At 34.7% G+C, this 72089-nt stretch overlaps 1 long non-coding RNA gene across 1 annotated transcript; it reads left to right on the top strand.

Annotated features, from left to right (window-relative positions):
* The first annotated feature begins 5134 nt into the window (after positions 1–5134).
* On the top strand, positions 5135–59859 carry LOC119233512 (uncharacterized). Its single transcript, XR_005122414.2, has 3 exons — positions 5135–5340; positions 40999–41144; positions 59685–59859. It is a non-coding gene; the product is annotated as an uncharacterized LOC119233512 (long non-coding RNA).
* Positions 59860–72089: the final 12230 nt, after the last annotated feature.

The following is a 72089-nucleotide window of genomic DNA, read 5'->3' on the forward strand; positions in this document are numbered from 1 at the left end:
TGTTCATTTGACTTTAGCTTTTAGCAGCAATGCAGTAGAGTTTCTCTATTTCTTCAACATATGGAACTACTTTAATAAATTTTATTTTTACAGTAGGTGGTTCTATGAACTAAAATGTATACTAATTGAAGTCCCTTATAATTATTCATGCACTTATTCATCCGACAAATGCATGAGTATCTATTATTTGCCATGCAGAGTCTGTGTAGTAGGGGAAAAATAATGATGAATACCATTCTCTCATGAGACTGATATTCATGTGATATTCATATTACACACCATTAAATTTAAAAAATGAGATATATGTGGATAACAATAAGTCCAGTGAACAAAAAACAGTCAAGCAATATGTTCAATATGTAGGTGGATGGGTGGGTTTCATTCTAGAAGGAAGGTTTCTCTGAGTAAGGACATTTGAGGGGAAAAAGCTAATGAGAATGAGCCACCAGGTAAAGCTGTAGGGGTGAAGCATTCTAGGCAGAGGAAAGAACAGCTTGTCAAACAGCTTGAGGAAAGACCAAACATGAAAAAGGCCTGTGCGGTCGCTGTGCAGTGAAAGCGGGGGTGGATACAGGATGAGATTAGAGTGCTAGGTGAGGACGGCAGGTGAATGATATTGCATCTTATGTTTTATAGCAATGCATTAGGAGGTTAATATATATGTAGTGGGAAGCAATGGGAGAGTTCTAAGCAAGAAGGTGATGTGATGTGTTTTAGATTTTAATAGCTAGTTGCTGTGTAGAAAATATTTTGTGGTAGGAGTGAGTGCACCTGTAGAGTTAGACCAGATAGGAGATGATTATAATAATGTAGGTGAGGGAAAATAGTGGTTTGGATATGCAGAGTAGCAGAAGATATGATGAGAGGTAATTGCATTTAAGTTCAGTTTTGAAGATCAGCTTCACAAAATTCACTTATCAGTGGGCACACAGAGGAGAAAGGGGAATCAAGAATGATGGCTCAGTTTTAAACTGAGCAGATCTTTGGATGGAGGTGTTATTAACTGAGGGAAAATTGGAGAATGAGGAGTGTAAGAGAAGAGAGCAGAACTCAAGAAAATTCAAAAGCCATGTGACTTGACCAACTTCACAATTCAAGTATGTCCTTCATGGTTAGAAAACTGAACCCTTTTACAGACCCCTGCAAGACTGCTTCAGACTTCCTCGAACTCTCCTAGAGTTTCATGACAGATTTTAAATCAGATATCAGAAAACACACTCATATTGAGTGTGTGAATGTGTTTTGAATCTTCTCTGAGAAACATGTTTAACCTGCTCTGCTCTGATAATATAGGACTTCCCTAAGGTGCGCCCCAAGTCACCAGACAAGTATAGTGCTTTGCTAATGCATCAATTGTATTTGAAAATTGTAACGGGTTGTGAGATCAACTTTAAGAAACTTAACTACACGTCATTTATAATGTCACTTGTAAATTATGAACTATAAGGAACTATTTCTGGCAAGTTTTATTTACAAGACTGATTATTAAAGCCTTTAAGCTTTTTCTTAAGGACAATGGAAGCCACAAGAGGGTTTTAAGCATAGATATAATAAAAGGGGCATATTTTTTTTTCTTGAGAAGATCCACTTGGCTACATGTTGTAGAAAAGATTCTTACAGCAATGAACATGAATTAGTGCGATTGAGTAAGTCTGGTGACAAAGGGGACCCCTAGTCTGAAGCATCACAAATATTGAAGCATATATACCAGGAATGAAAGCAAGGTGTACAGATTAAGTGTTCTATGGGCATGTTGATTGGTGGGATATAAGACCCAAATTTGCTGTCTTTTGTTCCTGGTGGCACAATTCACTGAAATAGGCAACAGTGAAAGGCAGATGCATCAGAAGAAGAGATGGTGATTTTAATCATGTTGGACGTACTGAGTTTGATGCACCGGCAAGACACCCAAGTAGGAGGTGCGGTAGGCTATACAGTCATAATGCTCAAGAAAAAGGCCTGAGCTACAGAAATCACCTGTGGAGAGCTGTAATGGAATCTGTGGAGGTGAATGAGATAACAGCATATTAAGTGAGAGGAGAATATGGTTTCTGAAAAATCTGAAAAATACAAACATGTTAGAAGAGGAAAACAAGTTTACAAAAGAGAATAAGCTGCAAATGAAAGATAGAAAGAAAACCAGGAATTCATGAGGCCATAAGAAGACAACATTGAGAAAGGGAGTGATCAACTGCCTAGATGTTTTAGAAAAGGCAAATACCTAAAAGATTGAAAATTATTCATGGCATTTAGCAATAAAAATATACTTACTTGATGGTCTTGTCAAAATAGTTCACAAAGAAGAGGATTAAAATTTATCTTCTAATTCTCCCATGGACCTATTAACCTACCCTAGCTACATCATGCTCTGAGAGACAGCAAAGCCATCTTGCCAGTGCATGGGTGAAGATTCAGTCATACTTCCTTCAACAATTACCTTCAGTCTATAGGTGGACCCTCAAGGGTTGGGGAGGGGAATGGAATTTCCCTGTAGTTCATATGGGATAGCCTGCAGAAGGGGACATTCAGGAAACTCCATGAGGGCTCTTGATAATTCTCCGACCCAACAAAAATTTTGGATGCCATTTCCAAAGGGTCCAGGACTTGTTATCCTACTATCCCAAGGGTCTCAACCTCTGAACCACTGGCAGGGCTCATTAAGGCCCAGGCTGATAAACTGGGTGAATGCACTCCATCAAACATTCTGTGGCTGCAGGAATCTCTGAAAGGCCTCTTGTGGGAACCCAAAGGTAACTCTGTCCATGACTGACTCTCTGAGGCCTGTTCATAGTCACATGTGGGCATTTTTTTTTTTTCCCTTCACCAAAGCACCAATATCCATACCCCATCTCCCTACCTCCCCCATGCCCTGCACCCTCGCCCCTGTTCTCTCTGGTAACCATTATCTTCTTTTTTGCCAAGTTCAAGTTTTAGTCCTACTATTCTTTATGCCAATATGTTTTATGGGTATTTATAACCTGCAGATTAGTGAAACCATCCAATATCTGCCTTCAAGTTTTTTGACTTATTTCACTGAACATGATCACCTCAAGTTCCACCCATTTTGTCTCAAATGCCACCATTTCATCTTTCTTCACAGCTGTGTAGTACTTCATTGAGTATATGTTCCACAACTAGGGAGTACAAGTTGTTAGAGCCCCTCTGGAAAGCCGTATGAGGGTTTCTTAAAAAAATAAAAATGAAGGGGGAGAGGAGAGGTAAAAATAAATAAATAAATAAATAAAAATGGAAATTCTCTGTGATCCTGCAATACCTATTAGGTATTTATCCAAATAATTTGAAAACTCTAGTATGAAAGATTTATATACACTTACATACATAGCAGCATTGTTCACAATTTTCAAGTTTCAGAACCACCCTAAGTGCCCTTCAACAGATGAATGGATAGTGAAATTGTGACACATGATCTGATTCTGAACATAACACTGACTACAATGGATGTTCTCCATTTATGCTGAAATATTCAAATGTGTTTCCCTAGCAAAAACCTTACCAGACTCCATCATGGCAATTCAGTTGGTATATGTAAAGTAGATAAGAGTTCGTTTGACTCAGTGGCCATCAACTGACAGCTATATAATATTGGATAGTGTAAGCCTCCTTTCTTATCTGTGAAATGGATGAACTAAACAAGATGCTAAGTGTTTGCATAATAGTTGGCATACACAATAGGAAGGTATCTATAAATGGTAACCATTATTACTTGAAGTTAAGTTGAAAAACTGGACCTGAAATCAAAAATATGGGTTCAAATGAAGCATCTGAGTCTGTTTTTGCCACCAAGGTGTGAAAGACATAAAGCTGACTTAATTTAATTGTTACAACAATTAAATTCAAGGAGATTGGCTGGCTCTTCTTTTTTTTTTTTTATGATGTATTTACTTATACAAGAACCGGGGTATAGGCCAGATGTGCAGGAGGGTGAGAGGATTCACCAGAGACAGAGCGGGGAACAGAACAGGCAGACTGAGATACACTGCTGAGGGGAGCAGTGGGTGAGACAGGAGAGGTCTGCCACGACATGTGGGTATCTCCCCGGCTGTCCGGGATTGAACATGCACTGCAGAGGCTGAGGACAGCTTCACAGTGCTACGCTCAACTGCCTGCGCCACCAGGGAGGCCATGGTTCTTAGTAGGTACCCAAGAAAGAGCAAACTGCCATGCACTGCTATGTTTCTTTCATTTATTTTCGCACAATTCTGTGTATCACTGTCAATGAATAGTTACTGTTTATCAGAGTTCACCTTCCTCCCTTTTAGCACCACGAATGTGGGATTTGACGAACTCAAACCTAACATAAATGCACTAGAGATTTTTTTTTTTAAATTAGGTAAATTAAATAATCCTAGAATCACCTTCTAGTTGCCAATATTATGAACGTTTTGCCTCACCAAAAGGGGGAAATTAGAATGGTTTTGGGAAAGTGATTCTTCATCTTTAATCTGCCAACTTGAAGTCCTTTCTTTGATTTGACATTGTTGCCTTTTACTATTTTCCAGAGCTATCTCCCCCCTGCTTTTATGAAATAGTAACTACTTAGGAAAGTTAGTTATGTTCATGATTTCCTTGTGAAAAATTTAGCCTGTTTAGAATGGCAATAAATCATCTTTAAGCATCAAAATAAAATGAGAAAATTGATCTTAAAAAATTGTTTGGGTGCTTCAAAACATGACTGAGTTCAAAAAAGAGTGAGATGATAATTTGCTTTCTGTCACCTCGAAAGTTAACTGGGGGTACACAACACACACACACACTTTTTCCTGACAGCAAACAGGCAAATCCCAGACAAAACTGCAGGGCAGGGAGATAGAAAGGGAAAAAAAAAAATCCTGGAAAAGCTGAGCTTCCAATCTCCTCCCACTAGTCTCTGTGAAGGATGACTTCAGTCCCTTTCTTAACTAATTCTGTCACTGTAAAATCCTACAGTCATTCTTCCACACATAAAGGACAAATAAGCTCAAGAGGAGGATCTAGATGCTTTCAGTTTTAACTATTCACCAATGGTGGAAAAGGCAGAATGCCTAAGCTATGTCTTAGTGGCCAATAGGATAGCTGTGTATCTCCCACATGACTCGCTGCCCCTGTCTTTCACATGGGCTGTAATTTAGTTCAATTCAGAACTGCAGATAGTACAGCTTTCACAGGAGCAAAGGATGCCTGAGCACAAGTGGCTGAGTTCCGAGTGACTTTATGAAGCACTTTCCTACCTCCTTCCTGCTTGCAGACTGGGATTCTGCACCTGCATTAGGGACAGTCTGACAAAAGCTTCTGCTGTGCCTCCGGGAACAAGGAACTAGCACGAATATCCACTATAAAATTGTAAGTATGTATTTCTTTCCGTCAAGTGTACTGGCTAAGATAGTTTTATGTCATAAGCATCAGATATTTGAAGATATTTTCAGGGTACTCTATCATACATGTTTTGAAGGATATTCGACTGGCAGGAAAATGTCCAGGGACAATTGTTGCATGTTTTATTATGTTAAAGATAAAGAATGAAAAATAAAAGTCAGGCATTCCAAAGAGTAGCTGCAGGAGGCTGCACCCCGGAACATTGGTCTAGTATGCTGCTTTGTTCATAAGGAAAAATGAAGGCGCACACATATGTACTTAGTTCACTGCTTTTTGCTCTTTATGTCTAATCAGGTTTGATCTGTCCCCAAGAAAAATAAAAGGCAAACTTTGCTGACTCCACTGACAAGGCTCCACAGACTTTCCAGACATCTGACAGTTATTATAATTAGCTATGAAAGACTGCTAAGACACTTGGGGGCAAATAGCTCTTAAATTCTGAACAATGGCTTCAAGCCAGGGCTTTTCTTTTTATTTATTTTTTAACCAGCACTTTTCATTTTATAGTAAGGACAGAGACTGAACTGGTTTTGGTGTTTTACAAAATGTGAAATAAAGTCCCCGCCGAAGTGAAAGGCGACTGAAAGTGGCCAGGGTAAAGGAGACAGAAAAGACAGCTTTCTGTCTTAGGATCCAGCCTTCCATGTATAAGGATTTTTTTTTTTTTTTTTTTGAAATTCCTAATAGGGTGGAGTGAGGATGTGGGGGTGGGGAGGAAGCATGCAGAAGCTTCTATATAGAAGAATGCTTAAAAAATAAAATATTGGGGAATTTCTTCTTACTAGCAGGCAAACGATGTGATTAGCATCTAAGTTACATTCATGGTAAGATCTTTTGATGGAGTTTCAAACAGAAGCAACATACAAAGCAGATTTTTTTTAATTTATAAAATAATTGGAAACAAATGGGGAAGAATGAGTCTATATTATTGCATTCTTTTTACATTCAATTAGGGTAATCTAGCCATGCATTATGCCTTTACTTCTAGAATTATCCAAATCCTTTAAAAAGTTATACACTGAGTCTCATAAGAAATTAAAAGACAAATCAAACTGATGTGATTTATACTGATGAAGATTTTGAACGACAAAGCCTCCAACAAAAAGAGAATTTGTAAGAAAACATTGCCCTCCTCATTTTAAAAGGAGAATATTAACTCCATCAATTATTGAAAGGAATTATTCAAAGGCTCCAGACATAACTAATTATGGCTTAAAGAGCTCTGCCAGAGCAGAGCTTGTGTTCTAATTATAAAAGTCCAGGAGGTTAGGATTCATTTTTTAAAGAGGACTTGGACGCAAATTTTCACATAATCTTTTTTAAATACACCATTTTTGGTCTTTGTCTGCTCTCATGTTATCTACACCTCCCCCACCGCCGCCCACTGTGTGCTGAGACACCTGAAGGCTAGACATAATGATCAACAGAGCTCCAGCCTGTCTGGACTGCAGCCAGGTTTTTCCCCCTCTACAATCAAGGAGCTTGCACGCAATGCATGCCGAGCCTATTCCACTGCTATGTGCAGATCCGGGATGGAAGTCTTACACATACTGCAGAAAGATTAAAGACAACAATATCCCCTTTCTCTTACCCCAGACAGCCTCAATTTTTAACCCTTTCATTGCCTTTAAAACCAAGACGTCTTGCTCATTCAGATGCAGGTCTCAGGGGACCCTGCAACTCCTGCACCATATTACACACCATATTACACTCATGCCTCATTTGGTATAGAAATCTCATCTCAACAGACCTATCAGGAGATTTTGGATGAACAGTGTGCTAACTAAACAAAACATAATTTGCTTATGCGGGAAATGCATTTTTGATGGCACTTAAACTGTATGAAATCTGGAAAAAGTCAAAGGTCTGTGGAAAGATTCTTGCAAAGCTTGCAAAAGGTTATACCATTTCTGATGATGCTGTTCTTTAAGCATCTCTCTCTCTCTCTCTCTCTCTCTCTCTCTCTCTCTCACCCCCCCCCACTTCGATCTCGCTCACACACACACAAATGTACAGAGACACACACTCTCAAGACCACACAATTATATCTTAATAGCACATGAAAATCCAGGTTTGCTGATGATGTCATTACATATAAAATTTTGCCTTTGTGGGCAAAATTTTCAATCACCTAATCGCCGGTGTCTGTTGGGTGTGTGCCCATAGGAAGTTCACGTGTTTGCGGGGTTAACCGACACCCACAGGAAAGACTATTTTATTTGTAGCTATCTCTTTCTTGAAGATGTGTTTGTGGGGCAGTGTGGACATGCTTATCAAGATATATGTAGTCAGTCAGAGTTTCTTGATTCTAGGAAGCCTTATTAATATGCTCGTTGAACATTTCAGAGGTGACTGAATTTCAATGATAGGGTGAGGATGTGAATTTGGGTAAACATGCTACAATACTGATATTTACTGAGCTGGTGTTTCTTATTTGCCATTTAAATTTTTGTGACCACTAAATTGTTTTTACTGTGAACTTATTGTCTTGGGAAAGAATGATCTTATATAAATGACTTAACAAGTAATGCCCCTTTTATATGTTCTGGTTTAGATGATATTTGTATTAAAATTTTGTGGACTGGCACAGTGATTATTTTCAAATCTATTTTATGGTTCTTACACTAACCAGTTATCCACAAACAAGTGTTAAGATTTCTAATCATGTTTATATTTAAGTATCTTGTTTTATTTAACTTAGCTCAAAATATAATGGAGTTGAATAATTTTACCAAAACATACTGCCATATTTGATATATAAATAAGGAACAACTGGCTCTTAATTGCTAAGTTTAGATATATAATTTAAATTAATCTTCATTAGTATAGAATGACTGGGAGTAACTACCAGCTCTACATATCAAGAATTTGATACATTGTTTTCTTAATTTTGAAATTTGCTCTTAGTATTACTTTCTTGTATACTTAACATGGATTAATTTTGGAAGGATTTGCAAAGCAACTTTATATGAATAGCACTATTTATACATCAACACATAAATTAATGAAGTTCATTTTGCTGATGTATTACGTGGTTGTTTAAAATCCGTAAAAAAGTGTGTTGTTCTTTTTGGCTTTCATGTTACTATTATTGAAAAATGTATATAGCTGAAAGAATTGACACATTTTGTACTTAGAAAAAACAAGCTACACAAGTTAGGTGACATTCTATGAGGTAAGGCTCCAGTGTGAACTAATAAATAACTTTTTGAGAAATTCCTGGGCCTGAGTATAAATTTTTATATAAACAGTTCTTTCAACATAGAGTGGAGTTCTTGCCTGAGGATGAATTATATAATTGTTTTATCAAAGATAAAAAAGTGAACAAATAGTTGGATTTAAATTTCATCTACTTTCTAAAAACAAAACATGACATGCCCACTGGGGATACAGGTTACTAAAATGGCATCTTTCAAAGAAAAGAAGATAATGGACTTGATTGAAATAGTTGAACTACGTAACGCCAATTCAAGAACAAATGGTTTTTCAGAGCATAACGGAGAGAGAACAATTTACTATAGTACAGTTTATTCTTGTTACACAATAGTAATGATTTATTTGAGATGACAGAACAAACATAATAAATATACAAAAACAACCAATGATATCTTATGCCATGGATATATTAAGTTCTTGTATTTCATATATTAGAATAATTTTAATTCATGTATTTATCTGAAGACTTTAGTTAAAACCTGTCCTCTTGCTTGGATAAATTGACTTTATAATCATGTATTCTTTCATATATATTATATATGTGTAATATGCATATATATTATATGTCTGTAATATATAATATATGTTATATATGTATAAACATATATCCTATTTGTATATGGTCTTATGATCACACTAACTGTATTACAACCAGTTTGTAAAATACTTAAGTGAGAATATTAACATATTTTGATAAAATTAAATGATGATGGTGATGTCAACTAGGTCTTACTAGCAGAGGAGCATGCTCAGATAGTGACTAAATTAATATATTGATGATGTAATTATTATAAAAACATCATATCAGAAAAATTGTAGTACTATCAAAAGGCATAACTAATTTGGCAAAGAGTATAAAAGGTTATTTAAAAATTTATTTCTTACCATTATGAATATGATTTCTAAAAAGTAGTCTTATAATTTCTTTAATGGAAAGAGAGACTGGGTCTTTTAAGAAACTTAGTCTTTAGGCGTAAGGCCTGAAATTATTTTGAGTAGATGCCTGAGCACTGTGCAGAGAATGCACAGGAACCTCAAGTCTCAAAAAGAAGGGAAACTGGTTTGGTTGCTTCATGCCTCAAATTTTATTCTTCCAAGCCTACAGGCAGACGACACTCCAAATTAATCCGAGTGAAAACTATCAAAGTTATTTTCACAATTTTCAAAAGATCTACAGCCCTGTTGATAGCCCAGGAAGGAAAAGTGTTCTAAGAGTGATTGAATGTTTCACTGCCTGAAACTCAGTCAAGCTCAGTGAGGCGCTGGGGTCAAATGGGCTCATGAATCACAGATAGGAAATGAACTGTGGATTGCGTATTTGGAGGTTTAAAAAGAAACATTTGGGATATTTTACCATCAACAGATTTGGGGTTGATTTTTGGCACATCTTTTTAAACATTAAGCCTGCAGTTCAGCTGAAATAACTTTTTATATATATAGCTAAGACCAGATGGCCACGTGCTCCTTTCTTATTTAGATGAGACTTTTCCTTTCAATAACATCTTTCTTCCTGACCTGCTTAAAAATTCCAGCGAATGAAATCAGCACAGGATTTTCAATTCTAATTGACCATGTGCAGAGGAAGGGCCAGTGAAGAAATCAGTAGAGGCATTGTGAGGCTCAGCGCCTCACATTTGTCTTTGTTTTGCACTTACTAGCCAATCTAAACTAATTGAAGACATTTAATTTTGATTAATATTAATATAGATGTGAGGTTAATCCTTATGCAAATTACTTGAGTTGATTGTTTCTGCCATTTCCTCAGAAGTAATAAAAAAAGTTATCATGCACTTCTAGTCTCTCAACTGTGGTGAGCCATGTGTTGCTTAGAAAGTGCATTAGGATATGGCCATAATAATTGAATTTAGATGAAAGAATGATGATGCGAAATGAAAATGATACTAAATTCATTTTCTTATCACATGAATAACCGTTACTAGAATATATAGATAGCATATATGTATACTTAAATATTTACATATGTGTATATACTTTTCAATTTACCATCAAAATATCCACTCTAAAATTCTTGATTCATTATGTGTCTCATCATTATATATAAAGAAAAGGTTTTTCTCTTGGGATTTCGTTGGGACTTAGATTAGAAAAGATATCAAGAATTGAAGATGGTCTATATATTCCCTAGCAAATTCCATATGCTGTAAAAGTAAGTTTTCAGGTTTTATCTTTTTGACAAATTCTTGACAAGTAATTTTCTTTGTAGTTTATTACTGCAAAGAATCAAAGATATTCTCTTTTTAAATATTTAATTTTAGAATGGCAAAAGTGTTAGATGAAAATAAGTTGCCTTCCTGACGCTCACATTTTTGACAAAGATATCATAAAACACAATAACATAACCAAGGGTACATATATTTAAAAAATGTACAATAAAGCTAAGAAAAAGTATTGGCCTCACAACAACACGGAATTCTGATTTGGAATTCTCTGTAATTCTTTGGGCAGCATTTTACCTTAAGCAAATCTACCAGTTGTAAAAAATATAGGGTTTCATCAAAAGCACAGTAGTGCTGTTGCTTGAAAAATGGATCTTATCACTGAAGATTAATCAGAATTTCTTTGCATCAAAATTACACAAAAATTTAAATGTGATAGCCCATGGGATTCACAATTATGAAGGTTTGTTCTAAGTCACCAAGATATGAAATCAGTTCATTCTGAACCTTGTGAAATTTGAATTTCTGATATTTTCGTATATACATATATATGTATGTGTATCTATACATAGATACACATATATATTTTTACTAAGTTTACTTGTGTAACCAATATATTAGAACTTTCGTCATGTCATTAAGTATATGTGTTGATTAGTTCTTCTCATACTGGAAGAATATAAATGAGCATTTGAAAAGTATTGTATTAAGAAGCATACTATTATAAAAAACTATTAAAATATATATGCAGTGATTTAATCAATATTTGTTCTACTGTCCCAAATAAATAAAATGTATTTAGAATATTGAGCTATGTAGAATATATGTAAAAATCAAAGTATAAACAGAAAACCTAACATAATGCAGAGTCTAAGATATTAAATTATACATGTTTCTATCTTAGTATTACTAAGATTTTAATTAGCAATTAACCTAGCTTTGTATGTATGGAGTAATGGATAATGCATATTGGACAAAATATTAAAATTATAATTGTATTGTAACTTCAGACATTTGGAGCTAAAATGGTCTAAACGGATAGCTGTACATAAGAAATGCTATCCTGAATGCTACAGAATGCTAAGCTGCTTCCATTTTCTCTTCCATGTTATTCTGAAAAATAGGCAGATCCTAATTCTGCAGGATCAAAGATAATCAGAATTACTAAATAAAATAAGATCCTCTCTTTAGCTTCTTAAATAAGTTTTGATATTTTTATGTCTATGGAGTCATGGTTAAGATTTGCTACACTGTCTTCCTATATATCCTGAGGCTTTAGGTGGACAGCACAGGAGAAATTATGATCAGTTACAGAAGCTTTGCCACTATGTAAAATGTCTGCTTGATCCCCTGTCCTGTTCTGTAAGATCGTGATGATCATCAGAAGACAGATATCCCGAAGAAACCCAATCTCCTGTCCCTCTCCCAGGACACCCTTTGTGTCTCTTTTGCTGGTACTCCTTCTTAGGCCCTCTCCTCAGACGACAGCACACGTCTGACTCCCTGCCCCATTTGCTCTGTTCTCAGTCATTTCTGCTTAGGTAAGATTTTGCCTCACCCTTAATTATGTGGCTATGCTTCACACTGAGAGTTGTAATTTTTTTTTTTTTACATTTTTTAAATTGTAAGAAAAGTGGGGCTAACAAAGTAGATGTTACGTGGAGAGAATAAATGTAAGGGAAGATGCAGATGTCTTTGGCGTTCGGAAAATCTGCAGTGCTGTAAACAGAATAGAGAGATTATCCTGACTTCAATTGGACAGTTCTCGCTCCCAGCTTAAGGACTGTGCCCACTTCCGAGTGACGGCTTCTCTCAACTAATGCTCTTAAGGTGAACTCTGTTCATTCTTGCAGTTTATACTTGATTTAGTCTATTTCCTGCAGGGAAATTGCTTTTTTAACTTAAAGGGCCAAACTTCTCTTTTAGTAAGAGTTGGGCTAGAGAAATAAAACATAAGTATGAAAAGAGATTATGTCCATAGGAATATGAGAGTATGAACTGGACCAGATAGTCTAAATGGGGAGATTGTGTGAAAAAGTTGTTTAGAGACATTTTCATCATGCATCTGAATTATCTAGAAACTAGGATGTAAATGTAACCTCAGTGTGATGGGAAACCAGAACTATATATATATATATATATATAGATATGTGTGTGTGTGTGTGTGTGTGTGTGTGTGTGTATACACACACCATTTAAGGTTTTATGTATTTAAGTAATTGCTTTGGAAACATTCATTAAAAAAAGAAAAGTTCACTGATATGTATACTCATTGAATTGCATTGTTACTGCTAGTCATCTATTAGGACATTATTCAACATATATTGGGAGAAAATGAAACATTCAGCCAGTGCTCTGGTTATTATAAGCCACTTTACAAAGTGCCTGCTGCCCTTAAGGGACTTAAAGGTTTAAGTTGACAACAGCGACTATGAAAAAATTCATTCTTTCATTAGTCTGAGGACAGAAAGGGGTTAATTTTTTCAAATCTCTGTGAAGTGGGGGGTGGTGGGGCGGAGGGGTGACCCTGGAAGATAAAAACCAAACCAAAGACTAAGCTGCTAGTGATTTGGTTGTATTTATGGATTATACTACATCTTGAAAAGAAGAAAATCAGAGCTGTAAGATGACGCTGCAGGGGTCGTCTGGACTTTTCACTGAGTCTAAAGTCTGTTTAGTCAATGCTTATTAAGGCCTGGTTTTGACCTTTGCTCTCCTCACTCCTCTCTGTCCCAGGTGCAACATTTTTGCTACTGCTTTACCATTATTGGACACTGTGCAAGCTTTAAATTTTTGCATGTTGAGAATAAAAAGCATTCCAGTAGTTATGAGTCCCACGTTAAAAAGTTAAAATCAGTAAACTTGCATCCACGTCCTTTTTGAATTAATAAACAAGTGACTGGAAGTGCTGTTTAAGATATAACTAAGGCTATGAAAGTACAACTTACATTAAACCAACTTGGTACACTTGCTGCTAGGAATTTTTTGCAAGATTAAGTTGAAAATAGTGATTTCTGTCAAAACAAATCCTCTTTGAAGAGAATTTATAAAAATGACAAATAGTGACTTCCTTCAAATTTTCAGTTACTTTCTTAGTTATACATGAAGCTCTTATGTCCTACGTTTTTTAAGGTGATTAATTTTATTTTTTCTAAATTCTTAAAATATATTAAGAAGATTTAGGATTTTGTCTTTCAAATGAATGGTTAACAAACAAATTTCTAAATTACATATAGATACTCATTTTAAATACATATTTTTAAACTGAAGAAGATAAAATCTCGAACTTATGAGGAAAACAAAGACTTTAGAATTTCACTAAAGGAGTAATACATACATATGTCATTTTTAGCTAGAATAATAAAACTTCATTATCAATTTTGAAATATTTCAAACTATATAGACAGTTAAAAGCAATATAATATTCTCCCTCATGTTTTCCACCATTCATCCATTAAAAAATTCACTATTTAAATACAGTTGAAGATTCCAATTTCCATTCCACTTCCTGCTGTCCCTCTGGATACAAAAACAATCACTTTCCTATTCTTGCCAAGTCATCTTTCATATCTCTGCTTTTATACTTTATTCACTTACTTATATATGAAAAACAATAAGCATAGATGAGGTTTCAAATATGAAGTTCTTTAACTGTTTACAAATATGCCTTCAAATTTTGGAAAATTTTCAAATGTAGAGATTCCTTGGGACAGTGTTTACTTATTTTTGACTTAAAAACCATAATGTTGATTAAACATAAAGATTTCTACAAAAAGATTTCTGTGCAACACCTCAACTAGCTTCCTTAGTTGTAGAAATTGACAAAATATGCCATCTATCTACCTCTTACTCAAATTCTTTAGAATTGAGTCTTCTACATTTCAGCTCTTTTCACATTATATAAGGAATTGATAATAAAGCGTTATGCTTTAACGTTATCTCCATTGGACCTATTTTATTGATTTCATGAAGGAGCATATATTATCGGTAACTGCACACATGGATATTTATTTTCATATTTTACACTGTCACACCATGTTGTAAGTATGCTTATTTTAAAGTAAGGTAAGGGACGGACGCCAAAGTTACTTATAGTTTGGTTTGCTAAGAAAACGTCAGCAGTGTCATAGTTAAAGAAATGAACATGGACATTGGGATAGCTTTTTGCCTCTTGGAGTGAGATTACCTTTGGAAAAAGAGCAACTTTTTTTTTTTTTTTAAATATTTAAACCTAGCTCTGTCAGAACATGGTATTGCAATACATTTTCATAAAGTATGTGGTAATTCATTGCCAGCATCTCTGTGAGGGCATCAAAGTAGAAATATGCATCAACCCTTTACTGTTCTGTTTTCTTAAACATAATCATCAGAAAACCTCACAGTTATGTGAAGTTGCGTTTAAATATACTTTTCCCCATAGTTCCCTTATTAATTAATTTAACTAAGTAGCAATACATCAAGAGATGCCTGTAATCAAGTCAAATTTTAAGTCAGGGTCTTAATACCTAAAGGGGAAAAAATGTTATGAGAGTGCACTGGATATTTACTTGATTTTGCTTTCACTCTACGCTATTTTCAACTTGCATTTAGAATTACAAGTTATTTCAAGATTGATCATTAGGTGCCAACCAGTGAAGATTTACTCCAGTCAGAAATTAGGCTAATAGAGTCTAAAGATGAAGATGCAAGACTTCATTATTTTTTTCAGGTTCAAACCAGACAGCACTGTAGTCCTCAGTAAATGTGTCCACTGATCTTTTATGCTGGGTGTTAAAAAAAAAAAAAAAGATACAGTAATTTTGACTGTACTGTTTCTTAAAGGAATATACTGCTATACAACATATTTTAAAAATTATGTCTACTCTAAGCTTTATATAATAAATAATTCATTCAAAATATATCACATTTTATTATAAAATGAATCCAAAAATATGGAAAGTTGCTCTTTAAAGAATATTTTTGTATAATTTGGCAAAAAAACAACCCTACAAACATGTTCATTAAGTATTTATTGAACTTTTTAATTTTCTTTTTCTCAGTCACCCATCATCTTCATCAACCTTTAAGCTACAAGTATTCTGCCCCTTCAAATGATTTCATAGGGAGTGTCACACATGGAAGCCTTTTTTATTTTTGTTTCTCCAAAATGGGTCACTTCATTTGTATTTCTCAGTATTTTATGTCTGATTCTCATTATAATTACACAGAAAATACAAAGAGTACTGAGTAAGGAATAAGAAAATGCATTACTAAATGACAGAGGACTCTCTTTGGATCTCAATTTCTTGTCAATAGTTTAGGAAATTAGAGCTAATAGATGCCCAAGGTTCTAGGATATACCACTCATGGTATCTGAAAATGAGATTATTAATAACTTGATAAATTCTGAGCTCTCAAAATAATCCCAAAAAATGCTACACATGTGCCAAGTGGTCTATCTTTTTTAAAGTGTAGTTTCATTTACATTTGGCCAAGCTTATTCAACTTTTAAATATTTTTGTTTAAATTCCTTTGTATGCAAACTTTGATCCCTATATGACCTTCTGAAGGGTATGCTACATCACTTCTGCTGATTCCCTTATAAACTATATGCAAAAATCATAGTTTAAGGTAATCTTAGGTCATTATGATAATGCATTATACTGATGAACCAAATAAGGTCATAGTCATTTATTTATATTCATCCTTTTTGATTAATATTATTTGCAAACTCCCTAATAATCCAGAGCCTTTGAGTTTCACAGCAAAATAAAGGATTCACCTTAGGATAGATCTTAAATAATAAGACAAATCTTATTACTACAATCATACAGTATGTAGATGGTTCTACATACTGTGGATGTGGATGGTTCCCAGATGCTGATTTAGACATGAATAGCAATACTTGCAAAATAGACATTCACAAATGTTTCAAGTTAGCTCTACCATATTTTATCATAGAGAAGTTGATCAATGAAGGGCTGTTGAGAAATTTTGCCAAAACTTTGACCTGAAATTTGCAATGCAAGGTTATTCAGAGTTCTTGTTTATGAACAACTGAATTTAAGTTATCTTGTTAATTCAGACTATGCTTCAGGTTTAAATGAGTGTGTAATTGTGGTGTATGTATGTTGAACTTCCACAAAGAATGAATATAAGGAACTGATATGCTGGAGATATAGAGATTTATCAATGTATTGAGATTTGGAATCTCTACAAAAGATTTCATATGTTCTTTCAGGAAAGTGTAATCAGCAATTTAATCAACAACTATTCACATTATATCATAAAGCAGACAATTAGAAATGAATTTCTTAAATCTATTTGTCCACAAAATTTATCTCTGCTTCTAGAATATTTTATACTACAGAATAGATCCAAATTACATTGTTTTTGTAAGTATCCACAGGGTACAAAAATCAAGTGTCATCACACTATTCTTAATTTGAAAACACAGAAATATATGTGATGTGCTTCTTTGTTTTAAAAAAGTCACTTTATTTAGTCTGTAAGCCTAACATATAAGGAATATAAGGAATTGAATTTACAGCTTCAAATGTCAAAAGCAGGGATAATATTGCTTATCTAAAATCTGAAGTGTGTATGCATTATGCTGCATGCACAAATTAATATACAATATATTATTGATCACTTGTGGACTTGGTAAGGAAAACTTTAATTTCATAGTTGCTGTCAATGTTAAGTTGAATTTATGTGTCTGAATTTCCATTATAATTTTTTTGAAATGATAGTAAATCAAAGGTAGAACTGACTGAGGAAATACCAGTGCCAAAATAATATGCAGAAAATAAATTATAACAACAGTTAATTATAAAAATGTAAAATCCTCTTAATATAGTCATTTATTTATGAGACAACCCTCATATTTCTAGTATGATTACCGAGTTTGTGCAATAATATTACTTTCTGTTGGAAAAGAGCCTCAGTATACAAAGAAACTGAGGCCTGAGAAGGTGGCCAAATAATCCAAATTCATGGAGTAAATTGTCTAAAGTAGTGAGAATACAATTGTTCCAGTTTCTCAGATTTTTTTTTTAATAACTGGATAAAGGAAAACACAGACATGAAAGCACAGCAGTTTCATTTGGTAAATGATAGTAGTTCTGACAAAATCCTTCTAAGGATAAAGCTGAGACCATTGATTTTAATAAGAAACATCAAACCTCTTACAGAAGCACTTAACCCATTTGTTTCTCAATTTCCTCTTTTGTAAACAGTCCATCGCATGTCTTATAGATCTCATAATACCCCGGACATTTAAGTGCTTGCTACCAGTAAATCATAATATAATATATTCCCCATCCAATTCTCAGAAAAACTTCTATGAGGTAAATCTCTTTATTTTCCCTATTTTGGAAATGAGGAAACTTTGGAACAAGTATACTGTCCAAGCTGCTACAATGTCTACAGAGTAGTGATAGCATTTAACCTTCTAAGGCCAGACTTTATCTGCAGGTCTAACTGCGTTTCTTCAGGGATCTTCCCCATTATTGTGTTATAATGTGGGGATAATGGAGAAAAGGGGGATCATCACCATAATAAAGTATTTTACAAATGCAAGATGGTGTCAATTCTAGAAAGGATGCTGGCCTTATGTCATATTTTCTGGTACTCAAATTCTTGATGTGCTGGTCAGATCTCTCTAACGCCTTCCATTAAAAGGAAGTTTGAGGTAAGAACATGCATAACACCATGGAAAAAACATTTATTTTGTTTATTTAAAATTCTGTACACTATATTGAAATTCACTGTAATAAGATTTGATCAGTGTGGGTAATACACCTCTCATTTCCACATCAATTATATTTGTTTTATGAAAGCAGCTTGTTTTCATTCATGCTTTTTACCATTTGTCAGTTTCCTGTTTTTATCTCCTACACCTAATCAACACATACTGTATTCTATTTTTTCATCTAAATATCATTGTTTCAAAAAAGTATATATGAATGGTTGCAAATTTAAAAATTAATCTCATACCATTTAAGTAAATTCACTGAACTTGGTTAGAAGACAACTTATAGTAGCACAAAAGTTCAGCTTGTAATGGCTTCCATGGAAATGAATGTAGCCATCAATAATCCTTAGAAAATAACAAAATTGTATCCAAGGAGTCCTGTCAAATGGTTCCATTGCAGCCATTTTATAGTCAAACTCAAGTGTTTATTGAACATTAACTTTGGTGAGACATTGAATATCAACAGAGTTCATGTTCTAATGGTTTAAGAAAGAAAAGCCATAGATGTTTTCAACCTTGGATCAAGGTTATGGGGTTGTCAAGGATTAAAAATATGGGTTTACAAAATCCTAAAGTCTCACACCTCAATTTTCAAAAAATCCCAAAATCTCACAACACATCTCACTCTTTTTCAGGGATCTTCTAAAATTTCCCAAAACTTCTAAAATTAGATTTAGTTTGAGACTGGTTAGACTCACATGACTCTCTCTCGTGATTCTTTAAGCATTAATCTAGTGGGTGTTTCTAAATGTGAAACTCTAATTCATATCAACTTCTCTCTTGGAGATGAAATGTATGTCATGGCCTGAACATTTGCATGCTTGTCCTCAGCTTTCTAAATAGTTCTTGATTTCATGTCAGGGAGTAAAACTCATTACAGAAACTTATTCATTCCACAAACAATATTAGAGCATTTTTCATTATATGCTAGACCTGAAATAATTTCTTCTATATATAATTTTCATTTAAAATAATGAAAAAATATTGAAAATATTTAAGTTAAAACATATATCTTGTAAGTCTCTATGCAGTTTCAGCCAACTAAGGTGAAAGGCCAAGGGTAACATAATAGCAAGAGATTAGAAGCTATTGCGGCAGCTTCCTGTCTATAGCATTGCTCTAAATTCTGAGAAATTCTACAATACATTTGAAATGTATTGTCATATTGGCTATCCTGAAGTTCTAGTATTTACCCCTAAAAAATAAGTGCTTTACTCAGTCTTTCAAACATTACTGAATTATTATTGCAAAAGTCATTGAAGAAACTCTATTAGAAAGTTTTATATTTTGGGCCTCCCCTGGTGGCACAGTGGTTGAGCACTGGGCTGCGAAGCTGCCCGCAGCCTCTGCAGCTCTGGTTTGATCCCCAGCCACCAGCGAGGGTCCCACATGGCATGACAGGCCTCTCCTGTCTCTCCCGCCGCTCCCCTCAGCAGTGTATTTCGTCACTCTGCCTGTTCTGTTCCCCGCTCTGGCTCTGGTGAATTCTCTCACCCTCCCACGCTTCTGACTATACCCAGTGCTTGTATAAATAAATAATCTTTTTTTTAAAGGTTTATATTTTAATACTTGTTCATAATTTGCATTTAGTTTTCTCTTCGACCTTCATATTCACAAGTGATTTTTGACTCATTCAATGAAATATTCATAAGTTATCATCAGACCATAGACATAAAGAGTAAGGTTAAGCTAACATGATGTCCCTGAGGAGTAGAAAGCTAAGGAGATGCTGATCGAATTGCATAGATGATGGTCAAGTTGAAAAGACAGACTGGATCATTGTACTCCTTTAATTTGCTGTATTTATAATTGATTGAAATTACCTATTTTTTGAGTTCTTATTTATTGCAAATATTGGGTTACACAGTGACGAGTATACCTGAAATATTAAAAATAATCTTTAAAATTAAAAATGATCAATGTGGATAATAGAACTTTCATTAAATTAAAAATCTTCATACATTGAAGTGTTCTTAGTCAAGTTGATTCAAAGTTAAGAAGTACTCAAAGTAATTTCAATTTATTCAAAATATATGCTGAAGTTAAAAAAAGAAAACTATCTTTGTATGTGGTTGTAGGGATTTTATTTTAAATATCTTAAATTTGAGTTTAGCAAGTTCCCAAATCTGCAGTCTTAAGTAAATGAAAATTTCAAGGAATTATATTTTTAAATTGTAGTCATTGAGTAATTTTTAACAGTATTATTGATCTTCATAATGATGACCAGAGAGGTAAATATCCTAAATTCTCAGAAATCATAAAAGCAACCACTGGATTCTGTTTATATTAATTTTTGGATAATGTCTACTATTGAAATAGGAGCCCAAGGATTAATCAATTTGTATCAATTCGTTTTCAGGAAAAAATATAGACATAACTATTGTTTCTTGTTTCATATAATTCGAAGGATTATATTTTAATTGGGTAAATACCACTTGCTTTAATAATATACAAAAATACTGTCAGGGCATTATTAGTTGACTAAAATCATATTCTTCTAATTCTTGAAATATATTCATGACATCAAAGGAAAGGCATCGCCATGGAAAGATACCTTCTTCGTGGTCAAGCAAGTAGCTTCTTCTGTAAAACATTTGCTGCAATATATCTATAATCATTTGGAAAAATCAGATATACTCCAAATAATGCCTAGGATCTTAAATTCATGCCATTCTCTTTGCTCCAGAGTCCATCTTCTTTAAACCAGTGATATTGGGACTGTAGGTGACATAGTATAAGCGATGACCAGGTACTTTGGGTCAACTCAGTTCCACTTATCATTTCCTCAAGAATCTCAAGATTAGGGCTGGCTGACCTATTCTTGTGGGGCTTGAAAACCTTATACCATATAATCTTTTCAGCAGATGTAAGTACCCAAAAAGTAGTGGTTTCAAAATCATTTCAGAGCAGTGGAACTGATAGGATGTCATGGTGCCTGTGGAACTAGACAAATGGAGACAAAATACCCCCATCAGACTGCTATCTGGAATGATTAGGAGTCTCATAGCAACAGTAACTCACTAGTTCCTTGACTTAAGAAGCATTGTTCCAGTTGACAAGTGAGTTTTCACCCCTTGCTACCTTGAAACTTAGACCTGTGTTTCTTAAATCCTTTATCTTATCACTTGAAGCCTGGTGTAAATTCCAGTCTATTCACCAACATCACCATCATTACTTTTCTATTTCTCTCCTGTGTGCAGTGCAAATGGAAAGGGGCTTATAATGATTCTTACTCATCCACAATTAACCTTAAGGATATTTGAGCCAGATGACAGAATCATGCTTCCTAGAAATTGCCCACATCAATGCTGGGGATTTTTATTCACTCTGGGAATAGAAAGATATGTGCCAAAGAAACTGCTAAAAAGATTTTAAGCTAAGACAATTCCAAAATAATATAGATAGAATTGTTTTATAAAGAAAAAAATGTGGAGAAACAGCAAGGAACACATTATGAAGGCTAAATGGCAGCCATGGGCACTTGAACCTGGGAATTTGGATGAAGCTGCTGAGGTATTCAGAAAGAACTGCTGCTCTTCTAGATGGGTCCTATATACTCAGATGTGCAGTGTGGCCTCTAAAGAGATTTCAAGTGCCTTGAAAGGAAGCCCCTGGTATTTTGTGCTCTTCTCTCATTTTTGTGGAAACGACTCTTAAGTGTAGTATTCCCAGCAGCAGCTATGCTAACAGCTATACTTGTGCTCCCTCCTTCTGGAGCGGCTCCCACACTTTCCTACTCACTCAGTTCATCCTCCCTAATGAGCCCTTCACTATGAATATGGTTCTTTATGAGCCACCTCAGAAGTGTGGACTGTGACATACTTGTAGTCTCAGATTTTTTCCTTTTGTACATTATCACATCTCTTTGCCCCGAATACAGTCAGTTTTGAGAATTTTGAGTAAATTGCCATCACTTCTATAGCATTGTGATGCTACAATAATGCAGAAGTTGCAGTTGCAGTGAAAATAAATGAGAAGGGAGCTTTTTATTCTGCTTTGGGTTCTCATGGTTTTTCTCATTGGAGAGAAATAGCACCTCTGAACTCATGGGATCTTTCAAGGAAGGACTACAGAGAAATTAAATATACTACTAGCACAGTCATCAAATCTCCCTCAACTCCTTGTTGTCCAAAATTAATAAGGAGTTACATGGTTTTATAATGGAAGCATATGCCAATTCCGTAAAATAGCACAATCTGTGATAAAATGTATTAAAAAAAAGAAAGCCATTAAAGCTGTTTGCTGTATTATTGGTCAAATTTATATTCTTTAATAGAATGGAGGAAGGTGTAATACAGGTGTTTGCCATCAGAAGTCTTAATCTTTAACCATTTGACTTATTATCCTCATTTGAGTACAGATTATCATTTTCCCTCAGAGAAAATGAAGTGTCAGCACAACTTATTGAAGGAATTGATTTTCATTGTTTAACATGAAAAATAAGGATGTGCCACATTAGGCCCTACTATAAACATGGTTCCCAGATGTACTTGCAAAGGAAAATGGGATATCATGATAATAGTATGGCAAATAGGTAAATATATGTTGGTAGTATTTCATTTTCATGCAGAAGACAAGGGTTTACCTGTTTGTATCAAGTAGTACATTCAATAGTTGGGGTTCTAGAGGCACTCAATAAAAGCACTCTCTCCCCACTCATGTTTTGAAATAAAGGCAAAGCAAGGGGAGACAGAATGTCGTCTTTGTTATTGCTAAGCTGAGTATTTTGAATAATACAATTTCCCTCTTCAAGCATGTGCACTGAAAAACTCAGCGTGGAATAAGTTACCCAAGAGTGTACATATTCTGCAGGTAGACCAATTCTTCAGGGAGAGAATGAGAGACTGAGAAGCACACACATAAACACACACATGATAGAAATATGGATATAGGATATAGGTTGACTCACATGCCCAGTTTTTCTTTGCCATTTAAAGTTTTCACCAATTAAATATCTTTCTGGAGTAGAATGAATAAGAGACCACAGAGGATTATGCTAATAGAGTCACTACCCATGAAAAATCAGGAGTAGGAAAAGAAACTTTTCTCCAAAAAGAGATACATAAAATAATAATAAAAAAAACATTAGAATATAAAGTCAGTGAAATGGTAAAAGATAGCTTCAAAGTAAAAAAAATTTCCAACCTTGATTCTTTATCTAAATTAGTACTGGTAAAAACAGTTAATGACTAACCTATACATGTATGGTAGTAAGGAGAGAATTCTCCACAGTCATGACAAAAGGTTGAAGTGATTGACAGAAACCTCCATTTAGAACCATGAGTAAAGAGCACTTGGGGATTTACCCCAGTGTCTTAATTCCTCTATTCCCCCAAGGGCTTAGAATAGAGATTCATATGTCAAGGGCAGAACATATAGATCCTCCACCAATGCCAACCCCAAGGAAATTCCCCTTTGACCTTCTATTTAATCCGCCAACCACTTCAACTCTGGTTTCACCATCAAATTAATCAAGTCCTTCGAAGTAAAGGATTCCACTCAACTCTTCTACAGATACTCCTTCTAAACTATATCACTATCATAAATACTTCATCTCTAATCACAACCAGGTAGCACTATTTAATTTTGCAGAGTTTAAATAATTCTGTCAGGCTTCTCCACTGTCTTCTGTTATCTGCCCTTCCACTGATGTCAACCCTTTGTCTTCACCCCACTGGTGGCTGCAGCATTGAGCAGAAAGAACCTTCAAAATTGCCACCTTTTAGCACGGACATCTAGAGATGTAGCAGTGTCTGTGAGGAAAGTGACCACTTCATGTTGGAATAATTCTAGTACAAAGGGAAAATCAAAATATCCAACAGATTTCTACTAACTCAATTCTAAAATAATTCTAAGAGGGAGTCTGTGATAGATTTATTGAGGGGTTAACCAAACATAGCTGAAGAGGCTGGTCAGTATTCTGATAGTGATCTCTGAAACATCCACCCTTCCTGTATCAGCAGAGAAACAAAACCAAGGGATGGAGATATATGTGTGTGTGTGTGTGTGTGTGTGTGTGTGTACACAATGAGAGAGAAAGAGAAGGCTTTATTTTAAGGAATTGTTCATGCAATCAAGGAAATGGTGAAACCAAAATCAGAAGAGGGGCAGGAAGGGGCAACAGGCCGAAGACCCAGGGGAAAGTTTGCTGTTGGAGTGGAAGGCAGTCAGCTGCAAACATCCCACAAGACATCTTGGGTTTACATTTACACAACATTCCATTCTCAAAGTGAAACTCAATATATACACATGGAGCCATTAATTCTGGGAATCCCATCTAACTTATTCAAAAACACACGGTTCATTTCCACAACCACATCCATCCACCACTTGCTACATACCAGGCCATCAACAGTTATTTGAAGATGGCAAGCCAAGGTAAGACAGGATTAGGTTTGCATTTTTGAAGGATAACTCAGGCATCAGTTCATGTGAAGTAACATGGTCACTGTTGAAAATTTAGTAATGATCCAAGCATGAAACATAACTTGCATTTTCCCCAAACTGCTAATTCTCAAAATACAATACTAAAAGCAAGCATCTATTTACTTTTCTCCTCCTTTACTTTGTCCTCACCTTCATATTTGGAACACACATCTAAGTCAGTGTAGTCTCAAGAGAGATACAGTATTATTAATGGAAGTATAAAGAACAAATGCATCCCACCATAAGGAAGACCTCTTGGCTATGAACTCACACAAGGATGTCCCAAGAGCTTGTTCCTGGCCACTGGGGTGCTGACACTGGCTTAGGTCTCCAATACCCATGTGCTCTCTCCTGCTCAAAATGCATGTTACTTAGGAATGTTGACATATTTTCACTAAAAAGGAGATTGTGAAATGAGAGATGCTTTCAGAGGTGGAAAATGCACAATGTTGATATTCTGAGAGTGACATTCACTTCCTCTTCCATATATGTGCCAGATATATAATGGAGCACAAAAGTTACAGTGAAGTTCTAACTTACACATAGGAGAGAAAATGTTGATTCTCATTATACACAGAAAATGGAAGAACGGTTTCACCCTAAGTTTTCTTAGCAAGCTCACTATGTATATAACTACTGGGAATGCAAAACCTGAAAATTGTTTCAGTGTGCATTTATGGTCATATTTCTTGCCTTGTAAGTAAACATCTGACCACATTCACACATTTAAAATGTAACCTAATATGTGCATGTGGCACATTTCATAATTATTTTAACTATAAATAATCATTTTTAAATGTATGTAATTTTTTCCTTCTTTTTGCCTTTAATGACTGAAATCTAGATATGAGTACATTGATTACAATAATATGCAATTATTACCTACTGAATTTTCTAATGTACATTGATCATTAAAAATTTATCTTTGTTTAAGTTACCCACGTAGGGGAAAAATAGTTTTTATTTTTTAAAATGCATATTTTCCAGTGTATATACAAGTGCATTTAAATTAGGCCATACAATATATTAAAGTTAGTATACACTAAACAGGGCACTTGAATATACAAACAGTAATATACAGATTTCCCATTATTATGTGAAACTATTGTTTCATTTTCCCTATACCTCCTTAGTTGGCTTATGCTATTTCCTCCCATTGAAATTTCTTCCCTACTCTTTTCTAAATGTGAAAATTTGAGCCAAACTCAAATGTCACCTTTTCCAATACATCACCCTATATACCCCTGCTGGACTTAATCTCCTTTTTAAACTCTAATAACCTTCTATCCTTTTCAGGGCATTTACTACTTTGTTCCTTGTGTTACTGTCTTTCCATCCTTATAAGACCAATCTTTGAAGGCAGGATCTAGATCAATCAGCATCTTCAAAGGCAGGATCTAGATCAATCAGCATCTTCAAAGGCAGGATCTAGATCAATCAGCAGAGTGTTCCAAATCTATTAGATGCATGGATATTTGTTGAAATATTGAATGAATGAGCAGGAACTTGAGAGAATCCCCTGCAGAAATCCAAGAACTAGTTCTGAAACAACAGCATTTCTAGCAACTTTGTAAGAGTACTAAATTTCTTCTTCCTAAATTGTAATGATCAGATTTTCCTCATTTTCTTTATAAACTAACTATAAAAATCTTCGGAATTGATGGAAATTGGAAAGGAGCTACTTGACTTTTATTCTATAAATTGCATTTTCTTTCATTCCCTTGACTTTTAAACTCTCCTCAATAAATGGCTACAAATGGGGAAAATGGTTGCTTTTACAGATTTTAATGGTAGTATGCCCTAAGAGTTAATTAAAAATACAGAAAATAATTTACCAAAGATAAACCTTGAAAAATAAATGAATACCTAAATCAGAGTTACCATTATAAGAGTAGAAGAGGTGACCATGGAATACAAGAAATAATTTTAATCCTAAAATGTTTTATCATTTATATACCTCAGAGATTAAATGCTATCCATTCAATGAGCATCTATATTTTAATTTTGGCTAAGTTCTAGCTTCTGAGACCATGGTAAACAACTAGACAAATTCTGTGCATCCAGTAAACAGATATAATCAGTAAGTTGACAAGAATTGAGAGATGAAATTTTATATAATGTGATCAGGGAAGACCTTTATGTTAAGATAGTATTTGAACTGAGCCTGAGTAAAAGGTTGGTAGAAGCAATATGCATATTCAGGGAGGATATTTCCAACCCAGGGCACAGCAAGTGCTAATGACCTGAGTTATGGTATTATCTAGGTATTTGAGGAAGCTATGAAGAGATCTTTTTGGTTAAAGCAAAGTGACCAAGGGGACAGTAGCAGGATATACAATGAAGTGGTAAGATGGATAGATCGTTAATGTTCTTGCAGGACATGGTTAAGATTTGGGATTTTATTCTCTTTTTTTTTAAGATTTATTTATTCATGTATACAAGAACCGGGGTTTATGCCAGATGTGCGGAGAGGGTGAGAAGATTCACCAGAGACAGAGTGGGGAACAGAACAGGCAGATTGACTGAAATACACTGCTGAGGGGAGCAGCAGGGAAGACAAGAGAGGTCTGCCACACCATGTGGGAATCTCCACAGCCAGCCAGGATCAAACTTGTACTGCAGAGGCTGCGGACAGCTTCACAACACTGCGCTCAACAGCCTGCACCACCAGGGAGGCCCTAGGATTTTATTCTGAGTGAGATAGGATCCTATTGCAGAGTGTGAGCAGTAGACAATGTAATTTGACTCTAGCTTTAGAGCAACCATTAGCTCCTTTGTGCCTAGCAGGTTGGGCTGGGATGGTGGTAAAGAATGAGGGCCTGGTGGCACAAGAGGTTATGCACCACACTATGAGGCAATCCACAGCCTCTGTCTGCAGCATGAATTCGATCCCCAGCCAGCCAGGGAGCAACCCGCATGGCACAGCAGACCTCTCCTGGCTCCCCCACTGTTCCCCTCAGCAGTGTACTTCAGTCAGTCTGCCTGTTCTGTTCCCCACTCTGTCTCCAGAGAATCCTCCCTCCCTCCCCCATCTCTGGCCTGTATCCCAGCTCTTGTATGAATAAATAAATAAATCTTAAAAAAAAAAAGTGAAACATGGACATCAGTTAGGACAGTGCTATTATGACTCAGGCAAGGGAGCCAGGTGCTTTGTAGTAGGATGATAACAGCAGAAATTTCAAGAGGGGTCTGGATTCTGGTTATAGTTTAAGTTAGAAACAATATCAGATATCTTTAAAACATTTACTAAGTAGAATTCTGCCAGATGTAGATTAAAATCCCTTTTCTGAGAAGACTCCATGACATCATCATATTTATAAGGATAATTTCACACTTATTCTCTCGGGGGCTCATCTGTTATCATTAACCCCTGTTCTCTCAAAGGCCTGAATGACAAGCTTTGTGTCAGAAGTCAAACCAGATCCCAGGGCTCCAAAGCTACCACTCCTTCCACGAAATTTCACATTTTCCCCAGTTTTCCTCTGCATATTCAAAAGGTGTTGTTTCCTAAAAGTCCATATAGAAAGTACATTTAGCATCAGGAAGAAATCAGAATAGTGACTTAATCATAACAATGTCATTAAAAAATAATTAGTATTATTTAAAAAAATAGTATCATGAGTCTTAATAATCCATTGAATTTTGAAGACCACTAAAAGATGTAATAATTAATATTTGAGCAATTTTAATGAGAACCTGTGAATGCTTACATCCAATTAGTGATATTTTCTATTGCTTTGTTTTTAAAATTATATGTTTAAAATTTAAATACTAGTGTAAGCTAATCTAAAGACATCATTTAACAAACTATTTCTTTGTAGTAAAAATGTAAGTTTATTGCTAGGCCTAACCATACATATTTATTTATTCTGGACTATTACTAGTAATTTTTTTTAATTCTCAGAAATTTCTCCATCATCTATGTATTTTCTCTAAAATCTTAACCAGTCTAAACAAACAGATACTGACCAACGGTTATTACTGTCATTATAGTGTTGTGCCAGTTAATACGTTTTATTGGAAATTAGTGTTCCAACCTGTTTTTTCCTCCTGTTCTTGAATAAGAATTTATTCTTGGAGATTCTTGGTTGCTATTATATATAGAATGCAAAAGCAGAATGCAAATGCCATCATTTTAATCAGGAAATATGGACATTGACATTAAAAATTCTTCCCCCTCACATACTTCTGTGTCATTTTCCTCCCCAAGATTCTTTTCTGCTTATTTCTACAGACTCACACCTGACCCAAATAAATGTTCAGTCTCTTGAGTCAAGCATCCATTTATTTTTCTTATTCTTCTCCTTCCTCTGGAAACTCAAATAAAATTTAATACATTATGCATCTATTGACAGTCCCTAACATGCTTGACATTCTGGCCAAGATGTAGGAAGAATAGCAGAGAATTGGACATAGTCCCTGTTTTCTGAATACCTGACTCTTGGATAATCATTAGGCTAAATGATCTAAGTAAGGAAAGCCTGAATTAGCTTAGAGAGGTTGAATAATTGATACCTGGTGATTCCTACTTATTGCTTATTCTTTTACAAATAAATGAGCATTGTGCAAACTGTTCAAAGAGAATTTTTAACTTTTTTTCTGTCCCATCAAAAATTAATTTTGTCATCTCTTTTAAGGCATTTTTTTCCTTAGATCTCTCTTTTTCTTTCATTCTTCGGTGTTATTCTGACCTCTGACCATAGGGGAATGGCCTGTGTAGGAGGTGGAAGTGTATAAGAAATAGGAAACATCACCTTTTTAATAGCCACAGTTATTCATTCGATGACTATTTTCTGGACTGAAGATATTCTGCAATACAGAAAGAAGCAGCCTCTGTTTAATTATGTGCAGTCACTGAGGGCATTCAAACTGGGGCTGTTTATTTTTTTGGAAACTGTCTCAGGGATTAGTTGGCTGCTCCATCTGCAAATCTTGCATGTTCATATATAGATGTTAGGGGGAACAAATGACTATGCCTGTCTGAGAAGATACTATAATGGATGCACTCTAAGTAGCCTAGGGTAATTTACTGTGTTGAAGACATTAATGCTCAACCCTATCTTTTGGAAATTGGATGGCTTGAAAGTCAAGTATTGCTTAAATACTGATTGTCTACTTTAGAAGTTTTCCAAAGGTTATGTAAGATTAGAAATTGGAGTGTGTTATCTGTGTTTTCTATTTAGCACTGCCCTCTAACGTTTTCAATGACAATGCTGTATGTCACAAAATAGTGTAATGTAAAAGTTATTTGGTTACTTTCTTAGGTTCCAAAATCCAAAATTTTCCAATCCCCTTAATGGAATAATAAATTGACCCCCCAAACTACAAACATCTCAAATATTTAACTTTATTGACTAATAATTAGTATTAGAAAATTTTCTCACAGAGCTTTAAGAAAATAGCCAAGTATCTGTTCTCAAAGTTATACATGAAAATTCAAAAACAATATAAAAAATAAAGTTCTCTTTTCATAACGTATTGACAAAAAAAAATCATAAAACACAGCATTAACTTGGTAAGAGGTAATTATTCAAAAAATATTGCTGCACTACATATAATTAAAATTGAATAGTATGATGAAAGAAAAATAAATGTTGAATGGTATTATTTAATAAACATCATTAAAGGAAGAATTTTTATTATCTGAAATTATAATTTAAACTCATGTAGCAAGTTTGGCTTGATCACTACTTTCAGCATAGAATTTATAAGAGAAAGTGTTTTGGCAAGCCATACCAAAATGAAAATAAATCTGTGGTTTTCCTATTCAATAAATCTTTTTTCCCAGATATATAAATGGTTGTTGATTCTGTTCCCACCTGGTAAAATGTGGAAGCCAATGAAGAGATAGAGGTTGCCAAATAAAAGGGCACACACCCTGTTTATATGAGCAGAAGCTACCTATTTAGGGAACACAGAAACAGAAATAGGCAGAGCTGAATTGTATCCTATTCTCTATGTACAATTTGACATGCCTATTTCTCTCGCTTCAATAAAAGTGAGCTAAAAACTTAAGGGATATTGTATCCCTTGCAGAATAGAAATGTAGAATTGGACAGCCTCAGTTCCCCAGTGTTGCATCCACATTATTCTAGTTCTCTTTCACAAAAAAATTATATGCCATATTTTTAAAGTTTAATAAGCTTTTTATCTGGAAGCAAGTAAACTTTAATGAAACTTATGATACATACGTACATTTTCTTTTTTTTTTAAAGAATTATTTTTATTTATTTATTTATACAAGCACTGGGTACAGTCAGAAGCACGGGAGGGTGAGAGAATTCACCAGAGTCAGAGCTGGGAGCAGAGCAGGCAGAAGGACTGAAGCACACTGCTGAGGGGAGCAGCGGGTGGCAGGAGAGGTCTGCGCCATGTGGGACCTTCCTCCGGTGGCCTGGGAGCAGCCGGGGATCAAACATGCGCTGCAGAGGCTGTGGGCAGCTTCGCAAACTAGTGCTCAACCGCTGCTCCACAGGGAAGGCCCACATACATATATTTTCTAACCTATAACTAAATGCACAGTTTCTTAAAAAGTCAGGAATTCTTTGCTTCTGCACAGCAAAAGAGACAATAACAAAAACAAAGAGAAACCCCACCAACTGGGAGAACATTTTTGCACCCAACACTAATGATAAAGGACTGATCACAAAAATCTGCAAAGAGCTGATGAGACTCAGCAACAACAAAGAAAATAATCCAGTCAAAAAATGGGCAGAAGAGCTAAAAAGAAACTTCTCTGAAGAGGAAATGCAAATGGCCAACAGACATATGAAAAAATGTTCAACATCACTTGTAATCAGGGAAATGCAAATCAAAACTACCATGAGATACCATCTCACACCAGTGAGAATGGCACATATTAAAAAAACTAGCAACAACAAATGTTGGCGAGGATGTGGAGAAAAAGGAACTCTTGTGCACTGTTGGTGGGAGTGCAAACTGGTCCAAACACTATGGAGAGCTGTGTGGAGATTTCTGGACCTACTAAACATAGAGCTTCCATATGATCCAGCAATTCCACTCCTAGGTATTTACCCAAAGGACACAGAAACATCAATTCCAAAGAGCACCTGCACTCCTATGTTTATAGCAGCACTGTTTACAATAGCTAAGCTTTGGAAACAGCCCAAATGCCCAAAAATAGATGACTGGATCAAGAAGATGTGGTACACATATACCATGGAATATTACTCAGCATTCAAAAAAGATAAACACATGCAATTTGCAGCAACATGGATGGCACTGGAAGGGATCATGCTCAGCGAAATAAGCCAAAAAGAAAAAGAAAAATACCGGATGGTCTCACTCATAGCAGGAATCTAGAAAACTTAAATAAGGGACCAGGAAAATGAATATAAGAAAGTGAAAATCAAAATCAACAAAAAACTATGAACCAGAGACACTTTTTGGGGGCTGGGGGGCGGGAGGGGAAGGATTGGGGTCAGAATGGGGCGTTTGCAATTGTATGGGGGAATATAAAAATAAAATTTAATATTTAAAAAAAAAAATAAAATAAAATCAATATATAAAAAAAAAAAAAGTCAGGAATTCTTTTAGGTAATATCATTTGAAGTTTTCAATTAAATTGGAAAAATGCAACTTTATACTTAAAATTATATTTATTCTTAGGTATCCACAGATTTTGCAAAGCAGTGCTAAATCAATTTTTCAATATTCTATGGCTGAAATATACCATACTTGTTAAATCACCAAACTTGTTAAATCACCAAGACAAGTTTGATGCTTTTACTTTGTACAATTAATATTTACAACATAACATTCCCCTTTATCAAAGCAAATTTGATTTCCCTTGAAGGAGGAAGATAGGTAACTGATAAGAAAGGAAAAAGAAAGAAGAATACTAATTGGATGGCAGTTATAGTTAACAATTTTTCTTTTATGGTAAAGCAAAATATAAAAAAGTTTGATTTTTATATCTTGGGCATGTTCTGTTGTTTATTATAGAAGAATCAGCATTCATAATATTTATAGACCATATACATATCCAATCTTATTTTTTTTTAGATTTATTTATTTATTTATACAAGCACTGGGTACAGTCAGAAGCGCAGGAAGGTGAGAGAATTCACCAGAGACAGAGCAGGGAACAGAACAGGCAGACTGATGGAAATACACTGCTGAGGGGAGCAGCGGGCGAGCCAGGAGAGGTCTATCGGGCCACATGGGACCCTTACCAGCGGCTGGGGATCGAACCGGAGCTGCAGAGGCTGTGGGCAGCTTCACAGCCCAGTGCTCAACCAATGCACCACCAGGGGAGACCTTACATGTCCAATCTTGACCTATATTTATACTACAAATAAAATTTTAATTGTTACTTTAATGTAGGTCCCACCACAGCCATCATTTATTCTCGCTTAAATAGATATTTTAAAAACTGCTTCTCCATCTTAATAGTTTCTGCTGCTAGCTCATTATTAACAAAATAACATGTTTTCCACTAATAGGTTTGATGTGTGTTGTAGGTTGCAGTGGTTAGAAAGATGACAATGATAGGAAACATTGAGATGTGCTAACTAAATCATACAAAAATACAAAAAACAAAAAGATCTGCCACAACCTGGTTCAAGTTTGAAAGAATTTCCTTATTTTGAGAAGTCTTGAAGTTTTGTTTGATGATAACAATCAGTTTAAATGGGACCTGGGAAGGAGAGAGGGGGGTTGGCACTGCTAAACTCTCTATTAAAAAACTGTACCAATATCCCCACTGTCCCCTGGCTCTTCAACCAACAGATTGGACATGCACTGTCCAGTTCATACCTGACAACTACAACAGATATTTCCCAGCTTGTGTTGGAAATTTGCTGAAACCAGAAAGACGGCAGGGGGTTTTGACATTTTTAGAAGACAGTACTCACACCAAAAAATCAACTTTGCCAGCTTCTATATATATCCACATATTTTTATCTCTTTGGTATAGTTTTTAGAAAAAAATGCAAAGGACTGCATATGAATTTATGTCAGTCTGTCCATACATCCATCCAATCCTACATACATAAATACATAAATAAAAGAAAGGCAGAAGTCAGGAAATAGATTTGCCCTGAGATAGGTTCATTAAAAAACAAGTCGAAGCTAGAAAACAATGACAGAGGAGCTATCAAGAATACAATTATATGATAAGCACACAGAACAGTGAAATTCACAAACAACTTCAGCCCAAAGATGTTACTACTAGAACATTTACACATATCTAACTTAAACTTTGTTTTATGTATTTCAGAGCTTTGATCAACATATCGGTCCAAGCCCAATAGAATACTGAATTTCATGTCTATCATAGCTTTTTTGCTTTCAGATTTCATTTCAAGAAAAGAAATTTAAGTTAGTGTGACTTACTGACTAGGGCAATTATACAGAGTTCATTGTTGTTCTCTTAATAAATACACCAAAGTCTCCCATCGGGTTCTATGACTGGGAGACTGGTATCTGTGACTGGTGCATTGTGAGCCAATGCAGTTAAAGAAAGGAGGGGAATGTTATTCTTACCAGACAAATGGAAATTCTGTTCACCCAACCTACCTGAGAAATAAGCCTCACCAGGCTTTGGGTAGCTCTGAGATCATGTCACTGAACAATGTAACTCATATCATCTACACAATCTTTTTCACGAACCATTTCCTAGAACAACTTTAAATATCATGCCACAAATATACAGTAATATCTGCCTTTGAAAATACTTGTTTTTGAATCTGTTTAACCTAGTTCTCCCCACATAAAGTTATGGTTAAGAGTTAAATGTATATAGCCTGTACCTAAAAGTATTCCAAAAGGGCAACCTCAAAAATGGCTTACTTTCACTTGTAATTAACAAAGCTTCTCTCTGATAATTTTCCAGTTCACTGTTCCTTTCATTCAAGATAGTCATTTTTTGGGGTCCAAATTCCATAACCAATATAAGATTCTGGAGAGAAAGTATGTCAAATTTACTTTTCTTCAGCTATCTATATGAAATAAGTAACATTTCATATATATATGAATTGGATCTAATCAGCTCTGAGTATAGCATCCTTGACTTAAATTCCTTCAAATAAAATAATTTGACTTTCAGCTCCTCGGTCAGTTTCATGGATACATATTATACATTGTCTAAAAACATGGACCCTAGAATTAAGATGCATTTTCTTGGGTGCTTGCTAGGAAGACACATACCTCTGGGCAATATGACGTTAGATTTCTTTTTAGTCCATTAGAATAGTTAAAATACAATTTAATTTACAATATAGTACATCATAAAACAAAAGAAGTTCCTTGCCTTTGCCATCATTCTTTATTCTCCTAGTCTGCCTACAAAACTAGAAATAGACACTTGATTAAGCTTAATTTTACATTTGACGGTTGTAGGATAATCACCTTTAAATTGTTAAAAACATTCTTTACCTAAAAGATCAGGAAATTTGTTCCTAAAACTTAACTGAAAATTAAGAGGTTTACTCTTTGTTAAAGCACCAAAAATAAAAATTGAGCTCAGTGTTTCTAAGAAGCAGGGAAGCAACATATCATCACATCAGTTTGCTGCTTTCAAGGTCTGTACTGAGACCAGACAGTCTGCACTCTATGATACAATTGGAAGATAAAGACACATTACTTCCCGGGAAAGCTTTGTCTGGAACCTTAAGCACAAGTGGGTCAAGTTGCCCAGTGATCCTTTGTGTCTGTCTAATTAATGACTGTTGAATTTAGTTTGCTTGAGACCTCATGAATACCACACCCCTCCCCCTTTTCTGCCCCCCCCCATCCAACCTTACACTCACCAAAATTATCATATTAGGGGATTTCATTTCCAGAAGTGTGCAATAAGATGTCTTTAAAAAGCACATAATAATGTTTAAAGAAAGAAAACTTGCCATACTTCCTGTTTACTTGGTTGTCTGGAAAAATCTATATTCCAGGAAATAACGATTTTCTACCTAAATATTAAACATGTGAATTGTCTGAGATCACTTGCAAATACTAACCAGCGTAAAAATGATTGCACATTACAAGCATTTGTTTAAATGGTCAAAAATCACCTTGAAATGTAAAATAACTCATCATTTCCTTGAGTTTGCTCTGAGCCTTGCATAAGTGTGCTAGAACTGAGCCAGTTTCTGGTATCACCAAATGAGCTGCTTTGTTTCGCATGTTTCTGTGTATAAGTTACTGTTTCAGTTTCATTTGTCAGCGTCTGTTTACTGGTCTTCCTGTTATGAATTATGGGAAACAGGTTTTCTTGAAATATATTAGAGACTCTTTTAACTCTGATCCAGACACTTCAAGACATGATATTAGTGATTCCTTTAATGTTTGTACAAAGGCAGAAACTAAGTTAAGAAAAACATTGTTGTCTCACATAGCTTACTACTTCTTATCTCTCACAGAAAGAAAAAAAGACAGACATAATAAAAACAAAAATCACAACAACCCCTATTACTATTGCTATATGCTAAGAAAGCAGTGATGGGTGCTTTCTTCGTTGGCTACTACTGTTAATGCATAGATCCCAGTATGAATTCTGAACTCTAATCGCCCATAAAAAATGTTTCAAAGATCAACTCAAATAATATAGCTAACATATGCTAAGATACACTCTATTATAAATGTGTTCTTAGGAGACAAAAATGCTGACCTGATTATTGTCTGATTACTGTCCATAAAGCTTTTCATATAGAAACATCTGGTCAGTCCATCTAGCTCTCTTTGAAATAGGAGCAAATATACTTGCATGCATTAAAATCATAAAGGAACTAAAACATCTGGAAATTTTAGAAGAAAAGCAAAATAGTTATGGGGGGAAATCCAGATTAAAAAATGCAGATGTTTAATTGGGCTGTCAGTTAAGTTATGAGGAAATAAGTGCAGAAATAACCAGAAGCCAAGGGTGGAAAATTAAAATAGTTTCATGAGCCAATGCCAAGCTAAAAGCAATGAAATCAGTAACACAATATGGATAGGGGCTTCTAAACTGAGATCTAAAAATGTTACCATGTGCAATTTTGCAAATTACCATTTCCAAAAAATCTTTTTCATTAAAGCACAATAAAACTTTTTCAGACTCTCCTCTCTCTCTTTGGTCATTAACATCGGGCAGTTATTCGGAGTTTGGCTTTCATCAATGACAAGCTCCCCCTAACTCCTTTCTAAGACCCTCTAATACTGCTGAGTGGCCAGAAATTACAGATGCAAGAAAAGCTGACAAATGACAGCTAGGCCCCTCCCCCAGTGCCTCGATAGTCAAAGCCCCTGCCAGAACACGCCTGAAAGCAGCGTTCGGAGAGACAAAGACACAAAGATTCCATTTTCTCAGTGAAAATAGATTTCATGTGTAAAACACTAGTGAGAAAAATTGAAAGCTGACACATATGTGCAATTTTAGAGAGGCAGGGCTGAATATTTCAAGAAGACTGAAATTGCATTTGATTGCATCAAAGCCTAACAAATGTTGTTTAACCTAAAAGTCTTTTCAGTCTGTAAAAAGACATTCAGTGGCAAGATATTTTATTTTTTTTTAAGCACATGGTGAAAAAGTAAAAAGAATCTTGTGCTCAGTAGAGAGATGTTGATTACATACTACTGTTGCATAAAGAATTAACATTGGCTCACTTCACAGGGTCTACAAAATAAAGGGGATATTTTTTTAAACCCTATTGAATCAAAGGATTCAGAAAGATAATATTAAATCCTTATGAGAATGTTTCCTATAAAAAGAATCCCCTCCCAGAAGCCCCAGGGTATCATTACTGGAGAGGCAGTGAGTGGTTTATTAGAGATTCAAACCTTGGCATCTGAGCCTTGCCAGGCATGCAAGTTTTAGCTTGTGAGCCCAGGGCCTTTGGCTTTCACGGTCCCTTCTGGCATCTAACAGTGAGGCCTGTCTGGTTGGCCCCACACGGCACCAGGCAATGTGTAGGTGCAAAAGCTGGGTCTGGGACACAAAGAACTATCATCATTTACTAAAGGAGACATGTTTTCCTTCCTGCCTGAATTCATATATGCCAGTATAGCTTTTAGAGCTGAGAAGAGTGCAAAAAGAAGAAATAGCAAAATGAATTCATGAATTAACTAATAAGTTATCTTCAAGTGATAAAATATGAGAAAGAGAGAGAGAAAGGAGGAAGAGGAGAGAAAAACATTTGAAGTTTTTCATTTAAAATAATCTTTTCATGCAGGGGAGGGTGTTTCTCCCACTTTCCTTACATTTTTCCTTTACTGTTGTATTTCTTTAATTTCATACACCATGCCAAAAAAATTCAGTGTATAGGAAAAGTGACTGTGAATCCTCTCTAAAACAGAAGAATTCTCTAAGAAGTTTTTAATTGACTTTGATAGAATTTTGTCTTACTCATGTGCTCAGCTTAAGTTTTTGGTAGCTCAATTGAAACCTTTCATAGATACTTCTATATCAAAATAAGTCTGCTTATATCTTCATCCCAACCCTTTCAATAGTGTTCTATTCTTAATAAGCTCAATACTTGCAGAATGCTTGGAATGGGCTTAATATATGTTGGAAGCATTAGACCATTAAATGTTTAAAATGTAATTAATAGTAGCTGTCAGGGGTTATAGACCACGAAATTGTGCTGGGAATATTTTCATTTAAAAAATTTACAATACATTTTTTTTTTTTTTTAGTTGAGAACAAATTTTGTACTCTACCACTCTTTTTCAAGCTCCTGAAAATTTTAATTTCTTTAATCAAAAGGAATATCAGAGAGAAAGAAAAGAAACAAACATTTTGTATTTTTTTTTTAAAGATTATTTATACAAGCACTGGGTACAGTCAGAAGCGTGGGAGGGTGAGAGAATTCACTAGAGTGGGGAACAGAGCAGGTTGACTGACGAAATACACTGCTGAGGGGAGCAGCGGGCGGCAGGAGAGGTCTGCACGCCATGTAGGACCCGCACTGGTGGCCGGGGATCGAACCGGCACTGCAGAGGCTGTTGGCAGCCTCACAGCCCATCGCTCAACCACTGCACCACCAGGGGAGGCCTACATTTTGTAATCTTATAGGGGATGATACAGTATATGTAGTCACTTATATATAATCTTACAGGAGATGATAATATTAGGTAAATCCTATGGCCATTAAAATGGCATACACAACTTTTTATTCCCTCAATATTCCTATTAGGATGCATTCTGTCTAGCCTTTACAGTCTCATCAAAATACTATAGACCATTGTAAATAAGTTATTTATAACATTAATTAATTAATAATATCTTATTTGAAGTACTAAAAGCCATCTAAGCACTCAAAACATTCATCTGTTAACTATCCAAAGGGAATAAAGTGGGGCACTAGTTTGGGGATTTGGAACATAACTTTTTATTTGTATTCAGACACTCTGAAATTTTAGTGAGTCTCTGAATCCCACTATCTGTATCTATAATAGGAATTTTACCAGTTGTAAGGAATTGTTTGAGGCTTGATCTACAAAGAGCCCGGCTTCCAAAATGCTGGTAATGTGTGCCTAGGGATAGGGGGCGTATTAAACTTTTGTTGTGTTGTAAAACTTTATAGAAGAACAATTCAACATCATTAGTAGAGATAGGGAGTCCCTGGTGCATTCAGTTGAGTGAATCAATCCAAAACTATGTATCCTTACACCACAGATTGGTTGATTGGTGTATTTGTTCACTTTGAACAATGTTTCAACATTCTGTAGCATTGAATTTTATACTTTACTATTTCAATTTCTTAAAGCATATCTGACATATTTGTTTATATTAACTCTTTCCCCCTTGTGAGTCATTTTCCTGCAAAGTGGGTGTGCGTAGAAAAGTAGAGGGAGACAAAGTGAACTAGAGCAATGCCTAAAAAATTCCAGCCAGAAAAAAAGAAGTTATTTTAACCCCTCCCCTCACTGCCAAGCCCACTGCCTGAGCCCTGGGAGACTGGGAATAGCAGTGAAAGATGTGTGAAGTTTTCAATACACTGCCTTGCAGTTTCAGCCAACAGGGTCCTTCATGCCTCTTTAGCTGTGTCTTCTAAGCAGCCCCTAGAGTCTCACAGCCAGGTGGCAATGAAGAAATTGGGGGGTAAAAAGTTGTTATGAAAGATATTCAGGAAAATATTGATAGTCTTTTAAAATGAAAGCAATACAAATACATTCCTAAAGAGAGAATCCAGGATGTCTAGCCTAAGATAAACCAATTTAGACATTCCAAACAGCATCTCTTACAGTGTATTTTTTTTTTTTTTACAAAATATCAGGATTCTGTCAGTACTGTAAAGGAATGAAGCATATTTGCTTGTCTTCCTTTATTCACATTGTTTCATATGTTCAATATTTTCTATTTTAAAAATTCAATTATCACAAAACAAAAGGTTGATATTAAGAGAATATCGTACTGTTTAGATGGATAAATTAGTCTCAAGACAAAATAGATGATAATAGACAAAGCAAATATATTGAAGTTGCTTGGCAATAAAGTCTAGATTTTTTAGCAAATGTGCTGATATTATTTCATATTTTTTAAAAGATTTATTTATTTATTTATACAAGAACCAGGGTACAGGCCAGAGGTATGGGAGGGTGAGAGGATTCACCAGAACCAGAGAGGGGAACAGAACAGGCAGACTGACGGAAATACACTGCTGAGGGGAGCAGTGGGCTGCAGGAGAGGTCTGTCACGCCATGTGGGACCCTCGCCAGCGGCCCCAGGGATCGAACTGGTGCTGCAGAGGCTGCAGGCAGCTTCTCAGCCCAGCGCTCAACTGCTGCGCCACCAGGGGAGGTCTGATATTATTTCATATTTTAAAGTCTTTTTTCACATGGGAAAAACATCCAAAGCAAAACTAATGTTCATAATTAATTAGCATAATGGAAATAGCCAAAACTATTTGGTTTATCCTTTCAGGAATCCCTGGATATTATTTGACAAAGTTTTATTTTATTGGAAATTGAAAAAACCCAACTATGTTCTCTGGGGCAAAACTAGTATGTAAGAAAAGGGAAAATTTGGGATGTGAAACCTTGATATTCCCTTAAGAGAATGGACATCAGTTTTAGCTAACTTGCTTAGCACGACCTGAATTTAACATAATATCACTTATTTGTTGTTTCATACAGGGATCTTGACAAAATTACCAACAAATCCATAAAAGGTGCTGAAAGCAGTCTGATGTCTATCTTCGATGGCAGTCCCACAAAGCTTGAAGAAATACATTATATCACCAAAAAGTATAGTTGTTCCTGAAAATTAGGACATGATTAAGGTAGGTCATTTATTTTTGTACACTTGAAATGCCTTATTTTTTTCCATGGGACATCATTTCTTCTTTTTCCCCCTTTTCTCTCTGTTCCTTTTCTTCTTCTCATTAACAGATATCTTTTATAATCGATGTTGTTTACTGTCCTTTCATCAAATATTTGCCACATCACTTAGGCGAATCATCCACCAGGGCACCTAAATACACATTAGAGGAGCCAGGGTGCCCTGAGACGCTTCGACTGTCTCATCAGGGCAGTTATAATAAGCATCTTGGTGCCACTGAATGCAATGCTGTATTCAAATAATAGCTTTCATCTTTACTCTTTTTAAATATAAAAGTAAACCTTAAAGCCCTTTGAAGGACCAAGCCAAGCAATGTGCATGTGAAAATAGATCAGTAAGCCTTTGAAAAATTATCCTATGTAAAATCTGTAAAGAATCTTAGCAGTTTTTCAAGAAAGACCTCCAGGTAAGTGATGGCCTTTGATAAGACAGATGACAATCTCAGCTATGAGAATCATTACTGCATGCCCTCTGTGCTATTTTATGTTCTCAGCTGGATTTTTGTTCTCATCAAGAGTTTCCAAGGGTGTCTACTGTTCTGTGTGTAAAGCACATTTAAGTAGTCTTCCAAGCCTGCACTAATTTTAAAAAGCCAAAAAAAAAAAAATCAACAACTTTGTTAAGTGGTCAGACAGACTGGAACTAGAGAACTAGAGGATTATAGGTAAGAGGACTAAAATGAAGGGTTGAAAGCTATAATTTCTATTTCTGTGGTGGCAGCCAAATCAGTTGTTTGAGTCAGGCAGTTTAAAGATATGACTACTTAGGAAAGAGTCTGGGAAGAAGGCACTTCAGAATATAATAGAATATAACACTTCAAGAGTGAATGTGCAAAGCATCATCTGGTGGGGATTCCTTGTCTGATACCTTTCCCAGTGTTTCTGCCTTTTTTTTTTTTTAAGATTTATTTATTTATTTAAGAACTGGGGTAAAGGCCAGATGCGCAGGAGGGTGAGAGGATTCACCAGAGACTGAGCAGGAACAGAACAGGAAGACTAACGAAATACACTGCTGAGGGGAGCGGCGGGCAACACAGGAGAGGTCTGCTGCACCATGTGGGATTCTCATATGTTCATAGTCTGCTGTGCCATGTGGCTGGCCAGGATTGAACCAGAGCTGCAGAGGCTGTGAACAGCTTCATAGTGCAGCACTCAACCGCCTGTGCCACCAGGGGAGGCCCTCAGTGTTTCTGCTTTTCCCAGACCTGGGACCCTACTTTCCATTGGATTCCATCCCTGTCTTTCATTCTTCCCTGTATTGCTTTTTTTCCTTTCATTTTCTTAACTTTTTTTGAACACTAGTTGTTTGGCCTCTGATCACTGTTTCATGCTGGGTACTTCTAGAAAAGAGACAGCATGTTTTAAAGAAGCACAGAGCTTCTTTGCTTAACCAGAAACAGTGCATTTTTGAAGATGTGGTGACTGTGATTTTTTTTTTTTTAAAAGCCCCTCACCTAGAATAGAGTTAAGGAACAGATATGCACACATAGGTGTCAGGCAACCATATTTGTAGATGAAATAATTTGAAGGAAGAATTATAATAGTAATAATGGCATAGTAAACAAAATAAGATATATAGTTGCCTATCTAACATGATATTCACTATGACTTTGGAGTTTCAAGTTATAATCTGGGGTTATATTTTCATTGGAATTGACAGAGTCTTTGTGCTAGTAGAAAACATGGACATTTTGTAATGCAATACTCATATTCAAATGAAGAAAAAAAGCCCAGAAAATAATCTCCTCTGTGTCATTCTGCTTGTCTGTAAATGCCTTTTGGTTTTATTTTAGTTTTACATCTGTTTAGACACAGAAAATATTTTCTCCAAAACTAGTTAGAAATGTATGAAACAGATATACACAGTAAAATGTAACTAACATTCAATGCAAGTGAGATTATATATTGAAATTGTTTATTATTTACATTGCAAAACTTACATTAAACAAATTTGACTTATGTATGTTTATGAAGTATGTAAATCAGCCAAAATTGTGCATATAATTGAATATTATTTTTGTACACAAGTACATACTGTACACAAGTAATATAATTTTTAAAAGGAATTAAACAACAATCTATAAGGTTTAATTTCAATTTGTGTTTCAGGTACTCAAATTCAGTTAAATAGCATCAAGTTCTGATTTGTCTCTGTGATTGTCATAATTTAAATAATATAGAAATACAGAGCACTCTAATATAATTAATACAGAATTATGGATAAATTGCATTCCCTTAGCCAAAAATGTGGAGGTGCAGGGGGATAAGCATGAATGATAATGAAGGTGAGTAATTTTTCTGGTACTTTTGTAGACTAATCTGTAACAATTGGGTTTGATATTTCTTGCCATAATGGTATAATAAGAAATTGAAGGCTAATACCTAGTTTGTGGTTGTGTGTAAAACGTAGTAGTAATAAAGAGATCTAGCATCAAACATTACAGAGGTAATTAGGCTTCACATCATACTGCCTCACCAAGAATCTTCTGGGACCAGTAAATACAGCTATGCCTCACCTGTGTCTCTCCTGCCTTCATTCTACAGATAGAGCAGAGGGGTGTAACTCAATGAAAACTCAAAATGCAATATTCCCAATCTGCTATTTATATTACCAGGTAAATTATACATGCACAGCAGCATTTGACCATTGTTAACTTTTATGTTGCACAATTAAACTAATTCCCTGGCATCTTTAACCAGGGAAGCTTAGAAAACTTGTTTGGCTAACAAAGGGTTGGGAGGGGGGAATCATCACATATACTCGAGAACACATTTTCAGAACTATTTTAGGAGTTGCCAAAAAGCACAATAAAATATATATTTTGATCAAAAATATATTTTGTTTAGAAACTGGTCTATGGTTAAATATTTAATCAACCTGATAAACTACCTCTTAGGTGTTATTTAATAATTAAAAAAATTAGAATGAAATGTGAGTACAGTTGTGTCAATAGTAAAGTAGCTTTTTGTTTATTCAAAATGAAGTGTTATTTCAAGGAAATAATGTTTTCTGAAAAAGGAGTTGATTAACAAAGCTGAACATTTATACAAGGCAAGGTGCCACATAATTCAGAATGCCAGTGCAAAAACTTTAGCTTGTAAGAGGTCATTCAGTGCTGGTCAGTAATAATTAGCCATGGCATCTGCATTGAGAGTGAAAGATCTCTTCAGGGTTTAAGAATTAATGTAGAAGTAGGGATTCTGAGTATAAGAAAGGGGAATGTAATTTATATTCCAGGGTTACACAGCTATGATGGAAGACTTTGATTTTCCAAATGAGTAGTGTAGTACATGACCAACTTATATTGACTAGGTAGGGCTGTTTTTCTCTATGCCAGTTTCACAATGAAAGAGTTATTAATATTTTAGACCAGATAATTCCTTAGCATGGGACATTTCCTGTTCATTGTAAGGTTTTAAATCAGTGTGCATGACCTCTCGTTACTAATGCCAAGAGCATTCCTCTCCCACGACATTGATATTACCAAACATCGCCCATGGTTGAGAACTCTTGTTCTCTTATCTCAATATAAAAGGAGCTAGATTGGTTCTTCTCATTAACTATAACAGACATTTTGCATGGAGAGCTCATGTGTTAAGTGGAGAACAGCGCTATAATGCAAAAGGTTTCTGCAGGATACAAAATCATCAGAATATCAAAGTTACATTCATCATCTAAAATATTAAATATTGTATGAAAATACATACATTTTAAGGGATGTTGAATGTGAACTCATACTTTGTGCCATATTTGAATATTTACACTGTGACCAGTTCGATGAGGGCCAATTATGTTTACCTTTGGTTGAACATGAGGAAGTGTTCTTGTATATTGTAGTCAAATATAGTGATATGATTTCAGAGATAAGTTTTTTACATGAGAGAACAAGACCTTCCTAAAAAATTCTTGGTGGAGTTGACTATAGCAGAAAAGTGGTCATCATTGTGCTTTCTTTCCACAATGTTGGCTTTCTCTATGTATTAAAATACAGCTTTCCTGAGATGGTATAGGAAATATTGAGAATGAAAGAAAATATCTGAGAAATCTTAGGTTGATAACCATGTATCTTATTATAAATATTGACTATCACATATTTTTTAAACTAACAACAGTGATATGGTAGAAAACCTATTAACTTGATATGAATTTGAGGGGCTTTGTGGAACTATATTTCTAGGAAGAAATAAAAATAATAAGTACATAAACATCTAGGAGGCAAGTTATCAAAAGAGAATATCCAGGAATCAAGGAATCTGAAGTTTTAAACCATAGAAAGAAATATTATTTGTTATACTAAAAATTCTGAAACTTGTTAAAACAATAAATTTTAGCTTGATTTGGCTTAAGAAAAAATATTTAAAAAGCATGAATGATTCAGATACATTAAATGATGAAGAGTCATTTGTGTGTACATTCAGAAATGTCTAATGAGTGTGCGATAGCCAGAGAAATCTGGGCAACTGAACTGATTTTCCTTTCCTTCCTATGCATTCATGAATTTTTCCAAAGCTCCCGCAGATCACCTACCTTAAAACCCTTTATTAGATGATGCTGAGGCATTAAAGTTTAAGCAAAACAATATTTATTGAATTATATTTTTCATATATGAGATTAAAGTTTCTGATCAGTAGGAAAAGCCTGAGGATCTGCTACAAGTTCTCCGATGATCCTGGACCAGTGAGGCCACTGCCTTAGAGACAGGTTTAACTTCAGGTGCAACTGTTCCATCTGCCTTGAAATTTTCTCTTGATTGAAAATGGCAAACACTATATAAATATAAATCTATAAAGGATTTGTATGAATTTGGGTTTATTCTTTTGTAATAGACAAAATCAGTTTTGTCACTGGAAAGAATGACTTATGAGAGTAGATGTTTTTAATAAATGTGTTCACATACCATGGAAAGACAGGAAACCTTGAAAAACAAAACTCATGAACTACTCCCAAACAGGGAGCATTTTGTAATGTTACAAAGAAAAGTTTATTTTACATTAGCAAAAACATACTTATCCATATTTGGTCAAATTTTTTCCCCTTAATCATCTTTTTTTCTAATTGACAAAAAAAAAAAGAATAAATCCTTCTTTCCTCTCAGTGACCCAAGTGACAATAGCCCTTGTCCTAATTAATTTTATAGCTTAAATGTACTACAAGTCCTCACTAATTCAATACTTTTATTTAAACTTTTCCAGTGTCCTATTAAATTGAATATGTCATTATACTACATATAACATACTAAATAAATTGTTCAAATTAAAAAAAAATGTTTTCAATGGTATGCAAAGTTATACCTTTGGCCATAGAGGTTGTGCACAACCCCAGGAGGTGCTATTGATGGGGATGGTGATGTGAATAGTGCAAATTGTGCAAATCAGGGATTGTGCAAATCAGGTGTTCCTTGGTCAGAAATAATAGGGCAGGTTTAACCAGACAGCCATAAAATTCTAGTCCTAACTTCAAAATAAACAAACAAACAAACAAACAAATAAATAAATAAATAAATGAAATTCCAACAGGATGTTGGAAACACAGCTTCAGAATTGCAGGTGTGTAATTTATGGCTACTTAGTTGACTGTTATTAACTTGATGGGAATCAATATTAATATTCAATTGCCCTGAAAAGCTTAGAAAGTTAACAGAATAGGGTTTCTGGTACTAGGGAGATGAGATATCCTTTATCTTCTTGGCTGGTAGAATGAATCCAGAACTGTCTACTTCTTAGACTCTTTCCTCAACCCTACCTTGTTTGCAAGTCATTAACTTCTCTGTTCATTTACAAAGAACATTAAACAAATGTTCTACAATCCAAATAATAAGTAATTGAGAACCTTAAGCAGGAAAGAAAATATTAAATTGAACTTTTTCAATCAATCTCAATAATCTGTGAAAAAGAACATTCTGATTTTTGCCAGTGAAATATGCTAAAATAGTGTAGTCTTTAAAATTCTCATATACGAATATGGCAAATTAGTTCTAGCTTTCAAATAAAAGTTTATAGTTTTAAATTACTTGTAGTCTTTTGACAACACAGCAGGGGAAGTTGAGAAAGAAATTATTCTGGGTTCACTATTGGAAAAATCATCATCAAGTTTCCTCTACTTGGCCACTAATATCCAAAGTCAGCCCTAAATAGAGTTGTTGATTAATTAATGCGTCACAACATACTCATTTCTCTTAATATAATGAACAAGACTTACTGTTGGAGCACTTTGTGGTAAGCCTTACTATTTGCCTTTTGGTCTAAAAGAAAACTTTAACTGATAAATGCTTAGAGATGCTTTATAAATCCAGTACTTAGAGATAAATCCAGTAATACAGCTTTGAGAGTGCTTACTCTCTTTGTTTCCCACATATTTTAAAATGTATGGCCCTCCCTTTTCCAGAGAAGCAAATGTACAAACCTCCACACTTCAGCATGAAGACCTCTCGTTCATAATGTGTATATACAAAGCACTGACATTAATGCCGTCACCATGGTTTTCCATGGGGAGGGTAATCTGTGATAACAAAATTGTATCCCTTCCTTCCTGCAATTACCTCACTATCCTTACAGCCTTGACATCTGGAAACCCACTGCTACTGTAGCAGCTGTGATTCCTGTCCTACAGCAGGAAGTTAACTACGCATTCCAAAAAGCCCTAATTGTTTTGATATTTTCTGGCAGCTCAAAAATCTTGGATATTGGATAACACACTCTTTTGTACCAAGTACACTTGGAATCAACACATGTATAACATCTCAGTCTGAACCATTAACAGGTACTGGATGTTGTCTTTCTCTTACATTGTAGTCATAAAGTTAAATATGCAGTACTTAGAGAATTAAACCAGATTCTGTGCATAGTCACAGTATTTTGTTTGATTTCTGTTACCGTTTCCTCAACATGGAAAAAGGCTTACCCCAAAATATGAACTTATCTGAATTTTTGAAAAATAATTAAGTTAGAAACCGATTCACATAATATTGTAAGAATAACTGAGTTCTCTATTTACTCACATGCTGTTTCAATTAAAAGAGATTTTTGGGTACTAATTCATTTGCTCAAAATCAAGATATCTCCATAAGTATAGAATTACTGTGTTGAGTAAATCCAACTACACATTGGCTTCATTTGATATCTGAATCTATTTTGTGTTTTTAGGCTGATAAAACCTGTATACATTGTTTATTCAGAATGATTTTATTTTACAAAAAGAATCAAAGGGAATAACTATGGGATTGATTTACTGTAAATTTATCTTTGAAATAGATACAAGTAACTATTATCTTCACGTTAAGAGCATCAGTGCCTTTTAGTCATCAAATTAAGAATGAAGTAGATTTTAGTAATATCCTACATTACTTTATTAATCAAAATTATTAGTAGTGATCTTGAAACTAAAAGGGTTTGCTGCAGAACAGGTGGAGGGTGGTTCTGACTCAGAGAATAATCCTGCCAAATACAGCAACATATGATTTATTCAGTTTACAAATTTTGTTTTGCTCTCTTTCTTATATTCCCTCCAAAGAAATTATTTCAACCTCTGTGTATGTTATTTACCTTAACTCTCCAACTTAATTTCTTATTTCTCATAGCTTAATTATTTCTTCTAGAATTTTACACTCAGTAATTAAATCTTCTCTCTCTCTCTCTCTCTCTCTCTCTCTCTCTCTCTCTCTCTCCCCCCCTTCCTCTGCCTTCCCTCATTCCCTCCTCCCTTTCTCCTTCTTTCCCTTCTTACCTTCCTCCTCCCTCTTGTAATTGAATAGTTGATTTGCTTTTAAAAAATTATTTGTGCCTTTTATCCTAGACACCCCTCTGGTGAGAAATGTTGCTGTGCTGTGTTGATATTTTGTATGACACTCATTCTCTGTATGATTAAGAGTTTTCTATTTTAAATATTACTCAGCAATCAAAAAAATAAATAAATAAACTCATGCCCAGGAAAAAGACTAATTGCAATAAAGTAAAAATCAAAATCAACAAGCAACTGTAGACCAGAGACACACTACAGTGTGGGGCTGGAGAGGAGAAGAGGGATTAGGGTCAGGAAAAGGGGGTGGGAATTGTATGGGGAATATAACCAAAATAAAAATGCATACATTATGCAAAAATGAAAAATGATGTAAGAATTATATAAAATAAAATAATTTATTTAAAAAAGAGTTTTACATTTTATCTAACTGTTCCTATGATAAGCAGAAGATATTAGGCCTTATCCAAATGTTTTGATATCCCATGTACAGGGAGGATTTAAATAATCACAAAAGTAATGTTTGTTTATATAGTCTGGTTTATTTACTTTCACTGCTCCAGAAAAATCATGCTAAGCAATCTGCCTGATACTTCTTATCATTAGCAATTATGGATTCCGGAAAGATGTCAACATAATTTTTTTTAAGATTTATGTATTTATGCATACAAGAGCTGGGGTACAGCCAGAGGTGTTGTGGGGTGAGAGAATCACCAGAGACAGAGTGGGGAACAGGACAGGAGCACTGACTGAAATACACAGCTGAGGGGAGCAGCGGGCGAGCCAGGAGAGGTCTGCTGCACCATATGGGTAGCTCCCTGTCCGGCTGGGGATTGAACTTGTACTGCAGAGGCTGCGGACAGCCTGATAGGGTGCGTCTCAAACCCCTGTGCCAGCAGAGAGGCCCATAAAATTTTTTTAAAAATATTTCAAAATCTGATACAAAACATACAGTGTATTCTCTCAGACTGATGATTACTTTCTATTAATCTTATTCACCTTTCTTATTCTCTAAACTATCATTCACTTTTCATCAGACACTGAGTAATAGGAAATTCTGTATCAATCTTGGGTTGTTCTTGACTTCCATAGACTGATGACTTATTTTCAGAATCAATAAAGCAGAATTATTTTTCTATGGTAGTGGTTTTCCACATCATTTATGTTTTACAGAGGTTGTCTTGATTAAGATGCCAGAGATGTACTTTTCATTTCCAAAGAACTTAACTACAAAAAGGAGTCACAAACATACCATACATTAAGTAGGTGGAACTTCATGGGTATGACATGTGTACTGAGCTCTAACCGAGGTCCAAAGAAGAAGGCCTGAGACTGTTTTGAGATGGCAACACCCTGATCTTTACTCATCCTCTTTCACAGGTGGGTGACAGAATACCAGGCAAACACTTTTCAGCAGACACCTCTCCACTAGTTCCCATATTGAGACAAGTAGCAAAAACCTGTTTCTACTATCTACACACCATTCTCTGAAATATTTAGAAGAACAGCATTAATGAAAGTTTTGGTTTATTTGTTTGCTTGATGGGTGTTTTGTTTATTTGTTTGCTTGATGGGTGTTTTGCAGCAATATGCTGCAAATACTTTTATGCCCAATATGTTTGAATTTTTTTTTATTTTAAATGCAATTTTCCCAGAAATAGTAGTGATTAAGCTTTTCTTTTGTTTTCATTTTTAAAATAACTTTAAATTTCCAAAAAAACTCTCAATTAGAAAGTTGGCATTTAGAATTTTTTATGCCTTGATATGATAAAATAGATTCAAAACAGAAAAAAAGTAAAATTAACAGGTGATTTATTTCTAAAGCATTTTGTCTTTAAGCTGTTCAAATCTGATTGTAGTTAAAAATCAAGGTTTTCCCACCTTATAACATAAATTTAACAGACTAGAAATGTTATTTTTGGTCAAGAAATTGGAAATAGTTCAAAAGTACAATGAGAATAGAGAGATACATACCAGTGCTAGTATATTAGGTACAATGTTGGCAAAAAATATTCCCAACTCAGTATCTAGTTTTTAAAAAGATTATTCCTTATTTTCAGTATAAAAGAGAATCAAAATATAAATGCTTAGAACCTAAAGTATACCAGATTCTGGAAGTTATCAACACTGCTTCAAAAAAAAAAAAAAAGACATAATGAATCTAATATAAAAAATTCCCACATCACATATCCTCCTTGAAATGTAATATATGCATTTAAGCTTGCAATTTAAAGCCAGAAAAATGTTCAAAGTTGTTTTTTTTTTTTAATAATTTAGAGACTTGCACAGGAGAGAATTCACTGTGATTTTACAAGTGACTGTACCATATATTTTATTACAGATTACTAACTACTAAGCTTCTCACAGAGGTCCAACTTGTGTGTTTATGATTTCTTTAGTCTTATAAACAAAATAGCTCCTTATTCTTTAAGACGGGAACTGTAGAAAAGAAGAGAAGAAAGCTACAATGTTCTTAATTTCTAAGCAACAAAGGCCAGTAAACTGTCCATTTGAAGACATTTGAAGTTAGTCTTCCAGATGTGTATATTTTGGGCACATTTTTTGGAGCACTACATAATCATAAAAACCTAAAATAACAATGGAAGAAAACCAGCACGGCTGATAAAATGCACTTCACTCTTTATGTGGTGTTAACAAAAGGATTTAGATGAAAATGAAATCTGTCTTAGTTTAAGACAGAAACACAACAACATTTCCCTTCTGGACAACAGACTTTGGCATTGCAAGATCAAAGGAACAATTTTATCTGCGTTGCAACTACAGACCAAAAGATTTTACAGTATTCTTGTCTCCATGCTGGAGCTTATGTGTCTTTAATGGCATTTAAATTATAGCCTTTTCCTAGCCATGTAGTCAAAACACCACGTCATCTGATGAGACACCATATTATAATCTGTCAGTATGCCTCATTTAAAAATTCTTCTATACTGTACTTGTCCTCGGTTTTTCTCTTTTGTTAGAAAAACTGAGCAACTTGTCTTTTAAACTGAGCTTATGAGATGACCTAGACAAACTGAGAAAAGACATTTCAATTAATTAATTTAATTAATTTAATCAATTTGTAGATTTGTCCCCCTCCTTTTTTCTATAATCCCTCCCCCACAATTTTTTGGGGGGATTTTCATCTTTCTTATATATGATACATGTTAAATGAAAATCAGGAATGAATTTCCATTAAAGAATTATAACTAACATTTGTTTTTCAGAACAAAGTTTTGTAATAGAGTATAATTTGTAATAGAGTATAACTATGTTATATAAATGAAATGAGCTGTCCTCTAAATTTTAGTATAAAATTTCTTCTGGGAGTCTATTACTTCAAAAATGCAAAATATTATATGAAGTATAATGAACTATAAAGCTACTTAACAACTACAACAGTACCAAAAATGATAGTTCTGCCTTATTTCCCTATTTCCCAGAGATTACTATTATCAAGCTACCACACTCAGTCTTGCAAAGTGTGTACTTACACACCGGGAGATGGCTCCTCTCCTGTGGATCTGATCTGATATGAATGATGCCTCTTGGGGCAGACTGTATGTAACTGACACAGGTGTTCACAATGACTGCCAATTTCATAAGATGCTTTAGGATTACCTTTTCATATATGTAATGGTTTTGCTTGTTTTGATCTTTACAAAAACAATATCTTCTAAGTAGCTTTTTCCATTCAAAATGATGTTTGGAGCAAGTGCACTCACATAGTGTTCTATGTTTTCCTACTCACTACTGTATAGTTCTTCATTTTATGAATATCCCACATTTTATTTTTCTAGTCTTTTTTCTTTGACATTTGGGTTGCTATCTGATTTTCAGTTATGCATATTGTTGCTGGAAGTTTTCCTTTATATGTCTCTTGGTGCCCATGGACAAGAAATGCTCTAAGGCATGTAACAGAATAGGAATTTGAGTGTTAAAGTGTGGGTGGATTAAGGTATGGATGTGAAAAGTAAAACTGAGTGCATATAAAGAATATTATGGTAAGTCTTTCTGTAAAAGACCCACAAAGTTTAAAATGTTTGCAGCGTTTGTACAAATACTTATGTGCATAAGTGTCAATTCTATTTATAAGTAGCTATTTGGGTGGTCCTGTAAAAATGCTTGCCTTGCTAAATCAATCAGTCTATCAATCATCCAATCGATCTATCTAAATCCATTAGCCAGAGGAAGTAAAGTCAGAGATCATTTTGGTTATCATAATATTCACGAAATGCATTTATTTTAAACTCAGGAAATGCGGATTAAAATCAGAGGATTCAGCCAAAGCAACAATGACTAATTTTACTTCTCTTCCCACACCCACACCCATTCAAATTATTTTTGGAGATAATTAAATATACATACCAAAAACTGAAGATGTTATTACAATTCAAAGTATAAGAATGTAAAAAACATACAGAAAAGTATCAGAGAGAAAGACTTTATGGTGTTAAATATACATGACATACATTCTGACAGTCCATCTGTAAGCGTGCAGTTTGCATGCAGTTCACCTCCATCAAACAAGCTCATGCTGTTGGGAAAAGTTCTATCTCCAGAACTTGCTTCATCCTCCTAAACTAAAACTCCATACCCATTAAACAATGATTCCCTCTCCCTGCCCGCCCCTGACACCACCATTCTATTTTCTGACTCTGAATTTGAAAGCACTAGGTACCTCAATTGAGTGGAATCATATGCTATTTGTTCTTTTGTGTCTGACTTATTTTACTTGGCATAATTTCTTCAAGGTTCATCCATGTTATAGCAGAATGTCATCCCTTTTAAGGATGAATAGTATTCCATGGTCCATATAGACCACATTTTGTGAACACATTCCTCTATCTATGGGCAGTAGGTTGCTTCTACTTTTGGGCTAAATGTTGCCATGAATCAGATGTACAGTATCTATTCCAGCCCCTGATTTTGATTCCCTTTTGGTATGAAGAATTTTAAGAATGCCATAAGTTAGCATTCTGGGTTTCCCTAGGTATTTAAAGAAAATAGTAAGGATATTTTATTTAGATTGACAGATTTTCTCCTGTTACTTGAATGCATTCTAGGAATGAAAATCAGATATTAATATAATATCTATAACCTATGCAGCCCATAGCTGCCACTGACATTTGTTGAAGTATATATACTGTATTTCTCCCCAAAATATAAGGTGAATCATCTGTACTGAATGTGTATTTTAAAAAACATAGGCAAAAATAAATAAATAAATAAATAAATAAATAAATAAAAACATAGGTAAATTGTGTAATTTGCTCCATGTCACACATCTTTTATTGAAAGAATGAACATTATATTTTAAATTTGTAGAGTTTATGAACAGTTCTTAATCTCATTATACTTCACAAGCAATAAATTTTCCTTAAGTATAAATATATACAGTACATTTATGCATTTGCACTATTAATGTTTTCTATTGAAGTAACATTACATAATATACATTACATAAGTTTTAGGTGCTCATTGTAGAGTATCACCATGTGTATGCACTACATTAACTTGACCTCAAATGTCCATATCTAGCCTTCATAATGCCATTGTCCCATTTATCCAATTATCCACCCCCCTTTCCCCTTCTCTTCCAGTAGCCACTAATTAGCCTTTACAGCTTAGATGCAAATCCTACTAGTCCTGACCTGATCTGGTAGGAATTGTACCAGTGCCTTAATTTTGCATCATTCAAGAAACTGCCACCTGAGCTGATCTTTAGGAGTAACTCTAGATAAGAGTCAAAATAAGGGGGGGGGGTCAGGCAATTGTAGGGGGAATATAACCAAAATGAAAATGCATACATTGTGCAAAGATGAAAAAAGATGTAAGAATTATATAAAATAAAATATTTAAATAAAAAAAAGTAACTCTAGATAAATCGCTTCAGTATCTTCCAAAGTACGAGCTCCTATTCAGGAGTAATATCAGCCATTATTACTAAAGCCATTGATAATTCAGCAATCTTTGAATTTTACTGAATAGAAATGGCATTTTGCATGATCATTTTGGAGGAAGCTTCCTAAAGGTAACTAGTCATTCTCCTTTAATTATTCCAGTTTTGTGTCAAAGAACTGGACTATAGTTTCCACATATTCATATGCAAATAAATAAGTAGAAATGAATGAATTTACCTTTCTTTTTGTGTGACTTAAAAAGTTCACCCTCTAGTCATTTCATCAAAATCTTTCCTCTTAACATTGCAATGTCTTTCCAAAAAAGAATGGAGGGAAATTCTCTGTAAATGTTAAAATACATAACTATATGAATACAGTTTTAAAAACCCAGCCCTATCCCTTCCTAGGTTTCTATTAAGGAAACAGACATTAATTCCTCTTTTAATGACCATGGACCATGTATTTTATCTCCTCTCCCATGCTGGACTTCATTTCCACGTGGAAAAATCAGTATACTAATGCTACCAGTAATACCTCTCCTATATTTTCTCTTATCAATTCTCATATTGTTCCCCTCTCTTGGAGTGTAAATTGTTTTTATCCAATTCATTTCATTTCCTCCACATTTATTTTCATTAGCAAAACAGAGAACGTAGCTTAATGATTACTTAAAGCTAAAATAAAGGAAAAAGATATTTTCTTGGTAATAATACTAAAATGTTTTCAGATGCAAGCAAAATAGAACAGAGAAAAATAGAAACACACTGTATTTATAGTTCTTACATGAATATTACTTAAAAATGCAAAGATTCTGAAATAATAGTATACAACAACTTCATTTCCAAAAGAGCATGACTATTGCCCTCATTTTCTGCATCTAAATAAATGAGCTAAAGTTTTGTTATGATGGATTAACTAATTGTATAGATTTATTTTCACTTAAACTGAAAATAATTATCTATCATCAACGTTCCAAAAAGCCTGCCATTAACCACTTATATAGTCATTTGTTTGATAGAAAACTAAATTCTGATTATTAGAGATACTTTTCTATTGACAATTTATTTTCAAGTTTGTGCAGTAGCCTTTTTTTTTCTTATTATTCCATATTTTATTAAACTGTTTTTTGGAATTATTAAACATTTTTCACTTATTTATTTATTTTACTTTTTTTATTTTTTTTAATTTTTTTTAAATTTTTTTTTTATAGAGGCATGTTTTATTTATTTATTTATTTGTTTGTTTGTTTTGTTTATACATGCACTGGGTACAGTCAGAAGCGCGGGAGGGTGAGAGAATTCACCAGAGCCAGAGCGGGGAGCAGAGCAGGCAGAAGGACCGAAGCACACTGCTGAGGGGAGCAGCGGGCGGCAGGAGAGGTCTGCGCGCCATGTGGGATCCTCCTCCGGTGGCCGGGGAGCAGCCGGGGATCGAACCGGCGCAGAGGCCGCGGGCAGCTTCGCAACCCAGCGCTCAACCGCTGCGCCACCGGGGAGGCCCAAAATTTATTGATTCTTTTGAGTTAACTTCAATATTTAGATTTGAAAGTGGCTGAAATTTTCTAATACGCTGAAAGTATCTATGCGTCTGTGCTAAACATTTTTTTTCTTTTTGATTTATCTGTTCAAAAATGGATTCCTACTAAATTGTCCTAGTGCATTTTATAAACTGTTGCTGGATCCCCTATATTAATTTTGAATTAGCCTCACTGTCGATGTGCTAATATGCTACTGACCCTGTGAACTATATACAATTCTGGAGTACAAGTATAGTCTCCAGTTAAAAATGAAGGCACAAATGGGTTGTCCAACATGTGAGTCATCAAGAAATACAATTCGGTATACAACTGATGAATCACAGTCTATAAAGGAAGCTTTCTGAGGTTTTCACAAAGATGACTCCTTCAAAATGTACAAAGAGGGAAGAGGAGGGTAGGAGAGGTGGGCCAAGGAAGGGGGGGAAAGAAATAATGGGGCTGGATTCTCTATAAACAGCTTTTATTGTTCCTTAATTTCTTGACCACTGAACCCACCACTTAAAGGAACCCTGCAGCTCTTTTCCACAGTTGCCATTCTTGTTTACTTACAGTCTTTTGAAAATTCCAAAATTTACCATATTCAGTTTAGAATTGTATTTTAACTCTTAACACCTTATACAATATCAGGTGATTTGGGGAATAAGTTCCTGTGTCATTTATTTAATTATGTCTTCCACTGTGTGATGAACTACATGAGAGTGGACTACCTGCTTGTCAGTTTCCAATGACCTAGTGCAGGATAGAAAATAGTATTTTCTATGCTATTGTTATTTTTGCATCCATGCAGTTTATTCCAATCATTTTGAAAAGCACTCTCTCTTCCTTTTTGACTTTGCCTTGAAACAATTCATGTCAAAGAAAGCATCTTAGCACAAGAAACTGATTTTTTTTTTTTTTTGCTGTAACCCATGCTAGAGATGTACTAGTGACAATATGAACTATACAAAACAACCCTGACAACTGTAGAAACTGCCCATACATCCAGATACCCATTATAGAATAGGATTCAAATTCCTTATCATGGTGTTGAAAATTCCTGATATTCCTTCTTTGCCTCACTACTTACCTTGTCTCCCAGCCATGCAGGTATACACTTGTATGCTGTTTCCTTAATGAATATATTGTATGCCCTATTGTTTTCTCTTCAAACACCCTTACTCCTTACAATGTCTGTGTCCATTTCTCTTTGTGGAATAATTCTACTTATGTCTTGAAGAGACAAATATTGTTCAAAACTTTCTAAAGTATTTTCAGGAACTCAATAAGTGACCATTAAAATGGAAAATAATCGGGCCTCCCCGGTGGCGCAGCGGTTGAGCGCTGGGTTGCGAAGCTGCCCGCAGCCTCTAGAGCACCGGTTCGATCCCCGGCTGCTCCCCGGCCACCGGAGGAGGGTCCCACATGGCGCGCAGACCTCTCCTGCTGCCCGCTGCTGCCCTCAGCAGTGTACTTCGGTCCTTCTGCCTGCTCTGCTCCCCGCTCTGGCTCTGGTGAATTCTCTCACCCTCCCACGCTTCTGACTGTACCCAGTGCTTGTATGTATGTATGTATCAATCAATCAATAAATAAATCTTAAAAAAAAAAAAATAAAATGGAAAATAATGGTTAGGGATTATCTACCCACCTTTTCATTTTGCAAGAACCAGAGAGGGAACATGACCCATCTCTTGCCAGTCTCTCAAGCCTTCAATACACATAATCCTGGACTTAACCTTGGGACAAGTGTTAACCTTGCTGAGTGTCAACTTAAAATTGGGAATGAAAATAGTCCAGAATAGTTCCTTCCTTTTCCTCTCTTCATAGTCTGTATGGATTCCTGATCGAGCTGTTTAATCTGCATACCACGTGTGCTTACTTTCAGAGAGAATCTGACACTTCTATAGAAACAGAAGATAATGGTCAGAATACAGTCTGTGGGGTTAGAGTTTTTTGGTTCAAACCTTAATTCTACCACTTATGTTCACCTGGGTACTTTGGGCAGGTTCCTTAACTACTGTGCCTCGATTATCTCATTTGTAAACTGAGAATCATTAACCCATGCATGCTTGGCTAGAGCTTCCTGTTCTGGACTCTGGGGATTTAATACTGGGCCAGACAGACAAAATCCCTGCTCTAATACAAGTTGCATTCTGGAGGTAGATGACAGAGAATCTACTGAGCTTATCCTCCCTGTCTCCAACCCATTCTGAATGTTATTTCTTCTTCTTGAAATTTCAATCTACAGTTTTCTAAAGTGTTAGCTTCCTCCCAACATTCAATGTCTTATTTAAGAGTCTCCTCTACTAACTTCCTACCTTAAATTTCAATCCAATTCTTGTCACCATTTATATTTTCTTTCTCGCTCTGTTTTTAAAAATCTATCATTCTTGTTACTATATAACATACCTTATTTTTTAAAGCCTATTTGTCTTTTCTATGTTGTATTTTCCTCAGTAAAATGTAACCTCTATGAGGGGAAGGACATTTATGTATTTTGTTCTCTACTCTTTCTAAAGACCCTATAATGCACTAAGGGTGTTCATTATCTGTTTATTAAATAACAACATTAATAGCTAGTATAATGTCCTATGGGGATATTCACAATTAAGCAAAATAGAACAAGAATAAATGTACCATCGCTAGAGTACTGTTCTTCATGGAGTGGGAAGAGAAGATCTTGCTGAGGTAACCAATGACTGGAGATGTAAGTGAAGTGAGATGAATGAATCAAGGAGCTAAGTGATGGTCGAACATTCTAGAGAGAAGGAACAGCGAGTGTGAAGCCCTGAGGATAGTCAGTATTTGCCATGCTTTAATGCCAAGCAGGCATATGATACTGCAGCAGAGTGAGGAGATGAGAGATAAGAGACCTAGTTAGAGAAATCATTCAGGCTGTTTATAAAACTGTGGATGCAGGCCTCCCCGGTGGCTCAGCGGGTTGAGCGCAGCACTGTGAGGCTGCTTGAAGCCTCTGCAGTGCTGGTTTGATTCCTGGCCGGCCAGGGAGATTCCCACATGGTGCGGCAGACCTCTTCTGTTGCCTGCTGCTCCCCTCAGCAGTGTATTTTGGTCCTTTTGCCTGTTCTGCTTCCTGCTCTGTCTCTGGTGGATTCACTCACCCTCCCACACCTCTGGCCTGTACACCAGAGCTTGTATAAATAAATAAATCTTAAAACAAAAAACAACTGTGGATGTGACAAGACCTCCTGAATCAGCCTATTGAATTAAGGTACAGAGAGATGTTGAAAGCGTTAAAATAGAAGTATCTCTGGCTTGTGCATGGTATTCTATACACGTTATTTATTGTAGTCTCTGGATTGGTTGACAGTTATACATTACAAATGAAGGCGATGAAAAGGAAAAAGAAACAAACTCTCAATTTTCCTCCCAATCTACACCTGTTATGACAACAACAAAAAGACACACAGAAGATCACTTGGGAAAGGTCATGTGGAAAGTTTTAGGTAAGAAAATATACAAAGATGTATTTTCCCAAAAAAAAAAAAAAAAAAAAAAAAAGGCATACCGCATGTAGCATCTCTCACAGAGCTGAAACATTTTAGTCTTTTCCTGTGCTGTGGATTTTCTTGAAGGCATACTCTTACAATATATAGTTGTATTTTCATCAAATAATCTATAAATGGTGTGATAATTTCCTGTCACAAAATTTATTGACTCCAAGCTATTGTTTGATATCATAACTGCCCCAAAATGTCACCAGTCAGATGTTTTTATCTTTTAAAAATATTGCCTCTTGAGGAAATGACCCATTATTATTGATAACCTCCACCTCAGTTCTGTATGTTTATAGTTACCCTAAGCAAGAGAGTACACAGTAACATTAAATATTGTGCTTTGTTATATATCTTTATTGATCAAGATTTTCTGTAATTGTTTTCTACATGTAGCATATCTTCTGGAATTTTTAATAAAGATAATGAGATGATGTCATTTTTTTTTTTAAAGATTTGTTTATTTATTTAATTATTTATTTGTTTATTTATTTATTTATACAAGCACTGGGTACAGTCAGAAGTGGGGGAGGGTGAGATAATTCACCAGAGCCAGAGCAGGGAACAGAACAGGCAGACCGATGAAATACACTTCTGAGGGGAGCAGTGGACACAGCAGGAGAGGGCTGTGCACCATGTGGCACCCTCGCCAATGGCTGGGGATCGAACCGGCGCTGCAGAGTTTGCGGGCAGCTTCACAGCCCAGCGCTCAACCGCTGCGCCACCAGGGTAAGCCCGATGATGGCGTTTCTAAACAGAAAATTTTCAAATCACGTAGTAACTCATTGTCAAGTGGCAATGTATTCAATTTAGCATCAAAGTAGAGTCAACCTCACCAGAGAAAGAGAAAAATGATTCTCAAAAGACTCAAAACAGGTGTCTTAATAGATTTTAAAACTAAGGTCCATGCTTATACTTCATTATTTAGTCCAATTCTTTTGTAATAGCAAACAACTAATACATTTAGCAGCTTTTATTTGTCAAGTTAAAAAAGCATGTTCTAACTTTAGTTCCAAAAAGAGTTCAAGAAATCTATTGAAAAAAAATCATAAAGATTTGGTAGAATATGTGTACTTTTAATTATTTATTTATACAAAGAGCTGAACAATTGGGCAGACTGCCTTCTATACATTGTAAATTAATTCCATTTGTCCTGAAAACTTATTCATTATTTCAGTACTTTGCATTTGGGCTGCCCTATTAATGGCTGTTTTATAATCAGGCACTTGAACTTCTGCAAGGCTGTTTTTCCAGCCTATAATCACACCCTCAGCACCCAGCCAAGTGCTAAACACAATGGCTCCTTCATGCCCTCAGCTTCATCTTGCCTCTGTAGAGACAGACCCTGTCTCTGATTTATGTGCAGAGTCCTCCTTGAGAGAAGTGCCTGGGCAAAACAATGCACAGCCCCAAGGCAGATCACTTACCTTGACCTTGGATTTCGGCACCTGAGAACTGTCCCTTGAGCACTGCCCAGAGCTGTCAGACCCCTTGGAATATTCCCTAGAAGATGCGGCCCCGCTTACAACTGCTTTTAAAATACAAGTGCAGTAAAGTTTGCTGTACTCAGGAATCCTGATGCTGCAGTTGCTCATGGAGGTAACAGAGCCTGGAGCAAAGGAACGATGGTGGGTGACCATGGAGGACTGTGGTCTCAGCAGTGTGCAGGGTCAGCGTTGCCATCTTGCCATTGGCTATGGCAAGTCATTGTTTCAAATGAATGGAAGCCTTTTTAACTTGGGTTACAGTTCATTCATTATGAAAAATATGTATTCATCTGACGTCTGCTCATTATTTTTCTTTTATTTAACATAATGATGCAGAAAAATTCCTTCCAATCAACTGTGTGTTAAGCACATAAACACCTAACTTGTCACCTAGGAGTTCATTTATTTCTGTGAAATGACTTGCTAAATCTTACAGAGACAAAGCTAGCATGTTGTTTTGCTCACTGATTCTTCTGGCAATTGCAGAGATGAGAAAAGGGCCATGCAGCTGCTTCTGACAAAGAACACACACTTGACAGAGAATTGTAGACCTCCAAAAGAAACTTTGTACTTGCTATATATTTAAAATAGTTTTTATATTTTAAGAATCTGTTTATCTCTATGTTCATGGGTTGGGAATGAAGAGGATAGGCTATAAGTAGCAAAATTCAAACTTGCATAGTAGTTAACCCATAATTAATATGCATTAATAATAAAATGCATTAATAATAAAATGATGGTAAATATCACAAAGTGTCTCTCACAAGGATAAAACAACTTCGATTTGAATTTTATATATATACGTATATATATTTTATGGACCTACAATATATATTTTAGGCTATTAATTGAATAATGGGAAGATATATTGAGAAAATAAAATCTTAAGGTCTGATCTATATTTCTACAGCTCGTGTTTTCTTCTGTTCCCAAGTTTTGATTTACCCTTCTTAATTTCAGTTACTGGTAAATAAGGTAGCTTCTTTTGAGGAAGAAGAAAGTAAAAGGAGGAGGAGGAGGGTGAGAAGGAGTGGAGAGAGTGTGGAAGGCAGATAATGAAAATGAAAGGATCCAGGGGCATAAGAATTAGATAGAATGGTGTTTTGTGTTGTTTGTTTGTTTGTTTTCAAAATATAATGTATTCAATTCCCGTACCAAGGAAAAACAATGAAGAAAAAATCCATTAAGCATCCTTGCTCTACAAAAGAAAGATGAGACTTATGTTTTGTGACTTTTGAGGTTATATATTTTTGCCAGGGGCTGTGTGGGAGATGGGCGGGGAGTGCTGGCTGGAGACTCTGACTGTACATGTGGCGCCAGCGCGGTGACATTCATCTGGAGAAACTGCGACGCTCTTAAGCCTTATGTGCATTTTAAAATAGCCAAAAAGAAAAGAAATTTAAAAATTCAAATAGAAGTTAAACCATGCTATAATTTAAAACTATAAAACTCTAGATGTTATCTTTTGACCAAAATAAAATGAAAAATAAATGCATAAAAGATAGATCAAAATAAGGAAATTTGGGCTGGAACAATAATTACCGTTTCCAACGTTGGCAAAACCACATGTAGCCTGAATTTCACTGAACACCCCAAAGAAGAGAAAATGTTTCTCTGAAATGGCCCCAGACTATGCATTGTACTCCTAGCTCTGGCTCTGTATTTTTTCTTTTATTGAGGTAACATTGGTTTACAACACTGTATGCGATTCAGAAGTTTAAGATGTGATACTACACCCCCACCAAGACACCCATAGACTCCACCATTATTATTTCTATGTTTTTATAGGGTCTTAAGCAAGTCACTCAAATTTTCTGATTCTACATTTCCTCTTTTATAAAAGTCATTCAACTAGACTGGGTGAAGAGAAAAATCAAAAGATTTGTGAATTTATGTAACAATCTATTTTGATAGGATATCTAATCTTAAATAAAAATATTCTTTATAATAAAAGAGAATGAGCTTGAATAATTTCTCTGCTTTGCTTTATGAATTCATTAGTTTTGGTATAATTTTTAAGAATTTTTGTTATGAGTGTGTTTATGTTTTTAACTAAATTTGGCAATAATCCAAATATACCCATTTTCAGCTCATAATACATAATCAACAAAATAATACATATCCATTTGGTATCATGTCCTCATGTTGGGATTCTGTGAAATTAAATCCTAGCCTTTCATAATTTTAATTTTCACACGGGAAAACAAAGACAAAGCAATTCTGCAAGGTTCTTTGTTTTCCTTTTCTTAAGATAAAGCTACTGTTAAGATTGTACTTCCTTCCTCCTCTTCCTCCCTGCCTCTCTTCCCCTTAACCCTCTTTTCTTTATTCTTTCTTTTTTATTTTATTAAGAAAACAAGTTAAACAAGGGTAGATGTAAAAAATATTTGTATTTGGGGCTTGATGTGTGGTTGTTAGTAATGCAAGTGAAGCATTTGGTTTTCATGTTCACTTATAACCGTAAGGGGGAAAAATGGATTGTTCCCATTTGGAAATTTGAACTTCAGGTTCCGGAAGACTTTCCTTATGTTTGGAATTCTGCAAATTCCAAAACAAACTGTAAAGTCATAAAGTAGGAGAATTGATAAAACTTCCAAATTCAACCTCATTCCTGCAGAAAGATATTCAAAAACTGTTTTGTATATATAGCTGTGTGTACCAATCTCTGAAAACTTCAAAAATATAAAAGCTAAGGCATGAGCTGAGTAAATATTCTGCAGGACATGTACAGAAGCATGAAAGTCAGTCAGCCTTAAGTAAACTATCCACCTTCATTCACTCAAATATTCCTTCAAAGAGAATCTTCTGTTGTACTTGGAGTAATTATAAGGACTCATGCTATGCTGTTTTATCAAGTATAGAACTTTGAACAAACTATATTATCCTTTCTACTCCCATCACCTCACATATATTTTTATACCATTATTTCTCCCAGAGTATTCCAAATTAGTGATAATGGATGTACATCTACTTTTAAAATTTTACTGTCCATTACACAGAGATATCTTTAGTAACCAAAGTGAGTTACAAAATTGGCTCTTAATATAATATTGGTTTCAAGTAAAATAAAACATTATATTTAAAGGCAGTTGGAAAACTGAACCCCTTGCCTTTAATTATTTCTGCCATGTGCCTGAGGCTGCTTCCAATAATAGAAATGAAAGCTTATTTGTTGATATTTTTTGTCTCCAATATATGTTTTTAGTTTTTAATACTATTTTTTATCCCAAAGAAATGATAATTTCTCATGAGTGTTCCCAAGTGTCTTAAGTATAGTATGGAAAAACTATGATAACTTAAAAGTGCTAATTGAGAGATATTTCATATGTTAATTTTGTTTGTTATAGTTACCATTATGTAGTTTGGGTCCACAGAATTGTGTGCTTCCATGGTTGCAATATATGTTAGCAAAATTTTGTATCAACAAGTGATCTTAGCAAAAGTGGCTAGGTAGAGTATAGAATTGAGAATGTGAAAGAAACTTTTTTAATGAAAAGAAAACCCATTTTAAAATCCTAAAACAAGAAGAAGGGGGGGGGGGGCAGAGGATTTGACAGGTTATTGCCAAAATTTTTTTCTGCCAAAAGTAAAAGCTGAAAATAGACCGAAGCATAATGTATTTTTATAGTTCCCTCCAGAATGACAGAATTCTCTGTAAACCTCATTATGCGAAATATGCCTTCCCTGTGGTATGAGGTATGAGGAGATACTAATTGGATTGCTTAAATTAGCCAATATGTTTGAAACTATTTTAGGGATGCTTAGCCTTTTAGATAACTATATAATTTTTTTTCTCATCAGAATTTCTGCTTTTGAGCAATAAGAAAAAATCCAATGTAACATGAAGTAAAGTAGTTTCAGACACAGTATGATGACCACAAATGACTAAAAAAATAAATTGGCATCTCAAAGAGAAACTGTCCTGAAAGATTAAAAAAGAGCAATTACACAACAATTGAGTGATTATGGACTGTTAAGACATTGATGTAAGCTGAATTTAATAAAAACAAAAGAAGTATTGGGAAAAGAAGACTACAGAGTAAAATTATGATATTCTTAATGTTTTAAGTGGTATAATTTTGGGGACATCTTCTAGGTAAAATTATTTTTAATTGAAGGAAACTAAGAAGAATAGAACACTTATCCCTAAGAATATTGTAACCGATAGCATGTATACTATTAATAAGTGTTTATGTTTCCTTGACCATAATTTGACTATGCAGCAAATTTTCAATTTGCTGATTTATTTTTATAAACGTCAGTATTTATGTTCAGGTGACTAATTTTTGCATAAACATATTCCTAGATATATACATCCAAACTCCACTAACCCCTCAGAATTAATTACATTGAAAGATAGCACTATAAGCTGGGAAACCTGGCCCTGAAAATGACTTTTTTCAAATTATCTTTGAAACCAACCCCACTTATGTGTAAACCCTTTTTTTAAAAGATGCTGAAAAGAGAAAATGTTCTTTTTTTAAGGATAATTCTGTTTTTAAGAATATTTGAATTTTTGAGAATATTTGCCCCTTAACATTACAAAATTTCATCCATAAAGTAGTTGATCATATCGATTTACAAAACTGGAACAAAAAATACCTAAGGCTAATGTTCATCTGTGCTTAATTAAATACTTCTGAAGACCATTTTGGTAATTGAATTTTGTCACTGTAGATAGCTTGCCCCAAATTATTTGGTGTTTTTGTGTCTTTGTCAATTGAGTTGATCATTTAATTTTTTATAGAATAAATATTGCCTTCATTTTATGCTGAATATGTTTACTTGTACAAACATTATCATTTTTTATCATAAAGTCTTGAGGTTGTTTAGGAGTATATCTATATTCTAACATAGGAAGTTTTTTGACATCTGATTTTTTTTCAAAAATCAATTCATTTATAAACCCTTCCCAACAGTATTTGCATTTGTGTGATTCACTATCTCTAAAAGCATTGGCTTCAGGGTTGGAATGTTAACAGCTGCTTACCAGCTTCTGTATAACCCTGGAAACGGTTTTTTTATTAGTATTATTTTATGTATTTTTACATCGTTCTTCATTTTCATATAATGTATGCTTTATCATCGCAGGTATAGTCCCCGTGGAATCCCCACCACTAATTCACCCATGTACCATCACCATATTCCCTTGTGCTCTTCCTACCCCTGTTTTGATCTAGCTCCCTCCTCCCCCACCCCCTGCAGAATGTCTCCGGTTTATAGTTGCCTGTTGATTTTTGATTTTTACTTTATTATAATTACTTTTTTTTCCCGATCCCTTTTTTGGATCCCCTACATTCCTCCTATATGTGACGGCATCCGATATTTTTCTTTTTCTTTCTGGCTTATTTCACTGAGCATGCTCCCTTCCAACTCCATCCATGTTGCTGCAAATGACATGAGTTTATCTTTTTTGATTGCTGAGTGTATCAGAAAAATGTACATCAGAGAAATGCACATCAAAACCACAATGAGATACCATCTCACACCACACATTAGGGTGGGTGGCACATATTAAAATTGACACATTAAAAAAAACTAGCAACAACAAATGTTGGTGAGGATATGGAGAAAAAGGTACTCCTACACTGCTGGTGGGAATGCACATTGGTCCAACCACTGTGGAAAGATGTATGGAGGTTCCTCAAACTGCTGAAAATGATGCTTCCATATGATTCAGCAATTTTACTCCTAGATATCTACCCAAAGGACACAGAAACATTAATTCAAAAGGTCACCTGCATCCCTCACCTATGTTTATTTTTTTCCTCATACCTCTTTTATTTTTCAATTAGTTTATATATTTTACATCATTTTTCATTTTTGCACAATGTATGCATTTTCATCTTGGTTATAGTCCCCGTACAATTCTCACACCCCCTTTGTTTTGATCCTACTCCCTTCTCCCTCTTGCCCCCTGTAGTGGGTCTCTGGTTTATAGTTGCCTGTTGATTTTGATTTTTACTTTATTATAATTAGCAATTCCACTCCTAGGTATTTACCCAAAGGACACAGAAACATTAATTTAGAAGGGCACCTACACCCCTGTGTTTATAGCAGCACTATTTACAATTGATAAGCTGTGGAAACAACCCAAATGCCCATATACACAATGGAATGTTACTCAGCAATCAAAAAAGATAAACTCATGCCAATTGCAGCAACATGGATGGAGCTGGAAGGGATCATGCTCAGAGAAATAAGCCAGAAAGAAAAAGAAAAATACCGGATGGTCTCACTCATAGCAGGAATCTAGAAAACCTAAATAAGGGGCCAGGAAAAAGACTAATTATAATAATGCATCCCAATGTTTATTGCCACACTATTTACAATAGGTAAGCTATGGAAACAACCCAAATGCCCAAAAATAGATGATTGGATCAAGAAGATGTGGCACATATACACAATGGAAACTGGCTTTAACGGGAAGACTGGGAAGAGTGCTGTATTTAATTGGATTCTCAGAGGAGATATTTAAAAAGCAAAATTTACTTTACCCCAAGATTTTCTGGTTAATTAATCCCTTCACTGATTAAAAATCTTAAACTACATCACTTCATTATGAATGATAAATAACAAATTGTTAGAAAACAGTCTACAAACTTGTCATTGTTTTAGGTTCCCTTTCCTTTTTACTTGAACCTCCAATAGCCACTGATTATGAAGAGGATGCTTGTAGGTTAAATCCAGAATGAACAATGCTGAAAAATCTGCACAATCATATTTCTGTTTGACATGGAAGCTAATAACATATATGTTAGAAACTAAGTGTTTATATATTTTTAGCTGGATAAGTGGTGGTGGAAGGATGTCCTTTCAGGGTTGCACATGATAAATTTATAAATAGAGTTTAAATCAAATAATAATTTTTCACTTTTACCTAAAATCATCCAATATGGTATACCTCTATCTCTGATAGACTTTCAATATCACATAGTGATTTTTGAAAATTTGATTTGATTTTCTGCAGATATGTAGATAAAAGCAATCTGCAAACAAAGATTTGTAAATTTGGATGGAAGAAAACTTCCTTAATGTGAAGTCACTCTGTCATATCTCTCTCTCTCTCTCTCTCTCTCTCATTCTACATCAACATATTTTAACATAAAATAATTCCCATGTACTTTTTCTAAAGGGGAAATACTTATTAAAAATATGAGTATATAATTTACCATATCTGGATTATTGCTGCACATTTAATAAGGAACATTCGTGCATTGGTACAAATGTAATCTCTGAATGAATTCTTTTTTTTCTCCTCAATTATAATTTCAATGAATCAAGTTGTCGCATGGTCCTATTGTTTAAGGAATAAGTGGATCTATTAATATCTCTTAAAATGAAAAAGTGCTGTGAATTGTTAACTAAATTGTAGGATTTTTGCCTGTTTGTTCATTTAAAATATAGATCAGAAGAAATATTAAGTCCGATCATGGAATGGATCTTGCCTCCACCCACCCAAAGTCCTATACACTGGCTTCAGCTAAGGATCCCTTTATGTAAGTTGTCTTTAACAAGCTTTAATTGTGATTTAAAAAATAATTATTGCCTTCAACTAAGGAAAATAAAAATATAATAAAAACTATAAAAATCACATAATCTCAGGTCTAGAGGTTATATATCATGGTTGAAAATAAAGGCATAACTGTTTTAAACAATTCAAACATGTCACATAGCATATATTTGATGAATAACTGATGCTAAGGTATTTCACTTTTATAAGATCTATTGAGCAATATGCTATTTAACTGTAACGTACTCTTGATTTTTGGCTAGAATCTTTTCTCAGTCTAAAAGTCCTGTGGAGAGAGCATTGTAACCAGCTGCTTACATTATGTAAGGTTCTGCACGTCCAAGTCTACACTAGATTATTCATTCTTAAAGTATAATTTATCATAAAGGTGATTTTGGTGGAAAAAAATCTTATAATACACATCAGAATGTAATATTAAACAATTTATAAAGTTGCATAAACTGTAAGAACCTTTGAATAGAGAGGTAGTTATCAAGCTCTACTAATCTTATTTATTATAAAATTCATATCTAGAATGGAAACCTAGAAAGATACCACTTTTATGTAATAATGTGTTTTTAAAATTCCCATGAATCATACTTTGTAATATATATTTTTGTTGCTTATTTTTAATCCCTTTCAACCAACCTAACCATTCAAACATTTTTTCACTACAAAGTCAGGAGCTTATTAAAAGCTCCTGGGAAATAAAATCATATTATATACATTGTTTCACACAGATTGATGTAAAAAACATTTGGTATCCTGTTGATTGAAAGAACAGATGCCTGTATAATTTATGAAGCCAGAAATACACTCAAAATATCTTCCCAAAATAGTAAGGTATTCTAATAACATAGTTAGTGAGGAATGAAGTAAAAAAGCTTAGAAGATTCTGACTTGTGGACTGAATTTTGTCAAGCATAGGAAATTTGAAGATTTTATCAATTTTCTAAAAATGTGACTGTAATTATTCAGTTTATAATTTACCATGATATAATCATAAAGTAACATTTGACTGTTTCACACTTAAAATTAAAAAAGCAGCAGGTGTTGGAGTTTTTTTTTTTTTTTTTTGATTATACTTATCTAGTCTTTTCCACTGACAGATATTAAAAGATATGTGTAAATAAAAGATCTACCTCTTTCAAAGACAGACATGCTTTTCCTAGAAAATGTTTATTTTATGTAACACACATTCTCTTTTTCCTAGTTTAGATGATTTATAGTTTAGATGATTAATAGTACTTGTAGATGATTAATAGTACTTGTGTAATAGGACCAGTTGTATTATTGTCCTGATAGTGTCAGAAAACTGGGGTTAGCCCCAGTTTTCACTATCAGTCAGTATGCCTGTCATTTCCAAACAGGAAGATTTATCAACCACTTATACAAAGTCTTAGATCAAGGGCATTATATTTCTTTGCCAAAAATTAATACTCCTGGACAGTTTGTAGAAGTCACATGGTTGCGTTATTGACATAATGGATCTTCATCATGAAAAAAAATCCTGTTTTTAAGTATGATCTGAATTTTTCATTATATTCAGTTCACTCCAAGCTGCACACTATCATTGTATATTTGTTATAAGATATTTTATGCTAAAATGATATTTTTCTAATAAATCAGTTCTTTAAATCATTAATTATTCATAAAGGAATAGTTTTATAGCCTAAAATAAGTTTAACTACAAAAGAAGCTCATGGGTTTTAGAAAAAAATATAGTAATGTATATATTTTATTTCCTTTTTTTGTTTTCAGGAAGAAGTCTAAATTTCAGAGCAAATAAACACTGAATTATATTTCCAGTAGATAAACCTTGAAACATTAAAAAAAATGAAGATTTGTTGAATGCTTAAGTAGACAATGATTTTTAAATACTAGTCTAAATCTATGTGAAGTCAATGATATGCTTATTTGATTTCAAATAAATTATGACAAGCTCATTGGCAAGTAACTGTTTTGAAAAGTGATCAGGGAAAATGGTAGTGAATGCACACACTGTAGTTCTGCATTAATGTTGGACATTAAGACAGGTGTGTGTTAGGTTAATCAAGGGCTCCTAACTTGAGAGTTTATGATTGTGATTTTTAAGTAGAAATCAACCCTCTGTAGAACTACCTGGCTTAGAAGAGGTTTCCCTGCCTGTCAATCAGTACCACCTACCAGGTAAGAAAGCCACATGGCAGCCTGCTGATCTCTTGGGAATATTATTGTATGTTACCTCCGTGTACATTTTAAAGCATATCACTTAAAAAGTGAAATATGTTGAGGACATTTAAAAAAGAAATGCCATTTTTTTTTAATATTAGAAGTAGGAAAGCAGAAGTTTTTGAAGGGTAGAAACAGACTCTTAGAAGACCTAGATTTAAATAACTGTCTCTTAAATAATCAGTATCACGCTGTCCTTTGCAGAATATCATTAGAAAGGATTATTCAGAAATAAATTGAACTAGTCTATCTGAGGTTGATTTTTATTGTCCAGATTTTATCCAGGGAACTAAAGCTCAGAGAGTTATAAAAACAAGCCAGTGAGCGGCAGATCCAGGTTCATAGACCCAGTAATTTACTATTTATTTAGTGATTATATCTGCTACCCAAAAGAGTACATCTTTTAAACTGCTGTAATTCATATATACAGAAAACATATATATATATATATATATACATATATATATATATATATACACTGTACTCTGTATGTGTAGATTCTCTAATAACAAGTTCTAATCCAGTTTTTTATAATAGATGGTTAATATGAGAAAAATAAGATAAGCAAAATATACCAATAATTTTAGGCTATTCAAATAGTCTAGGCTACTATTTAAAGTGGCATTCACAAGGGAATTATGGTAGTTCCTTTTCAGTCTCCCTTTATGAGGTTATTCTCTATAAAAATATTTGAGGAGTGTATACTTTTTAAACAAAGGACACACAAATATTTATGTCAGTGACATTTCCAAAGACAAACACCACTAAGGTAGTTAATATGTACATTTCCAAATGTCTCTAGAAAATAACCATTTTTTTTAATTGTGAATGTTTAATCAGTACCCATGGGATAGATTTTTCTGTGACACTTTCAGATCATTCACAAAATGCATTTTCAACCACATATAAACTGTGGGTTTCATATGAATAAATCCAGTTAATATTTACATTAAAAATCAATCTATTGTTTTATCAATTGCTAGTAACTTTTCCAAAGAGTGTAAAGGTTA

Source organism: Talpa occidentalis, unplaced genomic scaffold (genome assembly GCF_014898055.3).
Source record: "Talpa occidentalis isolate TD23 unplaced genomic scaffold, MPIMG_talOcc4v2.1 talOcc4.8, whole genome shotgun sequence".
Taxonomy (NCBI): domain Eukaryota; kingdom Metazoa; phylum Chordata; class Mammalia; order Eulipotyphla; family Talpidae; genus Talpa; species Talpa occidentalis.